The sequence below is a fragment of the Lygodium microphyllum genome, chromosome 27, assembly GCF_053477565.2.
Source record: "Lygodium microphyllum isolate KBCC chromosome 27, Lygodium_microphyllum_v1.1.10, whole genome shotgun sequence".
NCBI classification, from domain to species: domain Eukaryota; kingdom Viridiplantae; phylum Streptophyta; class Polypodiopsida; order Schizaeales; family Lygodiaceae; genus Lygodium; species Lygodium microphyllum.
Window position 1 is genome coordinate 39,714,856 of NC_141161.1, and position 72,089 is coordinate 39,786,944.

At 41.2% G+C, this 72,089-nt stretch overlaps 4 pseudogenes; all 4 read right to left on the reverse strand.

Moving 5' to 3' along the window:
- Positions 1-28,652: 28,652 nt before the first annotated feature.
- LOC148012235 (chloroplast envelope membrane 70 kDa heat shock-related protein pseudogene) lies at positions 28,653-29,196 on the reverse strand (annotated as a pseudogene).
- A 3,755-nt stretch (positions 29,197-32,951) lies between these two features.
- Positions 32,952-33,495, reverse strand: LOC148012236 (chloroplast envelope membrane 70 kDa heat shock-related protein pseudogene; annotated as a pseudogene).
- A 3,755-nt stretch (positions 33,496-37,250) lies between these two features.
- LOC148012237 (chloroplast envelope membrane 70 kDa heat shock-related protein pseudogene) lies at positions 37,251-37,794 on the reverse strand (annotated as a pseudogene).
- Positions 37,795-41,549: 3,755 nt separating this feature from the next.
- Positions 41,550-42,093, reverse strand: LOC148012238 (chloroplast envelope membrane 70 kDa heat shock-related protein pseudogene; annotated as a pseudogene).
- Between the last annotated feature and the right edge of the window lie 29,996 nt (positions 42,094-72,089).

Here is a 72,089-nt window from a genome sequence, read left to right on the forward strand (position 1 = left end):
ATTTCTTTTAGCTCCTCACCTATCAATTGTCTACTCATCTTGTCCTATGGACTATCTATGGTGACTTGTACGACCAAAAATAAATGTTAGGACGTTCAATACAAATGTGAAAGTAAAGTAACAATAACAACATATATTTGTGGACTTGCAAGTAAGTTAAAAAATATGTAATAAAGTATCAACATAAGCAAATAGTCAATAGCTTTGACAACAAGCCAATGTAGATGTGATCACTTTTACACATTCGTAACTTCATCTTACTATAGCTGGATATACATTAGAAGGTCTATGTAGAGGCCTCCACAAAAATAAGAGTCTATTTTGCTCTCGAAGAATTCATGTATGTCTCTCTACTTGTTTCCTCCACATGTCATAAGCCCTCCTCATCCTCCACTACTCACAAATCCTTCTCCCCTATTTGCATGCTTTCCACATCTACATTGCTTTTATCATACACTCCAGCCATCCAAGGTGTTATACACACAACATACAATCAATGATATTGTTGTAGATTAGGGTAGAAGATCGCCAATAAATGAAAAACTTGTTACGTTGTCAATCTACTCCATCTCATCCACTACAATATGTGAATATAGAACCTACCATCGGCCTTCTTTCCTAGACTTTTCCATGATACCATAAGCTATTATCGAGCGTAATTTCCAATATTTTCTATTTTAACTCGTTGCCCATTGACAATACCATGTTTTAGAATTGGTGTTGTATCTTGAGACTTTTGGGTTATTTGTCACTTACAATTGCTAGATATAACAATAACAAAAGCACATGTTTACCTTAGGATTACATACACTTGAGAATTCCCACACTTTTTTAATGACTTCCTCCCCTTCATGTGATGTTATTGTCAATGTATCATGCAATCACCTTACCCACGTGAACCATGTCGATTCCTCCAAGCCCTCGAGATATTGAATGATTAGTCACTAATATATATTATACTCACATCTTGATTGCAAAACCCCTTGTTTCCTCTCAATAATCTCGTACCTATTTTTTATGGATGCATGGTGCAACATACAAAACCAATTCACCTTCATCATGATTCCATCTATCCACTTATCTATTTCATTTTAGCTATCCACATCTCAAGCTATTCTATCATGATCCTTCACCATCCATAGCATTCTATTTTCTATATCCAATGTCATAAACCACTCAGAAATATATATCCAATGTCTCCAATACTAACTAATCTTTATCTATGTTGCTCTTTCCAAAAGCCCACTTTCTCACAAAGCCTTCTACGGTTTTCATGAACTTCTCTAAGAAGAATATGCATTAGGTATGTATTGATCTTGCAATCTCCAGTTTGTCCCACAAGATATACTAGAAGGTGGGTTTGTATAATGAGTATTCTTATGGGTAAGTACATCTTAAAGAGGTAGATTGTCTTGACTGCTCCTTGCCTTGTAAATTCAATTGACGACATCCCTATTTCTTTTAGCAAGATCCACTATACTAACTTCACTAATTTTTAACTTTTGAAATGTATATTTGGAGTAAGATAAACCACGATCGTGATTGGTATTATAAAATTTCACAAATTTAATGGATTATGTACTATAGATCAATGCAAAATAGAAAATACAAGGAGCACTTAATCAAGTCAATAACTCTCTTGGTTGATACAACCTAGCATATCTTATGCCAATCATGGGATCTAAATCCTATTAGCTGGTCATCTTTAGAAAATGCAAACTTGAGAGAGTGTGCTACGCTCATCGACGTATGGATAGACCTGATGATTTACTCCATTCTGCACTTCTCTTTAGTAGAGAGGATCTAAGAAGTATAAGGTAGTTGCACATGACCATTAGAGCTTGCTTCTCAGGCCAATATGCCTCCATCTTTCCTATCTCTTTCAAGTCCATCCTTGTCTCAGAGTTTCTCTCTTTTCTATGATGTTGTCCCATAATAAGATACTAATACCCTTGAAAATGCGTATGGGATCCAAAACATGAGATATGCAAATGATTCCAATTTGAAAACTCATTAAAAAATTGAGACTATCACATTCCACTTAGAAGTAACTCTTCATCATATGGATCATATTCTACTAATACTAACTTTGGGCATTTATCCTTACAAAAGGTTATACAAGGAACTCTTCTCTCAAATCGTGGCTCCTTAACAATAATATTTCATGCCCTTGATAAACTACTTATTTCATTATCTATGATCTTTGAGAGTCCTAGCTTTAGTCCATATATGACAGATATGCATTATAATCTAAGGAGACCAACCTTGCCAAAACATTTGTATCTACTTAACATAAACATGAATGTGTGATATTAGAGAAATAAATGAGAAAAAATAATCATTTATCTAAGCACTCCTTAAAACTCAAAAATTCATGTTTTGTCTATATAAGAATGACCCTAATATTAGCGGCCCTCCTAGAGAAGCTCCTCAATCAATGGATGGAGATAGACATCCATATTCTTGACTCCAAAGCATTTAGGAAAATAAAGCTAAGGATGAGATACCCTTTCTTAGTACAAAGCCATTATGGAATGTCATAGTTCATAAGAACTACCAACCACACATTGTATGAGGTTGTAGTGTAGTCTGAATGGATTTATGCCATCCATAGCAAGACCAAAATGAAGATTCCTTGCCCCTCATGCAAGCTTAAAATGATGAAACTAATTCAAGGCTATGCTTATAAGTCTATTGGTTACCATGGATACCATCTCTTGATCTATTTTGTGTATGCAATGTTGTCAAGCTTGATGGACAAGTGCTATAATTCATTCAGATGTGTATCTATTTTGGGTGAAGAACTCTCTTATCAAACCACCACAAGGATATCTTGTGCATTGAGTGGATAGTTCTGAGAATTTTCTAACAATCAAAATTCCATTCTTTGCATATGGATACTTAAAAATAAAAACCAAACCATGTTCAAACACGATCAAGTTACTTGTTCCGACAAGAGAAAAAGATAATCCTTGATTATTTGCTAGACTTTATTCTTATTTTTGAAAAAACATTGGGGAAATCATAAAGTGCTTCATATCTTCAATATTTGATTGTCTCATGGGCTATATGTATCCTAGATATGAGTGATTGGGCTAGAATACAATAATTAAATATATGTGAATCTTTTCTAATGGGCTAACTTCCTATCTTGGGTACTATTAGTTAATGCAATGATTATTATTTGATGTTATTTGGATTATGCATCCCTAACTAGAAAATAATTAGTTCATTAGCTTTGTTTTTCATTAGTTTAAACATGTACTATTGATCACTTACTTGTTATATTTGTTTGCACTACAATATTCAAGAATATTAGCACATAAATTTACCATTTTTCAAACTGTAATGAGCTGAATATATTGCAATTATAAGGAAAATACTAGTCATAATGATGATATTTAAGGTGCAAGAGAGCTAGGTCAGTCATCATGCATTAATCAAGAGACTCTCTATTCACCTTCACATCTTCCATGGCCTCCTTGCTCTTCTTTCTCTCTTTCTGTGTGTGTGTGTGTGTGTGTGTGCGTGTGTGTGTATATTTCTCCCTCTTCTTTTGGTATTTCTCTCCTTATCACTCTCTTTCTCTCTCTTTTGCACTCCTTCTCTGTCTTAGGCCCTATTAGGTTCATTTCATTACACTTGGTACCAAAGAGCTAGCCTTTGATCCTTCCTCTATTGCTCCTTCCTTTAGATTTAGTTCTTCTCAATCTTAGAAACCCTAGTTACTCAGGTACACATGTACACAAGAAGTGCCCCAGGCAGGCTGGTAGCTTTCTTAAAGACCATGGTAGCCTTTCTTGGAGTTTTAACTCTAGCTTTGAGAGTGAAATTTGAGGCAAGGAGACAAAGATGGCGACTCATTTTTACTCTACAGCTTAATTTTAGAGGTATTTTACCTAAGGAGTACTCTCAAGTCTTGGAGGATTGCTTAATTGTGACTACTTTTCCCAAAAGTGAGTTTCCATCTTCTTCCTCATAGTTTCTTGAGGCAGCCATGGAACCTTTAGCCTAAGAACTCCTAAGATCTTCCTCCTCTATATTCGTGGGCTTGAGTGCCATCTCCTACTACTTTCTTGACACCTTGGGAAACCTGTAGAGCATCCATATGCCTCATCTTTCCCAATTGGAGCCTCCTACGACAACCTTGTAATTTTTTATGCATTTTGTGCCAAGTCATCTAGTCCTTCTCCTGCTCTAGCACTTGGCATTGACATGGAGCTTCATTCCCTAGTTCTTGGCACTCACGTGGATAAGGTTTAGCCCTCTTGATCGAGATCTTTGATCTTGGCACTCTCTTGAAATCCTAGAGTCTTGAGGAAGTTACTATATGTATGTCCTCTACATCACGTGTGTTCAAGGCCTATTTATAAATATCCTTATCTGTGAATTTTTCTTGAGTAAAACATAACCCTTTTCTATTCAATTTGTAAATAACCCCTTTATATTATACCCTTATATATATAGAAAATCTATAAAAATTGTATTTTAAAAATACCTTATTTTGAACCCACCACGTGATGCACACATATATTCATGAGTAACTTACCCGAGCCTAGAGCGGAGCGGACAACATCAATGGTAGCCATGACACCTTCCCTATAGTTGAAGACTATTCCTCTTGAAGATTTCATAGTATTGAATGAATTCTTTCATCCCACGAGCTAAATTAGAGGAGATGCATGGGTTCTTGGTTTGGGAAATCTACCACCACTTCTTCAAGTATGTTTGAGGTATATCTCAAAGTTCTTAACCTTACTCCTCATCCATTTTTTTATCTCCATCATGTTGTTTGAGAGAGATTAGAGAATCAACACTCTCTTGGCATTGATTCAATCAAGGGAATGTAGTGGCCTACTTCTTCATGTACTCAATCATTTTTGAATGCATTCATGTCAGAGGTTCAATTAGTCCCTATCTTCAATTGAGCATCATACTCCTAGCCATAACCATCTTGTTGGCTATGGTATTGAAAGTAAATCCAAAAAAAATTATAATAGAGGTAAGTCAAGAAATCATTGAGTCACTGAAGTGCTAAGGCAATACCCTTCCTGATGACACCAAAATAAGCATAAAAACAAGGCACAAAAATATCCATGCAAATATCATAATTTCATCTTTTGTAAAAAAGATAACAAGTATATGGTTACAAAATCACTAAAATACACACCTATATGAGGGGGCCACATCCACATCCACATCCACACACACCATCATAAATAAATGGTATACACAAAAGTGTTACGTGCATGCATTGGTAAAGGGTAGGAATACTCAAAATTAAAGGCCAAAGGTCTTATAATATCAAATGTATCAAAGTTTCAAAGAAATAATAAAAATACGAAGATGTGTGCTTTTTGGGGAAGAGGTGGGGTGGAGTGCACGAATGGTTATGTGCCTCTCTCCCTTTCCTCTCTTGTCCAATCGCACACTCTCCTTTTTGGTGGTGCAAAAAGTTGTTCTCTCTCCTCTCTCCTCTGTCTTTTGTGCATAAATTCTTCTTTTCCCTTTTGTTCTTGTATAATGGTTGAAGCTATGGATGAAGATGATGAAGATAACGAATCAATTCATTATTAAGTGGAGGATTTATGGTTTCTTTTCAGTTTTGAGATTAATGGCTCAGCCATGTGCATAGATTTTGCACGCTTCTACCTTGGTTTCATGTTCATTTCCTGCCGTGGGAGGGTGGCTGTCACTTCCCCATCTAAATTTTCTATTATATCCTACATCTTATGAAAGCTGAAAATCTTTCTCTAAAATATGCATTTCATGCTGATTGATTAGCTTAGAATGCTCTTTCCATGTCTCTTTCGGATTATATAATCAAGGATGATGCCATGCGAGATGGTAGACTATATAGGGTGATCCCCCCTTGCCATTAACCACCCTAAAGGGTTGTACAACCCACTGTCTTGCCGCTACACATAGACATAATGTCAAAAATCCTAGAGTGCATTATCATGTGGATTTCTTATTGATGTAGAGAGTCAACGCCATATTAGTCATTAGTGTCAATGTGCATTGTATGGATGGTCAAAATATATGGGATTTTTGGATCATTTTAGCCTATTTTTAATATTTTCGATATTATTTCTTATAAATATCCTAAAAGGGTATAGAAAACTTCTAAAATAGGTTGACATGCAAAAAGAAACTTTCTTTTCAACTAGTTTGGGAGATCTCATGCAAAAAGAGGGGCTTCCAAATCTACACGAGATGCAATTGCAATTTTCAAGCAGCAAACAACACTTGGGATGGGAAGAAGAAGAAATACCAATTTGGGAGAATTTTGACGAGGGGTCCTAGAGTTTTATCCCCCTTTTAGTGCCAATGGAACCATCAAATTTGCATCTGACACCACCAGAGAAAAAGCTAGTGTTTAGTACGTGTTTTTGGTATACTAGAGAGCTCCATGAGATCTAATACATGGAGATTTCTTTTCAGTGGGGAAGATAATGGATGCTCGAGAAAGATATCAATCATATCAGCAGCAGGTTGGAGATCATAGTAGGAGCTTATTTTTTATTGGATGAAGATAGCCACCTTAAATGATGAGTGACTGATTGAAGAGATGGTGTGATGGCTGGTTGATTGCCAATATACTATGCGTGTTGTTCACTTATGAACATGATCTAACTACACGATCTTGGTTGCACCCTGAATTACCACTGCCGAATGAGCACTCATGCATATGTTATAACTCAAAGTTTTGGTCGCAAGATTGAATTGTCATATACAATGATTAGAAGATTTGTTGAAGCCTCACATTCAATCCTATCCCAGCAACGCTATCACCTTTTAGCATGACAAGGGCTAATAAGTTCGGCAAGATTCACGTATATGTGCAACAACGGATCTAATGGTTGGTTCGCCTCCTATGATGTTAGTACATTGTTATGCATCTTCTTCTGATCGGATTTAAGAGATATTTTTTTTAATTGATCGAGATCTATTTCATGGCTTTTACGTTGTTTCCCTAGATGGAGCCAATGAACCCAAAACAAGGTCACAGATGCTATTTATGAAAGTATCACGCACTAGATGGAAGGAATATATTGTATACAATGCAATGAGTCTAAGGGGAATCAAAGAGTTGCAATTATTCAAGAAGTAGAAACTTCTATGACACACCAAGAAAGGGGTGATCTTCTTCAAGATATTATGGTGTCCTTGTAAAAGTTTAAAGACCAGTCCTTCCCGAATCTAACTTGGCCTGTAAAGAAGATCTTTGGAAAATCGTAAGGCAAAATGGTTCTACGTAAAAATCAGTGCACTTATAGATTGTTGTATAAATGGATAGAGAACTTATTTTCAATTAAATAAGAGACAACTACCAATAGTGTATACTGGCAACTTATCCATAAGCTAGAGAAGACTCAGAATATCATTGTTTGTAACTAGGCATCATATCAAGAGAGGGAAGATGATGCTTTTTGTGTGAAGTGCCACCACCAAATTTGGACCAGATGACACACCATGGGGGTATGGAATCTCTTCCTTTTGTTTAATTGTTTTAGAGAACAAAATAAAGCTAGAGCAATAGCTCTACATGCATGAGGGATATATGTCACTTTACCAATAGATAAGAGGACTTGCTTATGAGTTTCTATTGCAGCCTATGGGATTGAAGACAGATTGGCACATTGACAAAGAGGCGGAGATGGAAGGCTCTCTTGCAGAACCGCATGCAAACACCTCTAGTGATGTCTTCTCCTACCTCAACTTCTCCTACTTCTCATGTTGCTCCTTCCAATTCTTCTCCTATTTCTCATCCTATGTCTATGCCTACTTCTATGCCTATTCCTCTAGCGGTTGTCAGACCATCTGCCAAACCGACTATGGAAGAAATGGTGGAGGAAATTTCAAAGAACTTGAAATGTCTTCAAATGAAGATGACTAGAAGAGAACACCAGCCATAGACTAGTCTAAGTTTTAGCCCCAACCTCTTCTACTCCTATGAATTCTTCCAAAAATGATCCTTTTTGTCTGCATGTGGTGTGATAGTCGAGACCATGAACGGAAGGAGTGTCAAGACTTTGAAGAGGCAAAAAGGCTAAAGTTGGTAGTATGGAAGGTCAAGATGATATGTTTCGAAGATACATAGCAACCGATTAAACGAAATTCTAGCAAAGGATGTATGAAGAAATGATTGGAATGGTCTCTTTTTTGCTCTTCTTATGTGATGCAAGAGGTGGCAAGAGAGGCTGCTACCTATGGTCTTGAATTGGAGCAGTTGCCGAAGGACAAGTCTCCTTTATGGTCCTATGCACTACATGCAAAAAAAAAAAGCTTCATCATCCAAACATTTAGCCATAGGATATACAATCAGAAAAGGGACCAAACGGAAAGATTGAGTTGATGTCTTCTCTATCTATTCTTTCATTGCGAAATCTCAAGGATTTGAAGCGCTTATTGAAGAAAAGTGGAAAAGAGATAATGATCAACCTGAAGGATCGAAGAGGGCAACTAGAAGGAGTGATCCAGTTCTTCAGCCTTCTTCTTCAAGACCGGGGAAAAGTATGGCTAATATACAGAAGCCAAAAGTACAAGAAGATTAGAAGGCCCTAAAGACAAAGAATCTGAAGCTGAAAAAGCAACCTGGATTCAGGATGCTATCTGACATCGAGATGACCAAGGACTTGAAAAAGATACTTGAGGATCGAATTCTGAATTGCAAAATTGAATATACTCTTGGAGAAGTCTTGGGGATTGCCAAAAGAGAATCCCATGATGTTATCACATCGATATCATTAAAAGAAAACAATAAGTTATTGAAGAGCCAATGTACGATATGATCCATCAAGAGGCTTTAGTTGTTGCCAAGGCTATTCTCTATGAGTTCCAGTTTGAGGAGGTTGATTTTGATGAGGAGACTATTGAGGAGTCTAGAGATGGAGCTCTATGTATGCAGTTTAAGAAGTCTCTTCATCCTTTACTTCAACTCGTACAGTATGATGAGAGTGAAGATGCACCTAGTTTGGTGCCTCAAAGCCATTTTTCTCGTAGTCACTTGCGACTATAAAGACTCTAGTTAAGCTTGGTGAAGTAGTGGATCATGGTTGGTACATGCGTGCGGCCAACAACACTGCAGGAGATTTGTATGCTGCTTATCCAAACTTGAAGATTTCTATTGGAGATGTGGGTGAATCTTATCATTTCTTTGTGCAAAACTCTTATTCTTATCCTATTATTTTGGGGCAGCCATTTATTACTAAGTCTCGAATGGAGATTAAGGTTCTAGATGATGGGTCTGCCTATGCACAGATCCGAAGCAAGGATCGAAAGAGAGCTGTCTAGTTCATGACCATTTGCATCAATCATTAGTGGAATAAAAATTCATTGAGGGATTTCCCTCTTCTAGTAGGAGAGCCAGATTTTTGTTAGGTACCATTGTCTTGCGAGATGATAATGGTATGAGTCAGGGAAAGATCTCGCCTCCTGACAGCGGCCGTTTTTACTCATATGGTGTATCCATTGAAAGTACTTTGTGTTTTCAACATATTTTCGATATGCCTAGAGCTTCCAGGTAGTATGTAAAAAGAAAAGAAAAAGAATTGACGCTTGTAGGTCTTTTGCATGAAGAAGACCATATAGAGAGTCTCTATGATGGCCTTTCATGCTCAGATACCATGGAAGAACTTTCGGTATTGCTAAATGCTATTAATCAAGAGTTGTCATATCATACAGGTCCATTCTCTAGAGATGTATTGTGAAATTGTTGATTTCATGCTTCAAAAGAATTTGGGTGCTGAGGATTCTTAGCAAAAAGTACTCCTTGCTGACATATTTTAGCAAAAGAGTTGGATGTTGTTGTTTATACACAGAAAAAATTGTATTTACCAGGGTATTTTCATCGAGGGTTGAAAATTTCAAGTTATAGCAATGAAGCCATAGTTCACACAAAATATGAGACATTTGATAAGAAGGTTAGACTAGTTGTAGGACCACTACCTCTGGACAGTGATGAGATGGTTAGGAGAGCTGCTTTGCAACCTCCTTTACGAGATCCCGTACGTATAGGACATAAGTTTTTAGCTGAGACATTGAAAGAGATGAAGATTGGGACTGAAGATTTTCTGCTTCTTGAAGAGGTAAGATATTTTGAAGATATTTTATGCAAACATGAAAAAGCTTTTGCTTTCTTTCCACATGAAATTGGATGCGTTCATCCTAGGGTTGTGACGCCTATGGTTATTTTAACCATTCCGCATATCCCTTGGAATTTAAGGCCTATTCTTGTGTTGAGCGCTCGCTTGCCCAAATTGGTAGAGATTTTGGATGAGCGGATCAGGATGGGACACTCATATTCTAGCAGATGGCTCACAGTTCCTAAGAAAAATGGGACACTCATATTCATATGACCTATAACTAGTAAACAAGGTCACTATTCAAAATGTTGGTGGAGGACCTATTATGGATGATTTTGCTAAAGCTTTTGTTGGACATGCTATCTATTCACTCAGTGATCTTTATTTGGGATATGATTAGTTCCAACTTGCTCTTGAGAGTAGGGATTTGACTATGATGAGGACACCTTTAGGCCTTGTCCGAATGTGTATGCTTCCGCAAGGAGCTACTAATTTGGTTGCCCATATGATGAATGGGATGAATAAGGTTCTACGAGATCTTATTTCTAAGCTTACCATGCCCTTCATTGATGACTTACCTATGAAGGATTGCTTAGAGAAAGAGAGGGATGATCCTTTAGACGACCATGGATGCACATTCTTTGTGGCTTCACATTTTAAAGATGTTGAGAGGATTCTTTGCAGACTGGAGGAAGTGAATTTAACCTTGCGAGGGTTGAATTCTATTTTTGGAGTGAGAGAATTTTTTATTGTTGGACATATGTGTGGATATTATGGCAGGAAGCCTTCTCATGCAAAGGTTGATGCCATAGAGAAGATTGCAAAGACTTGCTCTTCTACTTTGGAGGTTAGCAGGTTTCTTGGAGATTGTGTGTTTATCTTTATTGGATTCCTCATTTTTCTCATATTGCAAGTGATATCTGTTAACTCTTGAGAAAAGGAAAACATTTTTCTTGGGAGATAAAACATACTAAAGCCATGCAGAAACTGAAGAAATTATTGAGAGTTGCTCCAACTCTTCGAAAGGCAGATTATGAGTGTGGGAGACCTATTATTCTTACTGTTGATACTAGTCCTATCGGCATTGGATGAGTTGTTGGCCAAGACGATGCAAATGGGAATAGGTATGCTATTCAATCTAGGGTGAAAGTCTTAAATGAATGGCAACGTAGGTATTCACAAGTTAAGAGAGAGCTCTTGGGAGTTGTCACGACTCCCAAGAATGACAAAGAGTACTTCATTGATGTTGCTGTGGTGGTTGAGACTGATTGTTTGCCTCTTTTAGATATGTCACGATTTGTTCTACTCCAGATATTGCCATACTTAGGTGGATTGGGTACATAAAATCCATGAATCCAAAGTTTAGGCACATAGCAAGTAGTCGATATGCTTTCACGAGCAAGGTATGATGGTATGGATTTTTCTTACATTGATGATGCTGATGATGGGGCTGATCCTTCAGCCATGCATGCTGATCATATTTTCCATGTGTCTGCTTTGGAAAGCTTTGATCAGTCTTTGTATACAAGAGAGTATTTAAAGATTGGTCGTTATTTGAGTACCATGTCTAGACAAGATGGATGGATTGATGCAGACTTCAAGAAGATCAAGAGAAAAGCTTATCGTTTCTTTTTGTGAAGTAGGCTACTTTGAAATCATCCACAACAGCAAGGAGGAAAGCCATTGAGAGTTGACTGTGATAGAGCTTCATAGGTGCAGATCATGAAAGAATTCCATGAAAGTCTTTGGGTTGGGCATTGAGCTGTTTGGGCAACCTATGAGAATATCAAAGAGTACTATTGGTGGAGAGGCATGTACAAAGACATCTCATAGTTTGTTGAAACATGCCCTGATTGTCAGTTGTTCTCTTCAGTGAGGCATAGAGTTGAGGTTCATCATGTTACAACTATATATATCATCTCTCACTTGACTTGGGTCTCACCTATATATACTAACTCTACATCAATATGAATCATTTTTTGGGAGCATGTCTTGTGTATCTCTCTCGTACTCTCTCTCTCTCTCAACATGGTATCAGAGCTATGGATGCGTAGCAACAACAAGGAAGATAAGTTGTTTCATTGTTTATACTTGATTGAATTCTTTGCACAAGTGATGATTTGATACATGAACTTGTTCAAATTAGAAGTATTAGTTAATTTTGTCTTTAAAAACAAAACCAGGTCCATCTGCGTAGTTCTCGTCGTGCTCTCGAATCCTGTCAAAACCGCTTGTCAATCGGAGTTCTGGATCAAAAGTTATGACATTTCAGGATTCAAGACAGCAATTCTGCTCAAATCTGCGATTATTTATTTAAAACTGTATTTCTAATTACAGTTTGTTAATCCCCAATTACAGTTTATTAATCGCTCGTCTTCGTTAATGATGTTGATTATGACAAGCAAACATCTTGCTATTTTTAGCGATGTTTTATTATCGTTCACGTTCTTTGCTCGACCGAAATAGCACTTTTCTTATATGCGTCATCTCGTCTTGCACGTTACGCCTCTCTGTTTCGGGCTTTCTTTTTAGTCACTCAATACTTTTCGTTGTTCTTACGTGCTTATCCCTATTTTGATTGTCATGCATCTCAACTACGCTCGTCTTGATCATGGTTTGCAGATTCTGCGATCTCATCTTATTTGTTTTCTCTCGACATACAGGCATGGCCAATTGCATAATTGTTAACGAATATCCGTTTGGCCAACATTCGGTCCCCTTCTTCCAAGGACAAGGCTTTCCTGGGTGGAAAGCAAAGATGATGCTAATTCTTGAAGGTGACGAATTATTTGATATTGTTTTGGGCGACCTGTCTTGCCCAGTTCAACCTATTGATGTGATGAATAACAATTCTGTGATTACTGATGGTCCATTATTTGAACAATGGAAAATTGATCATACTGATTGGATTCATCGTGACAAAGCGGCTCATCGTTATATATTGTCTGCACTTCCTGACTCACTTATGTTGGATGTCTTTCATCTGGAAACCTCTCATGCTATTTGGGAGTATCTTATCTCAACGTTTGAGAAGAAATCGATCACCGAAATTTTATATCTCCAAACTTGTTTGAAGAATCTTCAATATAAGGTTGGTACCTCTATGCACTCTCATATTGAGGCTTTTAAAGACATTATCAATCAACTTGGTGCTGCCGGCGCTCCTGTTGCTAAAAATCAGATTATTACTCAACTTTTTCATACCATCAAAGATCCTTTATATGACAATATCATCACTATTTTGTCTAACAAGGATGATATCCACTTTGACAAAGCATGTATATCTCTTATTGAATATTCTCAACGTCATGAGCATCATTTGGAAAAATCTGATGCTGTTTTGGTCACTCGGGAACAAAGGGATCTTGATGTTGCTTTTGTTGCTCGCAAGCGTCCTGCTTCACGTTTTCAGCAGGGTGGACGCCCTAATCCAGGTAGTAAATCTTCTCGTCTTGCTTATCCTAACAAACATTGTTCTTATTGTGATAAGAAAGGTCATGTGGCTTCTAATTGCTGGGCACGTCAATATGATGAGGAGCATGGAGTTACTACAAAGCAACCTCGCTCGTCCAAATGTTTTCCTCCTTGTGATTATTGTGCACATACAGATCATCCATCTCGTCGTTGTTATAAACGCAGATATGATGAAGAACGTTCTCGAGCTTATATTGTTCAACAAACTACAACTGATGATGATCATACTCATCAGCAGCTCAATTTCGTCCATTATGATATCTCTCCAGAAAAGGTAGTTCATGTTCATGATGGTTCTCTATTCATCGTTGATTCAGGTGCCACTGGAAACATGACATACCAATCGCAGTGGCTTCACAATTATCATTCTCTTCCTGTCAAGAAGTTTGTTTACCTTGCAGATCATACCACTTGTCAAGTCAAAGGAGTGGGTGATTTATATCTGGGGACTGTTTCATCCACTAGAATATTAAGAGGAGTTCTTCATGTTCCAGATTTGCAAAGAAATCTTCTTTCTGTTGCTCGTCTAGTTGATCTTGGTTTGTTTGTTGGCTTTGATCATAATCAATGTCGTATAGAGAAAGACGGGCATACTATAGCAGTGGCTCCTCGACATGGTAATCTATTTGAGCTATCATTGAATGATACAGTTGCAAATGTTGTTACTGCCCCTGGAGATGCAGATTGCAAATTATGGCATCAACGATTTGCACACTCCGATTTTGCCAAAATTCTTAATCTTCATCGTCATGGTCTTGTGCAAGGTATGGATCTTAAATCTCATCCACTTATGGGAATATGTGAGTACTGTGCACTTGGAAAACACCATCGTTCGCCTTTCCACACTTCTACTTCATCACATTCCTGTGCTCTCTTGGATTTGGTTCATACCAATATTTGCAATCCTTTTCCTGCCTCAAAGTCTCAATATCGATATTTTATAACTTTCATTGATGATTTCTCACGGTACACACATGTCTATCTTCTTCGACATAAGTCTGAGGCTTTATCTATATTTAAACAATACAAGATAAGTGTGGAGCTTCAAACTGGATTCTCTATAAAGACACTTCGCAGTGACAACGGTGGTGAATATGTATCCAATCTATTTGATGACTTCTGTAAGGATCAAGGTATTCATCATGAGTTTACAGTTCCTTATTCTCCTCAGCAAAATGGTGTTGCTGAGCGCAAAAATCACACGATTCTTAATGCTATACGTTGCATGCTTATACACTCTGGTTTGTCTCGAAAGTTTTGGACTGAAGCACTTCTAACAGCTGTTTTTATTCAAAATCATCTTCCAACTACTGCACCTGCTGGTAAAATTCCTATAACAATTTGGACAGGGAAGACACCTTTAGTCTCTCACTTTCGCACATTTGGCTGCATTGCTTATATTCATGTGCCCAAGGACACTCGACATAAGTTGAATCCTCCAGGTTTGAAGGTTATTTTTCTTGGTTATTCAGATCATTCCAAAGGTTACAAATTTTATGATCCTTCTTCTCAAAAGGTTATCATTAGTCGTGATGCTATATTTGATGAGAAGACTATGGGTGGCACATGGTCGTCAAATGTTTCATATGATACACAATCTTTGCTTAGTGCATTTCCTTACTTGCTTTGTGATTCTACTAATTCTGATGATCATAAACCTCCTTCACCTCCAAAGAAGATTGATGAAAATTTGGAGATCTATGTCGATCTTCCTATTGAGATAGAGCATGGATTCTATTCTATTGAATATGATGTCTTTGATGATGCTATGTCTGTCCAAGAGGATCCAATATCGTATATGGAAGCTATCAATTCATCTCAAAGGGATCAATGGCAAGAAGCTATGCAAGCTGAGTATGATTCTTTAATCTCCAAAGGTACATGGATTCTTACTAAACTCCCCCCAAATCGTGTTCCTATCAAATGTAAATGGGTTTATAAAACCAAGACCAAAGCTAATGGCTCGTTTGATAAGTTCAAAGCACGACTTGTTGCAAAAGGTTACTCACAGATTGCAGGAGTAGATTATCAAGAAACATTTTCTCCCGTTGTGCGCTCCACAACTGTTCGTATGATTTTGGCTTTTGCAACACTATTTGATCTAGAAATTCACCAAATGGATGTTAAAACGGCTTTTCTCAATGGAGATCTTGAAGAAGAAATCTATATGGAGCAACCTGAAGGTTTTATGATTGCAGGAAAGGAGCATCTTGTATGTCAGCTTCATCGTGCATTATATGGATTGAAGCAAGCCTCTCGTGCTTGGTATATTAAGATTGATCAGTTCCTCACATCTAAAGGTTTTGTTGCATGTTTTGCTGACCCAAATCTTTACATCAAAAGGGAGGACAAATATTTTATTATTCTTGCTCTTTATGTTGATGATACTATTCTTGTGTCAAATAATATTGCTTTCTTGGATGCTATGAAGAAGCTTTTATCAACTGCATTTGAAATGGTGGACCTTGGTGAGATACATTCTTGTTTGGGTATTCAAGTTCAACGACACCGACAACAAGGTATTCTTCTTCTTCGCTAGACAAAGTTTATTAATGATATTATTAAGAAGTTTGGGTTGACAAATGCGCACTCTGCTAACACTCCCATTCTTTCAAGCTCTACCAAGGGTACATCTACAACACATAATGAAGAATCAGCCATTCATCAACCTTTTGCTAATCTTGTTGGTTGTCTTCAATTTATTGGTTTAAACACAAGACCAGATATTTTATTTGCAGCTAACTTTTTGGGACAGTATCTTTCTTTCCCTTCCACTATTCATTGGAGTGCTGCAAAACATATTCTTAAGTACCTCAAGGGTACTAAGGAATTTGGTCTTATTTATCGTCGTCGAGAGGATTCTTCTTTATCTTCTTCAACTTCTCTTGATCTTATTGGATATACAGACGCTGATTGGGCAAGTTCACACTTATCCATGCGATCTACAAGTAGGAATTGTTTCTTTGTAAATGGATGTTTGGTTTCTTGGTCCAGCAAGAAACAATGATGTGTTTCGGTTTCTACAACTGAAGCCGAATATGTTGCTGCATCATTAGCAGCTCGCGAGCTAGTTTGGCTTCGACAACTACTTGTAGATTTGGGACATCCTTCATCATCTAGTACACCTCTTCGATGCGATAACCAAAGTGCTATTAGTCTTACCAAAGACTATATACAACATAGTAAATCAAAGCATATTGCTATTCATTATCATTATGTTCGACATGAAGTCAAGAAAGGTTCCATTATGGTGGAGCATTGTCCCAATGATCAAATGGTTGCAGACATCTTCACAAAAGCTCTTAGTGAAGCTCGCTTTAGCTCATTAAGACATGAACTTGGTATTGTTCCAAGTTCTTGTCTCACTGATTGAGGCATGTATCATTGTATTCAAGAAAACTTTATAGTAAATCATTTTTGTATCGTAGGTATGTGTAGGGGCTCGGGTTTTTCCCTTGTTCTCCCCAAGGGTTTTTTCACTCGCAGCCAGAGACCTTTGTTTGAGTGGGGATGTTACAACTATATATATCATCTCTCACTTGACTTGGGTCTCACCTATATATACTAACTCTACATCAATATGAATCATTCTTTGGGAGCATGTCTTGTGTATCTCTCTCGTACTCTCTCTCTCTCTCTCAACACATCCTACCTACGCGCTATGTATTCATTACAAGTGGTTTCTTGATTTGATTACTATGCATGTTGGTTTATGGAAAATGCGTTATATTGTTTTGCCATGAGAATATCTCACAAATCAAGTGGAAGGAAGAGAATTATGAACAAGGTCTAATTCAGTAGTTTGTAAGTTTCTGTTGGAAGATGTTATTTGCAAGTATGTATGTATTGGAAAACTTACTGCAGATAGAGGTGAGTTAGATACTGATGAGGCTAGGGATTTTTCTCTTGCCTCGACATCAAACTTTCTTTGACATCGGCATATAATCCAGAAGGCAATAGGCTGAATGAAAGAGGTCATCCACCGATTGTGAAAGCCTTGGCCAAAGCATGCAGTGGATGAGTTCGGGAGTGGCCTAGGTTGTTGCTTTATGCCTTATGGGCTGATTGCACTACTCACAGTGTGACTACATGCTATATGCCAGTTGAGTTGATGATGTATGTGGGCAAAAGCCAATCATGCCTACAGAGACTTGCACACTTACTTGGAGTGCTTTACCATAGCAGCAAGAAGAGATGACTAGAGAAGATCTTTTGTCTCTTTGTATTCATCAATTGGAGAGAAGACGTGAAGATATTGAGAGAGCAATTCAAAAGCTCAAAGAACTTAGGATGCGCAATAAAGACCACTTAGCAGACACAAATTGAGACCTAAAGAAATTAAGGAAGGAGATTGGGTGTTGGTCTATGACAGTAGTCTTGACAACCACTATAGTGCTATTCGTAAGGTTTTGAGAGAATGGTTTGGGTTCTATTTGGTGCAACATATTTGTGAAAATGCTACATATTCCTTGGCAGAGCTTGATGGTACGGCCTTGCAGATTCTGATTGTAGGGAAGAAAATCAAACTATTCAAGAGAAGATATGATGTAGCCTATGTGGTCGAGGAGTTGGATGGTGCGATTTATGATGGGCTTGAGCCAGGGGATGATGAAGATGAAGACATGGACATTGCAGATGCTTTTACAGAGGATGAGGATAGGTAGTTGTGGTCCATCCGAAGGATGTGCACATTTGGAGGGGGCGGATGTTGTGATGCTGTGTGTCCACCATTGCAAATCTGAGGGCGGAGTTTTTTGCCAAGAAATTGATCACATTATTCAGTGTCATTAGGAATTTATTTTCCCTTATGTGTCTCTTTTGTTTGCATTTGCATGATGCACGAGCACATGCAGTTAGGCTAGGCACAATTTCTTCAATGCATTCATAAATTTTTGAAAACATCGCTTGATTGATTGCATAGCATGGATTCTAATTCGCAAATTGCATGAGTGATTGGGCACAAAGTTATTTTCCAAAGCATGTTCTTGATAGGGCACAATGCATGGAAAATAGGTTCACATGAAGGTATCCGTTTTGAAGACTGGAGGACTTGAGGAGAAGATTGTAATTCAGATGTTGCCAGTGCAAATGATGTGTCTCTGCATAAGCGAAATTGGATCAATATTTAGCAGTCCATGAAAGCTAAAAGTTATCCACTCATATAATGGATATTTAAGTGGAGTATTGCTACATCCGACACTTTCATTCTTTGTGAAGATGGTGGAGACTTGCTATGATGTGACCACTATCCCTCTACCTATTACACATCCTGCTTACAAATACAAGATATCTTGAAAGGAGACTGGTTTTGGCCAAAGTGACACTGTGAGCATCGATATCATGTAAAAAAATTGCCACATTGTAAAAAGATATATAAACTTTTGATAAAACTTTTTGGGATTATACATACCTTGGACAATGGCCTCTATTGGTATCAATTGAGATGTGAAGAGAGAGATTGGTCTTTCTGAGGTTATGAATTTCCACTACAATCTTGCTGTTGCAATTCGTGTAATGGAAAGGTGTTTAATACCCATGGATGATCTTAGGACAAACACTAATATGTTATACATGCTTTGAAACCAAAATGACTGGTCTACAAAATTGTCTTGCAAAGGAACCTAAAACCTGACTAAACATGACAACCCTTAGTGCAACAATTGTTGATTATTAGCTTATCTTGAAAACAAACTAATCCCTTGGTTGGAAACAAGTGTGGTTTATTATGAAGAGGTTGATAAGGTTGAAAGCTACTTCAGCCAATGAGCAACTGATGGGAAGAAGCCTGCCAAGATATTTGCGTTGCTGGACAAACCGATGTAAAATTGGTAGAGGCGGCATGACTGATATATTCAATGATGTCAAACCAGCAATGATTGAGAAAGTGTGATAATAACGCAAGAGCTTGAAAAAACAGAAAATCTGAATTAGAAAAGCCATGTGATAATTAGAGGTGGTGATGGTTATAAAAGCATGAAGAGGACGTCGACAAAGCAGATGGTGAGGAGAAGTCGACAACGAAGAATGTAACAGAAGAGAAGGAGGTGACGACTGCTCTTGTGCCAAGGCCTCCATCCAACGGCCTCTCCATGCTCCAAGAAGAAGACCAAGCCTATACTCACAGAGATTCATTAATGGCTAGAGAGAGATAGAAAAGACGACAATCAAGCTGATGCCGATGTACCACCATGAAGATAACGGATGCTTGAGAAAGCGATCAATCCTATTAGAGCAGCAGGTTGGAGATCATAGTAGGAGCTTATTTCTTACTGGATGAAGACGGCCACCTTAAATGATGAGTGGCTGATCGAAGAGACGCTGTGATTGATGGTTGATCGTCAATATACTGCGCTTGCTATTCACTTCTTAACATAATATAACTGCAGGATCCTAATGGCACCCTGAATTACCACTGCTGAATGAGCATTCATGCATATGTTATAATTCAAAGTTTTGGTCGCAAGATTGAATTGTCATATACAGTGATTAGAAGCTTTGTCAGAAACCTCATGTTCAATCCTATCCCGATAACACTATCACCCTTCAGCATACGATGGCTAATAAGTTCAACAAGATTCATGGATATGTGCAACAATCGATCTGATGGTTGGTTTGCCTTCTATGACGTCAATTCGCTACTATGCATCTTCTTCCGGCTGGATTCAAGAGATTGTTTTTCGATTAATCGAGATCTATTTCAGGGCTTTTACGTTGTTTCCTTAGATGGAGCCAATGAACCTGAAACGAGGTCAGAGATGTTGCTAATGAAAGTATCACCCACTAGATGGAAAGAATATATCGTATACCATGCAACGAGTCTAAGCCTCTAAGGGGAATCAAAGAGTTGCAAATATTCAGCAAGTAACGACTTCTGTGACACACCAAGAAAGCAGTGATCTTCTTCAAGATATCATGGTGTCCTTGTGAAAGTTTAAAGACCAATCCTTCTCGAAAATCTAACTTGGCATGTAAAGAAGATCTTTGGCGAATCGTAAGGCAAAATAGTTGTACGTAACAATCAGTGCACTTATAGATTGTTGTATGATTGGATTGAGAACTTCTTTTTGGTTGAATAAGAGCCAACTACCAATAGTTTATATCGGCAGCTTATCCATAAGATAGAGAAGACTCGGAATATCAATGCTTGTAACTAGGCAGCATCACATAGAGAGAGGGAAGAAGATGCTTTTTGTGTGAAGTGGCATCGCCAAATTTGGATTAGATGACACAACATGGGGGTATGGAATCTCTTCCTTGTGTTTGATTGTTTTAGAGAACTAAATAAAGCTAGAGCAATTGCTCTACATGCATGAGGGATATATGTCACTTTACCAATAGATTATAGGACTTGCTTATGAGTTTCTACTTGCCTCTAAGGAATGAGTCTTGATCTACCATCAATGTACTCATCATTGTATCAAGCCACAAGCAATCAAGAGAGGAGTCAACAATCTCTTTAACTACTTCTCAAGGGAAATTCCAATTATGTTTGTGCACCCCTTGAACTCATAAGCTATGAGGGTCATCTCCACTATCCCTTCCCTTGACCATAAGTCGTTGCACATGTACCTCAACCATACCTTTAATTAATAAGCTTGCTTTCACATTCGCCTTGTTCTTGCTTCTTCTTGATTGAGATTTGGAATTTCGTAAACTTGCTTGGAATTGTACTTGGAACTCCTTGCTTCCATCATGCAAAGCGTCCCTGCGGCGAGCAACTTTCACGAACCCTCACACGTATTATTCCATGCGACACCACCTAGTCAACCCCCCTTTTTCCCACCCACTTCAGCTTGTCCACCCTTCCACCCCACCCATAAACTTGTCCACCTCCCCACCCCCTTTTTAACCTTTGTTTCCACCCCTTTCCCTCCCACCCCCCATGCACTACCACACACATAGCTCCACCCTCGTTCCTACCCCCTCCCATCACCCTCATTCCATCACTATGAGTCCCTTGATCGTGTTTTGGGTTTTATACTCGTATGAATGCCCTCTGTAAGCCCCCTATCATGCCTAGGGCAAGGTTGATCATGATTGTTGTTGCTCACGTGTAGGCGCGTGCGTGTGTGATTGCATTCATGTGTATGTGCATTGTAAGTCCCTGTTCACATGCAAGGATGTGCCTCATGTTTCACCCTTGCCACACAGTTGCCGTTTACACGCAGCTGCTATCAAGTATCAAAATAAAAAACAGCATTACATAATTGAAAAAACTCTTAAATTTCTATGAGAATTTAATAAAATCTCCAAAAAAACAAATATTTTAAAAAATCCAAGAAATGTTGAAAATTTCTTTCATGATTACATGGATAGTCACAAATGTATTAAATTTTTTTAAAAACACATTTGAAAAATATTTATTTTTTAAAAGAATTTTATAAAATGAAAAAATGCTTTGCAAGTTTAATTTTTTTTAAAATAGATTTTTAAGTTCATAAAAATTCTATCACATTTGCAATAATTGTGTAGTTGTTTGGTTACTCAAATTTATTTATTTAAAAGCAAAAGTGTATTCTTTTTATTTATTTAACCATGATATTAATATTGGTTTTTTTTATATCTTACACGAGGTTGACTGTCACCTAGTCGACCTATTGTTTTCATACGTGGATTTTTATGTTCTACAGTTTGTTTCGACGAGGGATTTTGCACATCAAACCTTGCAGGTGTCCACACATTGCTAGGTTTTTTTTCTTTTTCCCTCTTTCATATGCACCGTAACACATATATAATTGTAAATAAAAATCGATCGACCATTGCACCCACCAAACAAACACATTAGACCTAATAAATTTTTAATTAAAATTAATCGACTGTTAATTTATAAAAGGAACCATCCCATTGGTTGCATGTGCACATAACACCATAACTCACTTAAATTTTTAATTAAAATGTATCCATAGTACATGCACACACGCACTATATACACATTTAATTTGTAAATAATAATGAATCCCCCCTCCCTAAAGTCACGCATGCATGTGCTTTGCACCACAAATAATCTACTCTTTAAAATTGAATTGCATTTGTAGAGACCCCTAGTCCAGTCTAGTCAAGCTAGTCTAAGTAGGGGTTGGGATACAAATACAACTTGCCATGCATTAATGAGATAATTTAATAATGGACAATGATTAATTTTTCATCTAATAAAAATGACGTGTATTTTTCATCCAACCACTTCACTGCACCATAGGTATATGCCATATGCTTATGGAGATTAGGGTTTATTGGTCAAAGACATTGGTCTTATTTGTCTCTATTTATTTTGATGATTTGAGTCTATGGTTCATTCCTAAATTCTAGATTGTATCTAGGATATGGTATGCATGCATTTTCTTTTCTTTGGAGTGTTTGCCTATGGGATTTTTGGGTGCTTTTATGTCTGCGTTTCACGAAGCTTTTTAGTCACATATGTGGATAGGTCATGGGTTTTCATGTGTTTGTATGTCTGCATTTCACGAAGCTTTCGGTCACATATGTGCATAGGTCATGTCAAATTTTTCGTAGGATATGGACTACTTGAGGAGTTCTAGTCTAATTCAGTCAGTTTTTTTGTTTTTTTTTTCCAATTATCTATCTCAATGGTGGTATGTAAGGGTTTTGCAGGAATACTTTCTCCTTTTCTTGACTTTTGTGTGTGTATGGGTGATCTAATGTGGTCTAATTGACATCTTCTTCCACACATGTGCTTACGATTCAGCATGTATCATTACCAATCCATGATTACTCTCTCCTTTTGGATGATGATTGTATTTGCAAGGGAAATTCCCTCTAGTGGATGGAAATCTCTGTTACTCTTTTCTAGAGACTTACAAGAAGCTTTCAGGCTTGGTTTATAGCCATCAGTTTTGTTTATCTCCTACTAGTGTCAAGGAGGCCTTGTTCCTACCTTTTGCAGCTTCCTCTACGCCTTGTGGTAATCTACTCCTTTGGTAGCAAATAAGGTTATCACCAGCTCAAGAGTATCAGTGCTACATATTTCCTCTCCCTTATGGAAGGAGTTATGCCAATTCCTCCAAGACCGCTTTGCTTTATGCCAAGCAAGCCTACATCCAAGTGTTTGTCCTGAGAACTATTCAATGTTCTTGTTAGAATCCTTGAGGGGCTTAAGCTTAATTGGACAACCTTTCTGTTGGCTAAAATGGATCAACATTTTCAGTGTGTAATGAGGGTCAACTCAGTAGTACTACTTCCAATTGGATTTTTCTACAGAAGATTATTCAATTGGCACCTCCCTCACGTTGTCAAAGAGATCGTGCAAGAGCTGCAGAACACGGGGTTCAAGGTACAGCAATGGAAGAGACTAACAAGAAGAAAATTGAATTGTTGATGCCAAAGTACACTATATTTCTTGTCAAAATGAGTTACATGAAGCTCATGTTCAGAAAAATCTGAACATATTCAGTTTCCTGTTTGTGAAGAGATCTTTGCAAAGATTGCATCTAGAACCATATCCATAACCATTATAAGAGCCAAGAGTATTAATGAAGACTGAAGTTCCGTAGTCCAGATTGACATACAAGTAAGATCCTAGAAGTAAAAACAGATTCCTGTACCCAGTGCTGTAACCAGGATAATGGCGAAAACTAAGAGGATGATGATTAAAGCCAGCTTAAGCTGACCCTGCACCATAGGAAGATACACCTATTTCAGTATACGGGCCCTCTCAGAGATGCAGAAGCACTTTATAGTTGATTAATGCCACTGCACTATATAGTATCAACCAACTTGCAAAAGCATGAGAGTAGTTTCCACTAGTAGGTGGTGAATTTGCTCATCTTCATTGAATCAAGCTAATGATTCCTTAAGTGTTTCACCTTCCTAAAGATAAAAAATGAGAACATTCTTCTCCCCAACACTGGTAGCCTTTTTATCAAGACCGTAGGCAATGGCAGCAGCAGTAGGCTCGTTAATGATCCGCATGACATTCAGACCAGAGATGACTCCAGCGTCCTTTGTAGCTTGCCTCTGTGAGTCATTGAAGTAGGCAGGCACTGTAACGACAGCATTTCTGATGGTGCTTCCCAGGTAAGCCTCTACAATTTCTTTCATCTTTGTCAGCACCATAGATGAGATCTCTTCTGTGGCGAATTCCTTGACCTCACCCTTGTACTGCACAGAGATCATAGGCTTATCGCCAAGGCCAGCAAAGACCTTGAAAGGCCACAATTTGATGTCGCTCTAGATGGAAGCGTTAGTGTACCGTCTGCCAATTAGACGCTTGGCATCGAAGACAGTGTTGGTGGGGTTCATGGCGACCTGGTTCTTGGCAGCATCACCGATGAGGCGCTCAGTGTCAGTGAAGGCAACGTATGAAGGCATGGTGCGGTTGCCTTGGGCTCAGCAGTGTATGGGCCGTGTGTACCTCACGAACAGCACCCATATCCTCCTCCCTTCTCTGATAAGTCTGCCCCTTTGTCGTTTCGTCCTCCCACCATTCACTATTCAATCTCCAGGCTCCATATAATTTGAAAGTATTGCAATAGTCTGATCTACAGGAGCTCCTGCTTTGACCAAGAGATTGACAGACCTTGGCTTCTGAATAGAAAGCACGAAGTCCTTGGGGTCATCGTAACCTTTGAGAGGAAGTTCTCCTTCTTCCCTCTGTTTTTCGCATATCCTCCAGCACTCTGTTCCTCCCACCTCCCTCCTGCACAAGGCTTCAACACACAATTGCCGATTTAGAGCTTCCTTCCCCCCCAATTAGCATTGCCCCCCTCTCCTTTCGCCATATCAAGCTCTCGCATTAGTCTGGCCCTTTTCCCCGCCAAGACACAGCATCATCATCCACTTAATCTCGTAATAAGGGCATTCATTTTGGTTCATGTTCTGCATAAAGCTTTCACGGTTTTCGACCCCATACATTCTTGTCAGATAACCAAAAGATCAATTGCTTCTTCTGTTAGCTTGATTCATAACAAGCAATGGATGTATCCATAAGACTTTACAATGTAAAAGCTTTCACATATTACCCTCTGTTCATCTCCTTGCTTCTGACGTAGTGATTTTCCACAACATCTGATGTCTGACATCTCTTTGCAATCAGCATTTCAGTCCTATTGACGGAATTCATCCTCCTCGCAACCTGTTCAGCCACTGTGACGGCCTCTGACAGTTTATATTTGCCTCTGATAGTTTATATACTATCAATCTCTCATGAGGATTTCAGTGAGAAAGGAGCAATGGTGAATGAGCCTGTAAGCAGGCTAGAGGGCAGTGCCTTGGCTGTTATTCAAAGCAGCAGGACAAAGATCCGCGCATAAGCTGACCCATCATCCATCACTTTTGTTTCCATTCTTGCTTCTGTAATGAAAGGCTGTCCAAGAATAATCAGATAAGAGCATGAATCCTGAACAAAGCAATGATAATCCTCTTCAACATTACCAATAGAAATTCTGATACTCGGACAAGCAGCATACATATCACCAGAAGTATTATTGGCGGCTCTCATGCGCCAGCCATGCTCTGCATCCATAGGCCACTTGCCACTCTCATAAACACCTCGAGCAATAAGATTAATTTCAGAACCATGATCAACTAAAGCAATCAAGGGAATTTGTTTCTCTCCAATCCTTACCACTGTCTCAGTGGTTGCTCTAGCCCAATGACTTCGTGAAAAATGGATGCGAGGAATGAGAATAGGGGTCTCATCATCTTCATACTGCATAGGCTGCACTATTTTCTCCAATTGCGGATTAACAGAAGCATTCTCAACCATCACTGCATCATCATGCTCTTCCCCAAGAGCTCCATGCCACAATCCCTGTAAAGCAGGTCCTTCCATCGCATGTCGTTTCCTCCGCAAAAGATCCTGCATCTGATCCTGTATTTCTCTTCTAGCAATCCCAAGAGCCTCTCCAACAGTAAAAGTGACTTCACTATTCAAAATTCTTTCATGAAAAATCTTACTCATATCCGTTTGCATATCAAGGTCTGACAAGAGCTTGAATCCTGGCTCTTTTCTTGGTTGCCTCTTTTCTTTCTGCTTGTCTCCCATTGGTTGATCAGAACCTGTTTGAGCTGGAGAATTTGGCATAGGTGGAGCTGTAACAGGTGGTGAAACAAAGTCACCCCCTCTAGTCTTTTTGGAGGAGCTAGGACCCTCCTCATCTCTTCTTCTCTTTTCTTCAACCATGGCATCTAAACCCTGCATTTTAGCCATATAAGCAAAAATAGAATACCTGTCAATAGGAGAATCCCATCCTGTTTCTCCTCGGATGCTAGAGCCCACACAAGTCATAGTAGAAGTTTGAACTTTCCCTCTTCTCGCTATCTCCAAGGCAGAAGACCATAAGGCAGAGTCTCCATCAGATTTCTGCTCAAGCTGGACTCCAAAAGCTGAAGCATCTCCTCTAACACTCACATAAGGTGATCGCGCAGCCATATCATCAACAAGCTTCTTCATACCTCCCTTACCAAAGTTTGTGTCAAGAGGAGCGCCAGTCTCTGTCAGCCATATCTTCCCATCTTGTCCCCAGAACACTACATTCTTCTTACGTGCTTCCTGAAAAGCATCACAATCTCTGCAGTGTTGGTGCTCTGTACTATCACACCAAATACATCGTCGCCCTTTCCTTTGACCAGCTGGAAAAGTAGTCACTGGAGCAGGTGCTATAGCAAGTACTGACATAAGTTGCTCCTTTAACTTACCAACTTCAGCTTTGACTGCTTCAATCGTCAAATCCGCCAAGCCTTTAATTACATCATCTACAAATAAGGGCACTGGAGCAGCAGGAACTGGTGGATTCATAACAGGAGGAGTAGGCTTAGGCAAAGAAGCTGCAGCAGGGGTAGAAGAAGAAGTCTCCAAGGATTTTTCAGGAACTAATCCTGTATTACGATGCAATCTGACTCTCCTGCGCTGCTTCTTGACAAGAGCATTCACAGCATCAATGACATGTCTCCACTCAGTCTTTAAACTTGAATCAATAGCTTGATCTTCCAAAAGATCATCCAACTTTTCCTGTAAATCAGCATCTGCAGCTTGCAAAAATAACTCCACTTTCTGCATCTCTAAAGCTTGCTGTTCAGTCCCATCCAACTGATCATAACAACTTTCAAACTCTCGCAGAAGAGCGGTAACAGAAAGTCCCTTATTAGGCATAGAAACCCATGCTAAAAAATTCCTGCGATTCATAAGACCTGTATCTTCCAGGAAATATTCATCTTTTAATGCCTTTTTAAATTCAGCCCAACCTGCATGTGCCTCTTGAATTTCTGCAATTCGACCTTCAAGAGCGCGCACCACGATCCGCAAGAAGTAGCGGCTCCAAACATCTTGAGAAACCCCAAAAAACTTCATCTTTTCTTCATACAAATGCAGGTAAGTTGACACTTGCTGGCCATTAAACTGCTTCATCTCCTATTGGACAGCTTTCAAAGCATCCATAGCATCACTGTCACGTTTTGCATGAACTTGCTGCTGCATATACATGGTAAATGACTGAAACAGGTTCTTCATAACATTATCATCTGTCATCTCTTCTTGCGAGTCTCCCATCTTGCTGATGACGCAGCACTTTCACGTCGGGTTCACCAGAATGTCAAAGAGATCGTGCAAGAGCTGCAGAACACGGGGTTCAAGGTACAGCAATGGAAGAGACTAACAAGAAGAAAATTGAATTGTTGATGCCAAAGTACACTATATTTCTTGTCAAAATGAGTTACATGAAGCTCATGTTCAGAAAAATCTGAACATATTCAGTTTCCTGTTTGTGAAGAGATCTTTGCAAAGATTGCATCTAGAACCATATCCATAACCATTATAAGAGCCAAGAGTATTAATGAAGACTGAAGTTCCGTAGTCCAGATTGACATACAAGTAAGATCCTAGAAGTAAAAACAGATTCCTGTACCCAGTGCTGTAACCAGGATAATGGCAAAAACTGAGAGGATGATGATTAAAGCCAGCTTAAGCTGACCCTGCACCATAGGAAGATACACCTATTTCAGTATACGGGCCCTCTCAGAGATGCAGAAGCACTTTATAGTTGATTAATGCCACTGCACTATATAGTATCAACCAACTTGCAAAAGCATGAGAGTAGTTTCCACTAGTAGGTGGTGAATTTGCTCATCTTCATTGAATCAAGCTAATGATTCCTTAAGTGTTTCACCTTCCTGAAGATAAAAAATGAGAACATTCTTCTCCCCAACACTGGTAGCCTTTTTATCAAGACCGTAGGCAATGGCAGCAGCAGTAGGCTCGTTAATGATCCGCATGACATTCAGACCAGAGATGACTCCAGCGTCCTTTGTAGCTTGCCTCTGTGAGTCATTGAAGTAGGCAGGCACTGTAACGACAGCATTTTTGACGGTGCTTCCCAGGTAAGCCTCTGCAATTTCTTTCATCTTTGTCAGCACCATAGATGAGATCTCTTCTGCGGCGAATTCCTTGACCTCACCCTTGTACTGCACAGAGATCATAGGCTTATCGCCAGGGCCAGCAAAGACCTTGAAAGGCCACAATTTGATGTCGCTCTAGACGGAAGCGTCAGTGTACCGTCTGCCAATTAGACGCTTGGCATCGAAGACAGTGTTGGTGGGGTTCATGGCGACCTGGTTCTTGGCAGCATCACCGATGAGGCGCTCAGTGTCAGTGAAGGCAACGTATGAAGGCATGGTGCGGTTGCCTTGGGCTCAGCAGTGTATGGGCCGTGTGTACCTCACGAACAGCACCCATATCCTCCTCCCTTCTCTGATAAGTCTGCCCCTTTGTCGTTTCGTCCTCCCACCATTCACTATTCAATCTCCAGGCTCCATATAATTTGAAAGTATTGCAATAGTCTGATCTACAGGAGCTCCTGCTTTGACCAAGAGATTGACAGACCTTGGCTTCTGAATAGAAAGCACGAAGTCCTTGGGGTCATCGTAACCTTTGAGAGGAAGTTCTCCTTCTTCCCTCTGTTTTTCGCATATCCTCCAGCACTCTGTTCCTCCCACCTCCCTCCTGCACAAGGCTTCAACACACAATTGCCGATTTAGAGCTTCCTTCCCCCCCAATTAGCATTGCCCCCCTCTCCTTTCGCCATATCAAGCTCTCGCATTAGTCTGGCCCTTTTCCCCGCCAAGACACAGCATCATCATCCACTTAATCTCGTAATAAGGGCATTCATTTTGGTTCATGTTCTGCATAAAGCTTTCACGGTTTTCGACCCCATACATTCTTGTCAGATAACCAAAAGATCAATTGCTTCTTCTGTTAGCTTGATTCATAACAAGCAATGGATGTATCCATAAGACTTTACAATGTAAAAGCTTTCACATATTACCCTCTGTTCATCTCCTTGCTTCTGACGTAGTGATTTTCCACAACATCTGATGTCTGACATCTCTTTGCAATCAGCATTTCAGTCCTATTGACGGAATTCATCCTCCTCGCAACCTGTTCAGCCACTGTGACGGCCTCTGACAGTTTATATTTGCCTCTGATAGTTTATATACTATCAATCTCTCATGAGGATTTCAGTGAGAAAGGAGCAATGGTGAATGAGCCTGTAAGCAGGCTAGAGGGCAGTGCCTTGGCTGTTATTCAAAGCAGCAGGACAAAGATCCGCGCATAAGCTGACCCATCATCCATCACTTTTGTTTCCATTCTTGCTTCTGTAATGAAAGGCTGTCCAAGAATAATCAGATAAGAGCATGAATCCTGAACAAAGCAATGATAATCCTCTTCAACATTACCAATAGAAATTCTGATACTCGGACAAGCAGCATACATATCACCAGAAGTATTATTGGCGGCTCTCATGCGCCAGCCATGCTCTGCATCCATAGGCCACTTGCCACTCTCATAAACACCTCGAGCAATAAGATTAATTTCAGAACCATGATCAACTAAAGCAATCAAGGGAATTTGTTTCTCTCCAATCCTTACCACTGTCTCAGTGGTTGCTCTAGCCCAATGACTTCGTGAAAAATGGCTGCGAGGAATGAGAATAGGGGTCTCATCATCTTCATACTGCATAGGCTGCACTATTTTCTCCAATTGCGGATTAACAGAAGCATTCTCAACCATCACTGCATCATCATGCTCTTCCCCAAGAGCTCCATGCCACAATCCCTGTAAAGCAGGTCCTTCCATCGCATGTCGTTTCCTCCGCAAAAGATCCTGCATCTGATCCTGTATTTCTCTTCTAGCAATCCCAAGAGCCTCTCCAACAGTAAAAGTGACTTCACTATTCAAAATTCTTTCATGAAAAATCTTACTCATATCCGTTTGCATATCAAGGTCTGACAAGAGCTTGAATCCTGGCTCTTTTCTTGGTTGCCTCTTTTCTTTCTGCTTGTCTCCCATTGGTTGATCAGAACCTGTTTGAGCTGGAGAATTTGGCATAGGTGGAGCTGTAACAGGTGGTGAAACAAAGTCACCCCCTCTAGTCTTTTTGGAGGAGCTAGGACCCTCCTCATCTCTTCTTCTCTTTTCTTCAACCATGGCATCTAAACCCTGCATTTTAGCCATATAAGCAAAAATAGAATACCTGTCAACAGGAGAATCCCATCCTGTTTCTCCTCGGATGCTAGAGCCCACACAAGTCATAGTAGAAGTTTGAACTTTCCCTCTTCTCGCTATCTCCAAGGCAGAAGACCATAAGGCAGAGTCTCCATCAGATTTCTGCTCAAGCTGGACTCCAAAAGCTGAAGCATCTCCTCTAACACTCACATAAGGTGATCGCGCAGCCATATCATCAACAAGCTTCTTCATACCTCCCTTACCAAAGTTTGTGTCAAGAGGAGCGCCAGTCTCTGTCAGCCATATCTTCCCATCTTGTCCCCAGAACACTACATTCTTCTTACGTGCTTCCTGAAAAGCATCACAATCTCTGCAGTGTTGGTGCTCTGTACTATCACACCAAATACATCGTCGCCCTTTCCTTTGACCAGCTGGAAAAGTAGTCACTGGAGCAGGTGCTATAGCAGGTACTGACATAAGTTGCTCCTTTAACTTACCAACTTCAGCTTTGACTGCTTCAATCGTCAAATCCGCCAAGCCTTTAATTACATCATCTACAGATAAGGGCACTAGAGCAGCAGGAACTGGTGGATTCATAACAGGAGGAGTAGGCTTAGGCAAAGAAGCTGCAGCAGGGGTAGAAGAAGAAGTCTCCAAGGATTTTTCAGGAACTAATCCTGTATTACGATGCAATCTGACTCTCCTGCGCTGCTTCTTGACAAGAGCATTCACAGCATCAGTGACATGTCTCCACTCAGTCTTTAAACTTGAATCAATAGCTTGATCTTCCAAAAGATCATCCAACTTTTCCTGTAAATCAGCATCTGCAGCTTGCAAAAATAACTCCACTTTCTGCATCTCTAAAGCTTGCTGTTCAGTCCCATCCAACTGATCATAACGGCTTTCAAACTCTCGCAGAAGAGCGGTAACAGAAAGTCCCTTATTAGGCATAGAAACCCATGCTAAAAAATTCCTGCGATTCATAAGACCTGTATCTTCCAGGAAATATTCATCTTTTAATGCCTTTTTAAATTCAGCCCAACCTGCATGTGCCTCTTGAATTTCTGCAATTCGACCTTCAAGAGCGCGCACCACGATCCGCAAGAAGTAGCGGCTCCAAACATCTTGAGAAACCCCAAAAAACTTCATCTTTTCTTCATACAAATGCAGGTAAGTTGACACTTGCTGGCCATTAAACTGCTTCATCTCCTATTGGACAGCTTTCAAAGCATCCATAGCATCACTGTCACGTTTTGCATGAACTTGCTGCTGCATATACATGGTAAATGACTGAAACAGGTTCTTCATAACATTATCATCTGTCATCTCTTCTTGCGAGTCTCCCATCTTGCTGATGACGCAGCACTTTCACGTCGGGTTCACCAGAATGTCAAAGAGATCGTGCAAGAGCTGCAGAACACGGGGTTCAAGGTACAGCAATGGAAGAGACTAACAAGAAGAAAATTGAATTGTTGATGCCAAAGTACACTATATTTCTTGTCAAAATGAGTTACATGAAGCTCATGTTCAGAAAAATCTGAACATATTCAGTTTCCTGTTTGTGAAGAGATCTTTGCAAAGATTGCATCTAGAACCATATCCATAACCATTATAAGAGCCAAGAGTATTAATGAAAACTGAAGTTACGTAGTCCAGATTGACATACAAGTAAGATCCTAGAAGTAAAAACAGATTCCTGTACCCAGTGCTGTAACCAGGATAATGGCAAAAACTGAGAGGATGATGATTAAAGCCAGCTTAAGCTGACCCTGCACCATAGGAAGATACACCTATTTCAGTATACGGGCCCTCTCAGAGATGCAGAAGCACTTTATAGTTGATTAATGCCACTGCACTATATAGTATCAACCAACTTGCAAAAGCATGAGAGTAGTTTCCACTAGTAGGTGGTGAATTTGCTCATCTTCATTGAATCAAGCTAATGATTCCTTAAGTGTTTCACCTTCCTGAAGATAAAAAATGAGAACATTCTTCTCCCCAACACTGGTAGCCTTTTTATCAAGACCGTAGGCAATGGCAGCAGCAGTAGGCTCGTTAATGATCCGCATGACATTCAGACCAGAGATGACTCCAGCGTCCTTTGTAGCTTGCCTCTGTGAGTCATTGAAGTAGGCAGGCACTGTAACGACAGCATTTTTGACGGTGCTTCCCAGGTAAGCCTCTGCAATTTCTTTCATCTTTGTCAGCACCATAGATGAGATCTCTTCTGCGGCGAATTCCTTGACCTCACCCTTGTACTGCACAGAGATCATAGGCTTATCGCCAGGGCCAGCAAAGACCTTGAAAGGCCACAATTTGATGTCGCTCTAGACGGAAGCGTCAGTGTACCGTCTGCCAATTAGACGCTTGGCATCGAAGACAGTGTTGGTGGGGTTCATGGCGACCTGGTTCTTGGCAGCATCACCGATGAGGCGCTCAGTGTCAGTGAAGGCAACGTATGAAGGCATGGTGCGGTTGCCTTGGGCTCAGCAGTGTATGGGCCGTGTGTACCTCACGAACAGCACCCATATCCTCCTCCCTTCTCTGATAAGTCTGCCCCTTTGTCGTTTCGTCCTCCCACCATTCACTATTCAATCTCCAGGCTCCATATAATTTGAAAGTATTGCAATAGTCTGATCTACAGGAGCTCCTGCTTTGACCAAGAGATTGACAGACCTTGGCTTCTGAATAGAAAGCACGAAGTCCTTGGGGTCATCGTAACCTTTGAGAGGAAGTTCTCCTTCTTCCCTCTGTTTTTCGCATATCCTCCAGCACTCTGTTCCTCCCACCTCCCTCCTGCACAAGGCTTCAACACACAATTGCCGATTTAGAGCTTCCTTCCCCCCCAATTAGCATTGCCCCCCTCTCCTTTCGCCATATCAAGCTCTCGCATTAGTCTGGCCCTTTTCCCCGCCAAGACACAGCATCATCATCCACTTAATCTCGTAATAAGGGCATTCATTTTGGTTCATGTTCTGCATAAAGCTTTCACGGTTTTCGACCCCATACATTCTTGTCAGATAACCAAAAGATCAATTGCTTCTTCTGTTAGCTTGATTCATAACAAGCAATGGATGTATCCATAAGACTTTACAATGTAAAAGCTTTCACATATTACCCTCTGTTCATCTCCTTGCTTCTGACGTAGTGATTTTCCACAACATCTGATGTCTGACATCTCTTTGCAATCAGCATTTCAGTCCTATTGACGGAATTCATCCTCCTCGCAACCTGTTCAGCCACTGTGACGGCCTCTGACAGTTTATATTTGCCTCTGATAGTTTATATACTATCAATCTCTCATGAGGATTTCAGTGAGAAAGGAGCAATGGTGAATGAGCCTGTAAGCAGGCTAGAGGGCAGTGCCTTGGCTGCTATTCAAAGCAGCAGGACAAAGATCCGCGCATAAGCTGACCCATCATCCATCACTTTTGTTTCCATTCTTGCTTCTGTAATGAAAGGCTGTCCAAGAATAATCAGATAAGAGCATGAATCCTGAACAAAGCAATGATAATCCTCTTCAACATTACCAATAGAAATTCTGATACTCGGACAAGCAGCATACATATCACCAGAAGTATTATTGGCGGCTCTCATGCGCCAGCCATGCTCTGCATCCATAGGCCACTTGCCACTCTCATAAACACCTCGAGCAATAAGATTAATTTCAGAACCATGATCAACTAAAGCAATCAAGGGAATTTGTTTCTCTCCAATCCTTACCACTGTCTCAGTGGTTGCTCTAGCCCAATGACTTCGTGAAAAATGGCTGCGAGGAATGAGAATAGGGGTCTCATCATCTTCATACTGCATAGGCTGCACTATTTTCTCCAATTGCGGATTAACAAAAGCATTCTCAACCATCACTGCATCATCATGCTCTTCCCCAAGAGCTCCATGCCACAATCCCTGTAAAGCAGGTCCTTCCATCGCATGTCGTTTCCTCCGCAAAAGATCCTGCATCTGATCCTGTATTTCTCTTCTAGCAATCCCAAGAGCCTATCCAACAGTAAAAGTGACTTCACTATTCAAAATTCTTTCATGAAAAATCTTACTCATATCCGTTTGCATATCAAGGTCTGACAAGAGCTTGAATCCTGGCTCTTTTCTTGGTTGCCTCTTTTCTTTCTGCTTGTCTCCCATTGGTTGATCAGAACCTGTTTGAGCTGGAGAATTTGGCATAGGTGGAGCTGTAACAGGTGGTGAAACAAAGTCACCCCCTCTAGTCTTTTTGGAGGAGCTAGGACCCTCCTCATCTCTTCTTCTCTTTTCTTCAACCATGGCATCTAAACCCTGCATTTTAGCCATATAAGCAAAAATAGAATACCTGTCAACAGGAGAATCCCATCCTGTTTCTCCTCGGATGCTAGAGCCCACACAAGTCATAGTAGAAGTTTGAACTTTCCCTCTTCTCGCTATCTCCAAGGCAGAAGACCATAAGGCAGAGTCTCCATCAGATTTCTGCTCAAGCTGGACTCCAAAAGCTGAAGCATCTCCTCTAACACTCACATAAGGTGATCGCGCAGCCATATCATCAACAAGCTTCTTCATACCTCCCTTACCAAAGTTCGTGTCAAGAGGAGCGCCAGTCTCTGTCAGCCATATCTTCCCATCTTGTCCCCAGAACACTACATTCTTCTTACGTGCTTCCTGAAAAGCATCACAATCTCTGCAGTGTTGGTGCTCTGTACTATCACACCAAATACATCGTCGCCCTTTCCTTTGACCAGCTGGAAAAGTAGTCACTGGAGCAGGTGCTATAGCAGGTACTGACATAAGTTGCTCCTTTAACTTACCAACTTCAGCTTTGACTGCTTCAATCGTCAAATCCGCCAAGCCTTTAATTACATCATCTACAGATAAGGGCACTAGAGCAGCAGGAACTGGTGGATTCATAACAGGAGGAGTAGGCTTAGGCAAAGAAGCTGCAGCAGGGGTAGAAGAAGAAGTCTCCAAGGATTTTTCAGGAACTAATCCTGTATTACGATGCAATCTGACTCTCCTGCGCTGCTTCTTGACAAGAGCATTCACAGCATCAGTGACATGTCTCCACTCAGTCTTTAAACTTGAATCAATAGCTTGATCTTCCAAAAGATCATCCAACTTTTCCTGTAAATCAGCATCTGCAGCTTGCAAAAATAACTCCACTTTCTGCATCTCTAAAGCTTGCTGTTCAGTCCCATCCAACTGATCATAACGGCTTTCAAACTCTCGCAGAAGAGCGGTAACAGAAAGTCCCTTATTAGGCATAGAAACCCATGCTAAAAAATTCCTGCGATTCATAAGACCTGTATCTTCCAGGAAATATTCATCTTTTAATGCCTTTTTAAATTCAGCCCAACCTGCATGTGCCTCTTGAATTTCTGCAATTCGACCTTCAAGAGCGCGCACCACGATCCGCAAGAAGTAGCGGCTCCAAACATCTTGAGAAACCCCAAAAAACTTCATCTTTTCTTCATACAAATGCAGGTAAGTTGACACTTGCTGGCCATTAAACTGCTTCATCTCCTATTGGACAGCTTTCAAAGCATCCATAGCATCACTGTCACGTTTTGCATGAACTTGCTGCTGCATATACATGGTAAATGACTGAAACAGGTTCTTCATAACATTATCATCTGTCATCTCTTCTTGCGAGTCTCCCATCTTGCTGATGACGCAGCACTTTCACGTCGGGTTCACCAGAATGTCAAAGAGATCGTGCAAGAGCTGCAGAACACGGGGTTCAAGGTACAGCAATGGAAGAGACTAACAAGAAGAAAATTGAATTGTTGATGCCAAAGTACACTATATTTCTTGTCAAAATGAGTTACATAAAGCTCATGTTCAGAAAAATCTGAACATATTCAGTTTCCTGTTTGTGAAGAGATCTTTGCAAAGATTGCATCTAGAACCATATCCATAACCATTATAAGAGCCAAGAGTATTAATGAAGACTGAAGTTCCGTAGTCCAGATTGACATACAAGTAAGATCCTAGAAGTAAAAACAGATTCCTGTACCCAGTGCTGTAACCAGGATAATGGCAAAAACTGAGAGGATGATGATTAAAGCCAGCTTAAGCTGACCCTGCACCATAGGAAGATACACCTATTTCAGTATACGGGCCCTCTCAAAGATGCAGAAGCACTTTATAGTTGATTAATGCCACTGCACTATATAGTATCAACCAACTTGCAAAAGCATGAGAGTAGTTTCCACTAGTAGGTGGTGAATTTGCTCATCTTCATTGAATCAAGCTAATGATTCCTTAAGTGTTTCACCTTCCTGAAGATAAAAAATGAGAACATTCTTCTCCCCAACACTGGTAGCCTTTTTATCAAGACCGTAGGCAATGGCAGCAGCAGTAGGCTCGTTAATGATCCGCATGACATTCAGACCAGAGATGACTCCAGCGTCCTTTGTAGCTTGCCTCTGTGAGTCATTGAAGTAGGCAGGCACTCTAACGACAGCATTTTTGATGGTGCTTCCCAGGTAAGCCTCTGCAATTTCTTTCATCTTTGTCAGCACCATAGATGAGATCTCTTCTGCGGCGAATTCCTTGACCTCACCCTTGTACTGCACAGAGATCATAGGCTTATCGCCAGGGCCAGCAAAGACCTTGAAAGGCCACAATTTGATGTCGCTCTAGACGGAAGCGTCAGTGTACCGTCTGCCAATTAGACGCTTGGCATCGAAGACAGTGTTGGTGGGGTTCATGGCGACCTGGTTCTTGGCAGCATCACCGATGAGGCGCTCAGTGTCAGTGAAGGCAACGTATGAAGGCATGGTGCGGTTGCCTTGGGCTCAGCAGTGTATGGGCCGTGTGTACCTCACGAACAGCACCCATATCCTCCTCCCTTCTCTGATAAGTCTGCCCCTTTGTCGTTTCGTCCTCCCACCATTCACTATTCAATCTCCAGGCTCCATATAATTTGAAAGTATTGCAATAGTCTGATCTACAGGAGCTCCTGCTTTGACCAAGAGATTGACAGACCTTGGCTTCTGAATAGAAAGCACGAAGTCCTTGGGGTCATCGTAACCTTTGAGAGGAAGTTCTCCTTCTTCCCTCTGTTTTTCGCATATCCTCCAGCACTCTGTTCCTCCCACCTCCCTCCTGCACAAGGCTTCAACACACAATTGCCGATTTAGAGCTTCCTTCCCCCCCAATTAGCATTGCCCCCCTCTCCTTTCGCCATATCAAGCTCTCGCATTAGTCTGGCCCTTTTCCCCGCCAAGACACAGCATCATCATCCACTTAATCTCGTAATAAGGGCATTCATTTTGGTTCATGTTCTGCATAAAGCTTTCACGGTTTTCGACCCCATACATTCTTGTCAGATAACCAAAAGATCAATTGCTTCTTCTGTTAGCTTGATTCATAACAAGCAATGGATGTATCCATAAGACTTTACAATGTAAAAGCTTTCACATATTACCCTCTGTTCATCTCCTTGCTTCTGACGTAGTGATTTTCCACAACATCTGATGTCTGACATCTCTTTGCAATCAGCATTTCAGTCCTATTGACGGAATTCATCCTCCTCGCAACCTGTTCAGCCACTGTGACGGCCTCTGACAGTTTATATTTGCCTCTGATAGTTTATATACTATCAATCTCTCATGAGGATTTCAGTGAGAAAGGAGCAATGGTAAATGAGCCTGTAAGCAGGCTAGAGGGCAGTGCCTTGGCTGTTATTCAAAGAAACAGGACAAAGATCCGCGCATAAGCTGACCCATCATCCATCACTTTTGTTTCCATTCTTGCTTCTGTAATGAAAGGCTGTCCAAGAATAATCAGATAAGAGCATGAATCCTGAACAAAGCAATGATAATCCTCTTCAACATTACCAATAGAAATTCTGATACTCGGACAAGCAGCATACATATCACCAGAAGTATTATTGGCGGCTCTCATGCGCCAGCCATGCTCTGCATCCATAGGCCACTTGCCACTCTCATAAACACCTCGAGCAATAAGATTAATTTCAGAACCATGATCAACTAAAGCAATCAAGGGAATTTGTTTCTCTCCAATCCTTACCACTGTCTCAGTGGTTGCTCTAGCCCAATGACTTCGTGAAAAATGGCTGCGAGGAATGAGAATAGGGGTCTCATCATCTTCATACTGCATAGGCTGCACTATTTTCTCCAATTGCGGATTAACAGAAGCATTCTCAACCATCACTGCATCATCATGCTCTTCCCCAAGAGCTCCATGCCACAATCCCTGTAAAGCAGGTCCTTCCATCGCATGTCGTTTCCTCCGCAAAAGATCCTGCATCTGATCCTGTATTTCTCTTCTAGCAATCCCAAGAGCCTATCCAACAGTAAAAGTGACTTCACTATTCAAAATTCTTTCATGAAAAATCTTACTCATATCCGTTTGCATATCAAGGTTTGACAAGAGCTTGAATCCTGGCTCTTTTCTTGGTTGCCTCTTTTCTTTCTGCTTGTCTCCCATTGGTTGATCAGAACCTGTTTGAGCTGGAGAATTTGGCATAGGTGGAGCTGTAACAGGTGGTGAAACAAAGTCACCCCCTCTAGTCTTTTTGGAGGAGCTAGGACCCTCCTCATCTCTTCTTCTCTTTTCTTCAACCATGGCATCTAAACCCTGCATTTTAGCCATATAAGCAAAAATAGAATACCTGTCAACAGGAGAATCCCATCCTGTTTCTCCTCGGATGCTAGAGCCCACACAAGTCATAGTAGAAGTTTGAACTTTCCCTCTTCTCGCTATCTCCAAGGCAGAAGACCATAAGGCAGAGTCTCCATCAGATTTCTGCTCAAGCTGGACTCCAAAAGCTGAAGCATCTCCTCTAACACTCACATAAGGTGATCGCGCAGCCATATCATCAACAAGCTTCTTCATACCTCCCTTACCAAAGTTCGTGTCAAGAGGAGCGCCAATCTCTGTCAGCCATATCTTCCCATCTTGTTCCCAGAACACTACATTCTTCTTACGTGCTTCCTGAAAAGCATCACAATCTCTGCAGTGTTGGTGCTCTGTACTATCACACCAAATACATCGTCGCCCTTTCCTTTGACCAGCTGGAAAAGTAGTCACTGGAGCAGGTGCTATAGCAGGTACTGACATAAGTTGCTCCTTTAACTTACCAACTTCAGCTTTGACTGCTTCAATCGTCAAATCTGCCAAGCCTTTAATTACATCATCTACAGATAAGGGTACTAGAGCAGCAGGAACTGGTGGATTCATAACAGGAGGAGTAGGCTTAGGCAAAGAAGCTACAGCAGGGGTAGAAGAAGAAGTCTCCAAGGATTTTTCAGGAACTAATCCTGTATTACGATGCAATCTGACTCTCCTGCGCTGCTTCTTGACAAGAGCATTCACAGCATCAGTGACATGTCTCCACTCAGTCTTTAAACTTGAATCAATAGCTTGATCTTCCAAAAGATCATCCAACTTTTCCTGTAAATCAGCATCTGCAGCTTGCAAAAATAACTCCACTTTCTGCATCTCTAAAGCTTGCTGTTCAGTCCCATCCAACTGATCATAACGGCTTTCAAACTCTCGCAGAAGAGCGGTAACAGAAAGTCCCTTATTAGGCATAGAAACCCATGCTAAAAAATTCCTGCGATTCATAAGACCTGTATCTTCCAGGAAATATTCATCTTTTAATGCCTTTTTAAATTCAGCCCAACCTGCATGTGCCTCTTGAATTTCTGCAATTCGACCTTCAAGAGCGCGCACCACGATCCGCAAGAAGTAGCGGCTCCAAACATCTTGAGAAACCCCAAAAAACTTCATCTTTTCTTCATACAAATGCAGGTAAGTTGACACTTGCTGGCCATTAAACTGCTTCATCTCCTATTGGACAGCTTTCAAAGCATCCATAGCATCACTGTCACGTTTTGCATGAACTTGCTGCTGCATATACATGGTAAATGACTGAAACAGGTTCTTCATAACATTATCATCTGTCATCTCTTCTTGCGAGTCTCCCATCTTGCTGATGACGCAGCACTTTCACGTCGGGTTCACCAGAATGTCAAAGAGATCGTGCAAGAGCTGCAGAACACGGGGTTCAAGGTACAGCAATGGAAGAGACTAACAAGAAGAAAATTGAATTGTTGATGCCAAAGTACACTATATTTCTTGTCAAAATGAGTTACATGAAGCTCATGTTCAGAAAAATCTGAACATATTCAGTTTCCTGTTTGTGAAGAGATCTTTGCAAAGATTGCATCTAGAACCATATCCATAACCATTATAAGAGCCAAGAGTATTAATGAAGACTGAAGTTCCGTAGTCCAGATTGACATACAAGTAAGATCCTAGAAGTAAAAACAGATTCCTGTACCCAGTGCTGTAACCAGGATAATGGCAAAAACTGAGAGGATGATGATTAAAGCCAGCTTAAGCTGACCCTGCACCATAGGAAGATACACCTATTTCAGTATACGGGCCCTCTCAGAGATGCAGAAGCACTTTATAGTTGATTAATGCCACTGCACTATATAGTATCAACCAACTTGCAAAAGCATGAGAGTAGTTTCCACTAGTAGGTGGTGAATTTGCTCATCTTCATTGAATCAAGCTAATGATTCCTTAAGTGTTTCACCTTCCTGAAGATAAAAAATGAGAACATTCTTCTCCCCAACACTGGTAGCCTTTTTATCAAGACCGTAGGCAATGGCAGCAGCAGTAGGCTCGTTAATGATCCGCATGACATTCAGACCAGAGATGACTCCAGCGTCCTTTGTAGCTTGCCTCTGTGAGTCATTGAAGTAGGCAGGCACTGTAACGACAGCATTTTTGACGGTGCTTCCCAGGTAAGCCTCTGCAATTTCTTTCATCTTTGTCAGCACCATAGATGAGATCTCTTCTGCGGCGAATTCCTTGACCTCACCCTTGTACTGCACAGAGATCATAGGCTTATCGCCAGGGCCAGCAAAGACCTTGAAAGGCCACAATTTGATGTCGCTCTAGACGGAAGCGTCAGTGTACCGTCTGCCAATTAGACGCTTGGCATCGAAGACAGTGTTGGTGGGGTTCATGGCGACCTGGTTCTTGGCAGCATCACCGATGAGGCGCTCAGTGTCAGTGAAGGCAACATATGAAGGCGTGGTGCGGTTGCCTTGGGCTCAGCAGTGTATGGGCCGTGTGTACCTCACGAACAGCACCCATATCCTCCTCCCTTCTCTGATAAGTCTGCCCCTTTGTCGTTTCGTCCTCCCACCATTCACTATTCAATCTCCAGGCTCCATATAATTTGAAAGTATTGCAATAGTCTGATCTACAGGAGCTCCTGCTTTGACCAAGAGATTGACAGACCTTGGCTTCTGAATAGAAAGCACGAAGTCCTTGGGGTCATCGTAACCTTTGAGAGGAAGTTCTCCTTCTTCCCTCTCTTTTTCGCATATCCTCCAGCACTCTGTTCCTCCCGCCTCCCTCCTGCACAAGGCTTCAACACACAATTGCCGATTTAGAGCTTCCTTCCCCCCCAATCAGCATTGCCCCCCTCTCCTTTCGCCATATCAAGCTCCCGCATTAGTCTGGCCCTTTTCCCCGCCAAGACACAGCATCATCATCCACTTAATCTCGTAATAAGGGCATTCATTTTGGTTCATGTTCTGCATAAAGCTTTCATGGTTTTCGACCCCATACATTCTTGTCAGATAACCAAAAGATCAATTGCTTCTTCTGTTAGCTTGATTCATAACAAGCAATGGATGTATCCATAAGACTTTACAATGTAAAAGCTTTCACATATTACCCTCTGTTCATCTCCTTGCTTCTGACGTAGTGATTTTCCACAACATCTGATGTCTGACATCTCTTTGCAATCAGCATTTCAGTCCTATTGACGGAATTCATCCTCCTCGCAACCTGTTCAGCCACTGTGACGGCCTCTGACAGTTTATATTTGCCTCTGATAGTTTATATAATATCAATCTCTCATGAGGATTTCAGTGAGAAAGGAGCAATGGTGAATGAGCCTGTAAGCAGGCTAGAGGGCAGTGCCTTGGCTGTTATTCAAAGCAGCAGGACAAAGATCCTTTGGCATCAGTTTTTCATATTTTTCTAATACACGCACATCATGCATCCAAACAAAATCATGTGCATGCACTAAGGGAATATATACATTGGATGCGGATTATTAAAATGCATCACACAAACAATGAATCACACGCGGAGATTAACACAAATGCACAACAAAAGAAATGGAGGCGTATACGACTCGGATACGTAGCAACACGACAACGTAGCATTCTTGTGTCTAATCTTATTCCATTTTCACAGCAGTATCCTCCTTCTATTCCTTCTTCTTCTATGGAAGTCAATTTATATTTTGTAGATATACCCCCTATCAAAATCATTCAAAAGAAGCACTGCACACATGGTCCTTTTGATCCTCTCCTTGTTCCAACCCTATGGTATAGATTCTGATACCTGAGGTGTCTAGTAGCTCCCTTCCCTCATTCATATCTTGTACCAACCTCTTTGTAGCACAACAGGAAGGACAACTGGATTTGTAGATTTCTCATTCCTTTCAAATAGTGCTTTCTAGATCTATGCTTCGACAACCAGTTTCTAATGTTCAGTCTACTTTGGAGGCCTCCATGACCTTTTTTCTTTAGATAAATCTATATCGGAGTGTACATCTCATTGCAAGACAAACTAGACTCTTTAACTAGTCAGCTTAGCAAGGCTTTGGAGAATTTATCTTCTCAGAAGGCTGCTTTGAGTGATATCCATAAACAAATTATTGGAGCTACAGCTTTGATGGATTCACAGAAAGCCACAATTAAGGAGTTTGAAACCAAACTTGCCACTTTAGAAGAAGAGAACATGTCCTTAACCAAGGGGGAAAATGCAAATCTTGAGTATATAGGATTTCAATAGGCTTACATGAAATACATTGTGAATCTTGAGATGGGGTGGCAATTTAAGCTTGTAGGCTTGCCTTCCCATTACTTTGATTACTTCATATGGTCCATAGTACCTTGGACTAAGATTTTTTCATTTCTCCAACAATAATGAGATCTTTTAGTCCTTATCCTTAGAAACACCATGTCACCTTCCTTGAATGTTCTTATGGATCTTTCAAGATTTGCATAGGACTTCTTCGGATCTTGAGCAGCTTGAATGTCATGTCGGATCAATTAGATTTGTTGGTCCATGTCTTCAAGAATAGCCTTAAAATCTTGTACCTTAAGAGTGGGATCTAAGAAGTTTAGAGGTGTACGACATTCTTGCCCATACAAGGCTTGAAATGGTGACATCTTGATTGTCTATTGAAAGGCAATGTTATAAGCAAACTCCACCAAAGGTAGATGTTTAATCCACCATCTCAGTTCTTTGCCACAATAAGACCTTAGAATATCTTCAATGGTCTAGTTCACCTCTCATTTTGGCCATCCATTTTGAGAATGATAAGCAATATTGAAGCATAGCTACATTCCAATTGCTTGGAATAGGCAAGTCCAAAACTTAGAGGTGAACCTGGAGTCTCACTCACTGATTATGCTCTTTGGCAATCCATGTAGCCTAAATAATTCTTTAATAAAGACTCAAGTAATGTCAGATGACCTATAAGTTGTTTTGTCTGGGATCAAGTGTGCAACTTTTGTCAATCTATCAACCAATACTATGATGGAACCATATCCACCAACAACAGTAGGTAATCCAACAACAAAGTCCATACTTATTGACTCCCATTTCATTTGTGGAATGTCCAAGGGTTGTAACTCTCCAAGCATCTTGATCCTTTCTGCCTTTACTCTTTAACAAGTCAAGCACTAAGTTACATATTTTGATACATCCCTTTTCAATTGTGGCCAGCAATAGCTCTTATGAATTGCATTGAGTGTCTTGGCATACCCTAGATGTCCTGCAATGGGGCTGTCATGTGCTTCACATAAGATCATGGTCTTCACTTCTTGTCATTTTGGGACACAAAGGTGATCATGGTAATGTAGACAACCATTGCTAGCACAATAATCCTTAATCTTAGACCTTTCTTTGTCAAAGCTTCTTCCTTGAAGTACCTTAGCCATGAGTCTTCATATTTCTTATCTTGAGAAATAGCTTGGCGTACAAGCTCAAGTACAAGGTTATTAGGTATGGATACAATTCTTAAGCTTTGAACTTCAACAATGCTGTTAAGAAAGGTTTTTGGCCTAAGGAATCTGCAACAACATTGACGATATTTAATTTGAAAATCAAACTCTTGCAGTATCTCTATCCATCTTCTTTGCCTCATGTTTAGGTTAGCTTGGGTGAAGACCCATTTAAGACTTTTATGATCTGTCACTAAAGTGAATTTCCTTCCTAATAGATAGTGTCTGCATAGTTTCAAGGCATGGATTACTATGAGTAACTCAAGGTCCTGAGTGGCATAGTTGGACTCATAGGGTTTCAATTTTCTATAAGTATAGGCAACTAGTTTTCTTCTTATACTAGCACCCCATTGATTGCAATTCCACTTGCATTAGTGAGATCACCTCAAATGGTTGACTGAAGTCAGGGAGTTTTAGTACATGTGCAGTGGTGGTTACAACTTCTTTAAGCATATCAAAGCTTTCTTGATGCTCAATGATCCAAATGATTACTATATTTTTCTTCAAAAGATTTGTCAAGGGTGCAGCAATGAGGGAATAATCTTTGATGAAGATTCGTTACCATCCTATCAGTCCCAAAAATCCTAGGATTTCTTTTATTGTCTTAGGTATTGGCCATTCTAGGATATCTTTTACTTTGGTAGGGTCTACTGAGATTCCATTAGCAGAAACAATGTATCCAAGGTATTCAATCCTATTAGTGAGAAATATGCATTTACTCATCTTGGCATAGTTTGATTTGAGAGCACTGGGGACACCTAGAGCAATGTTTTGATAGATGCCGCAAGTATGGGATTTCTCTCAACCCCGACAAATGTGTCTTTGGTTTCTCATTAGGAGTTCTTCTGGGCCATATTGTCTCTGCACAAGGGATTGCAACAGACTCGGCGAAGATTGAGAAGATTGCCGCCTTAACAGCACCAACAAACCTCAAGCAATTGAGAGGATTTCTTAGCCATGTGGGCTACTACAGAAGATTTATTGCACATTTTGCAACCAAGGCAACCCCTCTGCACAAGCTCCTAAGGAAAGATATGGATTTTCTTTGGACTGATGACTGTGAAGAAGCCTTTAATACCCTAAAATAGTGCCTTATCCAAGCACCTATCTTACAACCTCCTGACTGGACGAAGGAGCTTGTTGTGTACACAAATGCATTAGTTGAAGGGCTAGGTGTTGTCCTATGTTAAAAGGGCCCCACTAAATTAGATCAACCGATATATTATGCAAGCCGAAAAGTCACTGATAGGGAATGGAACTACACAATGACAAGGCTTGAATGCTTAGCAATGGTGTTTGCACTAGAGAAGTTTCGACACTATCTATTGTCAATGCATTTCAAGTTCTATGTGAATCATGAAGCCTTGTCCTTCCTAACGAACAAAGCAGATGTTAAAGGACGACTGATGAGATGGTTACTCCTATTCTAGGAGTTCGACTTTGAAGTAGTCACTTGCTAGATATGATCAATGCCCCACCCTCATTAGGTGCTACCAATGTTCCATGGTGCTCAAAGTTGTAAAGCCCCCATTATGAGGAGAAGCCATATGTGAGCCCAGACATTGGTTGAGTCCTGACTTGTATATCAGATGAGGTCTATGTGACCGGATGGCAAAAAGGTGACCGTTGTGGGTCTAGTCTTTGGGTTAGATAGAGTGGTTAAGCTGGTAGCAAATCGAGGCACATTGCATCGAGTTGCGAGGTAAGAAAGTTATCAGGGGCCCTAGCTAATGGTAAAGGAAATATTCCCTAGAATATTCCCTAGCCAACTAGTGGAGGTGCACATGGAAGGTCAATAGACACATGGGCACATGGAAGGTCAACAGACACATGTGCATATGAAAGGTCAACAGACACATGTGCATATGGAAGGTCAAGAGACACATGGGCACATGGAAGGTCAATAGACACAAGTGCATATGGAAGGTCATCCATCATGACCCCCTTCACAAGCTATAAAAGCTAAACCCCTTCATAGCTATCGATCATCCATATTTCACCCAGTTAGAGTTGTTATTCCAACTAGCCTTAAGCTCTTCATCTATCTTCTGTCTAGATCGCCATCTAAGCTTCTCATAGTGGAAGCGCATGGGTGGACAGAGCCATCTTTGTATCAGTTGTTTGAAGTTAAAGAATTTACTGATTCTCCTCTTATCTGTTGTGTACTCTCTATCTCTTTCTCAGATTTTGTTCACTGCACCGTGTAATATTTTACATGGTATCAGAGCCCAGGGGACTCTAGAGATCGGAGAGCGTGCAAGAGACAAAGGCTTCAACAGCAAAGAGAAACTATGTTGACTTCCAGAAGCGGTGCAGGAGGTGGTGTTGCTGTACCGGCTATTCAAACACTAAGGATTCGTCCACCAACCTTCAGCAAAGGCAAGTTAGATGGTACAAACTACACCTTGTGGAAGTTCAAAATTACAACTATCCTTGATTCTTATGAGCTTCTGGAGACTGTGCTGGGGACTGACGCAGAACCACAGCCTACCCCCGACCCATCAAATCCTAGTGTGATGATTCCTCCGAATGCAGATCCTCTGCGAGCTTGGAAACGAAGGAATGCAGATGCATTGTGTGCCTTAGTTACAAGCTGTTCTGACAGTGTTTTGACTTTAATTCAGCATACAACCAAAGCGTGAAAGGCTTGGAATGTACTAAGGAGCCAGTATGAAACACGAAACCAAACAAGGATTCAAAACTTGGAGAATCAACTAGCAGCGGAGAAGTTTGCTGAAGAAGAGACGGTTGAAGCATTCATCACTCGGATTAAGAATCTGCATGACCAGATGGCTGGCGTTGGGATACAAAATACTAGCGAAGAGCTAGCTCGGAGGTGTCTTCGGATTTGTCCACAAAAGTTTGATGGACTAGTAACTGCCCTTAATACTCAGGTGAGACCTCAAGCTTTGACTTTTGAGGAGTTTTGTGCATTATTAATGGAGGAGGAGTTGAGCCTGAAAGCCCGAGAAGGAAGCAACAATGGAGATGTTGCATTCTCTGCCAATGCAAAAGGCAAAGGTGTTTCCTCCACCAAAAATGATGGTGACAAAAAGAAGAAGGGCGGCAAGAAGAAGTTTCAAGGAGAGTGCTTCTACTGCAAGAAGAAAGGACATGCAATTGCAGATTGTTGTGTCCAGAAGGCAGATGAAAAGAATGGTACTCTTAAAAGTAAAGGGAAAGAGACAGTCAATACGGCTGAAGCAGAGTTGGAATTATTCATGGCGACCATTGAGGAAGTGTGCTCCTCGACGCAAGAAGAATCTACCACTGACTCATGGGTGTTGGATAGTGGGGCCTCCCGTCACATGACCAACAAGAAAGGTCTATACAGTTCTATGCAGCCTCTACAAGAATCCAACAATGTGATGGTTGGAAATGATGCTAAATGCCCTGCTGCAGGCACAGGTACTATTTCTTTTGTTGCTGCAAATGGTGAAGTCAAAAAGCTTTCAAATGGGTTGTATGCTCCTGAAATCAGGAGAAATCTCTTATCAATTGCTGCCATAACTGATCTTGGTCATGAAATGAGGTTCAAGAAGACAGGTGCAGAAATTATTAATAGTGCTGGCACAATTGTTGGCAAAGGAGAAAGAAAGAACAACCTGTATGAGCTAAGTGCTCTTAGAGCCACCGCTGGAGTGGGTACAAGTAAGCTTTGGCATGAAAGGTTTGGACACATCGGATTTGCAGTATTGAAGGAGACGCAAAAGCAAGGTATGGTTGCTCACCTACCTACAATAACTGAATTGAAGGAACCATGTGAAGCTTGTATGATGGGCAAGCAACACAGAAAGGCATTTCCACAAGAAAGCAAGAATAGAGCACTGGCTCCTCTAGAGTTGGTGCATGCTGACTTGTGTGGTAAGATGCCTACACAGGCCTTGGGGGGATCTTCTTATTTTATGTTGATTATCGACGACTACAGTAGGAAGATGTGGGTGTACTTCCTTCGTGATAAGGCTCAAGCTTTTGGTAAGTTTAAAGAATGGCTAATACTTGTTGAGAATGAAACAGGGAAAAGTGTGAAGAAATTTAGAACAGATGGTGGTGGTGAGTTCAACTCAAAGGAGTTTGAAGGCTTTTGCAAGAGCAAAGGGATCAACCGTCAATTGATGATGCCTCACACACCTCAGCAGAACGGTGTTGTGGAACACAGGAATCTCACTATTGTGGAGATGGCAAGATGCATGCTAAAGGGCAAGGGATTGCCTAACCATTTTTGGGCTGAAGCTGTTAATACTGCAGTCTACATTCTAAATCGGAGCTATACAAAGGCTCTCAAGGGAAAAACACCTCATGAGGCTTACACTGGTAAGAAACCATCTGTCTCACATTTTAGAATTTTTGGATGTGAATGTTATGCACATGTTCCAGATGAGAAGAGAAACAAGTTACAACCAAAAAGCAAAAAATGTATCTTCTTGGGTTATAGTGATGAGCATAAGGCTTACAAATTATATGACCAAGAGGCAAAGAAGATCATCGCGAGCCGTGATGTGGTTTTCAAGGAGGAGCTACATACAGTGGAGGAGGAGAAGGCAAGTTCTTCCACTTTATCATCAAGCGAAGAAGTAGTCCACTATGAACATGTCCCGAGAGCTATCCCTATCCTTAAGGAGGAGCAAGCATCATCTTCAGATGATGAGGAAAAAGTTCACCAACCTAACATCACCCCACCGGAAAAGCCATTGCCGCGCTGGGTGAAGCAGCCCTATGACCACAATAATCCTATGCTTGCATCTGTTGAGGAGAAGGCAGACGGACCAAGGAGGTCTCAGAGAATAGAGGAGCAACGGAGGGCTTCTGCTCACATAGTCAATATGGCCTTGATGGTTGAGATTATGAGAGAAGTAAAGGAGCCAACTGATTTAGAAGAAGCACTTGCAAATCCATCATGGAAGGCTGCTATGCAGGTGGAGTATGACAGCATAATGAAGAATGACACTTGGGAGCTAGTGGATCGACCAGCAAAGTGGAAGGTTATTGGCACCAAGTGGATCTGGAAGGTAAAGTACAAGGCTGATGGTACCTTAGAAAAGTACAAAGCTAGACTGGTTGCCCAAGGATTTTCACAAGTTGAAGGGTTTGATTTTCAAGTCATTTGCCCCAACTACCAGAATGACCACTATTCGCACGGTACTTGCAGTGGCTGCCCACAAGAAGTGGCCAGTGTACCAAATGGATGTTAAGTCAGCGTTCTTAAATGGTGACCTCAAGGAGGAGGTGTACGTGGCTCAGCCACTAAGGTTTGAGGCCCCCCATTCTGAGAACAAAGTGTGTAAACTGAAGAAGGCATTGTATGGGCTGAAACAAGCCCCCAGAGCATGGTACCAGCGGATAGATAGGTTCTTTTTAAACCTAAACTTCAAAAGATGTGCCTCAGATGCTAACTTGTATGTTTACAGGGATGGTAAAAAGTCTGTAGTGATTGTCCTATATGTGGAAGACCTTCTTATTATAGGTGACTATGAAGATATGATCAACCAAACTCGAAAGGCTTTGAGTTCTGAGTTTAAAATGACAGACTTGGGCTTGCTGCACTATTGTTTGGGGATTGAAGTCTGGCAAGAGCCAGGAAAGATCTTCATCTCTCAGAAGAAGTATGCATGGGAGATCTTGAAGGCATTTGGCATGACCGAGTGCAAGGAGATAGCTACACCTATGGAGGTGAATGCAAAGTTATCAGTCGAGGATACATCAGCACTAGCAGACATTGGGAGGTATAGGAGGTTGGTCGGCAGTCTGATCTACTTGTGTAACACCAGACCAGATATCAGTTTTGCTGTTGGTGTTTTGAGCAGGTTCTCAAACAAACCTCATGAGAGTCATTGGAAGGCTGGGATGCGGGTGCTCAGATACTTGAAGAAAACTCTTGACTATGGTATCACATACAGTTTCGGAACTTCTCTTGTGGGGAACTGTGACTCAGATTGGGCAGGAGACATTGATTCCAGGAAGTCAGTTTCTGGTTATTGTTTCTCTTTGGGTTCAGGAATTTTCTCTTGGATTAGTAAGAAGCAACCAACAGTGGCATTGTCTTCTACCGAAGCAGAGTACAAGGCAGCTTGTTTTGCTGCATGTGAGGCCATATGGTTGAGAAGGATTCTATGGCATATGGGAGTGCAGGATGAAGAACCAATTGTGCTGAGATGTGACAATCAGAGTTGCATCGCCATTGCCAAAAATCCAGTGTTTCATGCACACACCAAACGTATAGAGATCCAATATCACTATGTGCGTGATTTGATGGAGGATGGGATAGTGGAATTGGTCTACTGTCCAACAGAGGAGAATGGAGCAGATATCTTCACCAAAGCACTTACGAAGGATCTGCTTCAAGTTCATCTTCAGAGACTCGGCATTGGGCCGAGGAGATAGTTCACCTATGGGTGGACATTGAGGGGGGGTGTTAGATATGATCAATACCCCACCCTCATTAGGTGCTACCAATGTTCCATGGTCCTCAAAGTTGTAAGGCCCCCATTATGAGGAGAAGCCATATGTGAGCCCAGACATTGGTTGAGTCCTGACTTGTATATCAGATGAGGACTATGTGATCGGATGGCAAAAAGGTGACCGTTGTGGGTCTAATCTTTGGGTTAGACAGAGTGGTTAAGTTGGTAGCAAATCGAGGCACATTGCATCGAGTTGCGGGGTAAGAAAGTTATCAGGGGGCCTAGCCAATGGTAAAGGGAATATTCCCTAGAATACTCCCTAGCCAACTAGTGGAGGTGCACATGGAAGGTCAATAGACACATGGGCACATGGAAGGTCAACAGACACATGTGCATATGAAAGGTCAACAGACACATGTGCATATGGAAGGTCAACAGACACATGGGCACATGGAAGGTCAACAGACACAAGTGCATATGGAAGGTCATCCATCATAACCCCCTTCACAAGCTATAAAAGCTAAACCCCTTCATAGCTATCGGTCATCCATCTTTCACCCAGTCAGAGTTGTTGTTCCAGCTAGCCTTAAGCTCTTCATCTATCTTCTGTCTAGATCGCCATCTAAGCTTCACATAGTGGAAGCGCACGGGTGGACAGAGCCAACTTTGTATCAGTTGTTTGAAGTTAAAGAATTTATTGATTCTCCTCTTATCTGTTGTGTACTCTCTATCTCTTTCTCAGATTCTGTTCGCTGCGCCATGTAATATTTTATATCACTAAGCCTGGCTGTTCCCATGTCCTAGCCGATCATCTATCACGGATCCCTCAAACAGAGGAAGAGGAACAGGATGATCCTGACCTTCCTGATGCTTCCTTGTTTCTAGTTGAAACACTTACTCCTTGGTATGCAGACATAGCCAACCTCCTGGCAACTTAACAGTATCCTTCTGGCATCTCAAGCCATGAGAAAAAAAAGCTTTTATTAGAATCAGCCCCCTACACCTTGCTAGGCGATGCACTGTATAAGAGAGGCAAAGATGAAGTGCTACAATGATGTGTTGCAGGAGATGAAATCGGCATAGTATTGAAAGCATGCCATGATGAACCCTGTGGTGAACACTTCACAAGAGAAGCGACAGCCAAGAAGGCTTTGTTAGCAGGATACTGGTGGCCGACCCTCCACAAGGATGCATACGACTACTGCAAGAGATGTGATGCTTGTCAGCGAATGGGAAAGCCCACCAAAACAAGTGCCATGCCACTGCAACCCATTCTTCCCCTAAAGCCGTTTAAGAAGTGAGGATTTGATTTTGTGGGTCCCATTGATCCACCTACCAGACAGAAGCAGAACAGATACATCTTAGTATGTATGGAATATGTCACAAAGTGGTGTGAAGCTATAGCCTTGAAGTGGGATGATGGTAATAGCATAGCCCTATTCATGTACGAGAATATTATCACTCGTTTTGGCAGTCCCCTCAAGCTAGTAAGTGACAGAGGTACTCATTTCCTTAACAAAATTATGGAGAAACTAACGGAACTGTATAAGATCCCCCATCGCAAGTCCATTCCTTATTACCCCAGAGCCAACGGCCAAGTTGAAGTCACCAATCGCACCCTTTGCTCGATTCTGACAAGAACAATTGCCGCACATCATTGCGACTCGGATGATCGATTTACAGAGGCCCTTTGGGCATACAAAATCTCCCATAAGGTAGCTACATGACAGACCCCTTTCCAACTAGTGTATGGTACAAAAGCCGTCTTCCCTGTTGAGTTGGAATTGCCCTCTTTGCGAGTGGCAGTTAAAGAACGCTTGGGAGATAATGAGTCACTACAACGCCACCTCCTGCACTTGGAATGCTTGGATGAGATATGGTGGATGTCCCTACAATGCATGGAAACCACTCAAGCGCGGCACAAGGCCTATCATGACAGTTTCATTAAGCATAAGGAATTCAAAGAAGGTGATCTTGTCCTAGCATATGATTTGAGATTTGGGAAGTTTCGTGGCAAGCTTCAACGGTGGATGGGTCCATACACGGTACTTGCTGTCAATCCTAACGGCTCTGTTCAGGTACAGACTGTTGATGCCTCTAATGATCCTTTCTTGATCAATGGTTATCGCTTGAAGATGTACTTTCCTCCCTGGGGATCTTTACAATCATAGTCGACCTACCCTTTCCCTTTTGGGCATTGCACTATCCTTCTCGTTGTGCTTCTGATAGCCCTTATGATTCTACTCATGAGGTGGTCTCGTTCTGCTAATCCCTCTTAGAAACATCTTAACCCGACCTTGTTCTCTTCTCGTCTGATCCAACAACGGTGGCGAGGTTGGTCCTGATACATGGTATTTATACCATTCTCTTTCTTAATGAAAAAAAAAGGAAAAGAAGAAAAAAAAACAAACGAAACTGTTATGGGAGAAAATGAAGAAATTCCCTGTCATAACAAGCCTCATTCCAAGAAAAGGTGGAAACACCCTTGGGCGAGAACCTGACTGTGGAAAAGGTGGTAACACCTTGCAGCTCAGGATATCTGACTCACCAGCAGAAACTTTCCAGCAAGTAATTTGAAGCCACCTCCATTGGTGCGTTGTTTCTACAATATCAGTTCGTCTGCTCTTCTTAATAGATGACTTTTCTTACAAGCCCTTGAAGTATGAGACTTGTTGGCTGCCTCCCTTAGTACGCCTCGTCTTCAAGATCCTCATGACAACAACAGCCGACATGATCTTCATCACCAACCCCTTGAGTGATGCGAGCTTACCTCCTAACAGGATTGGGACGTGAGTATGGGCTGCCCTCTATATCTTTCAACAGAGCGTGAGATAGAGGGTGGGGTGAGGGACTAGTCTTTCTCTTCAAATCAAATGAGAGGTGAGATGTGTGAATGGAGTTTTGCATGCATGGGATGGGCCTCTCAATGCACAAAGCACGATGTGTTCCTGTGCACTACACCATAAGGCTCCCTGGCCTTCCTTCTTGGACTGTATGTTGGCACAGGGCGGGATGCACAGTTGCACCATCAAATGCGCACAAGGCATACAACTCTGCACAAGTGATAGTAAGGATTACATTAATGGGTTTCAGGAATGGGTTGCCCTCTGTATCTTTCAACAGAGCGTGAGACAGAGGGTGGGATGAGTGTGACTGATGTTCTTCAATCAATTATCGAGAGGTGAGGATTGAGAGACGTTGCGACCATTGGAGTCAGGTACGTTCCCATTTCCTCTACACCCCCGGGCTAGATCTCTGCCATCAGCACAGGACACGTCATTCTATTCTGTACACTGCACTATAAGGCTCCTTAGCCTTTCTCCTTGCACCTATGCTAGACGGAGTTGGACTCACTAATGCACCCTCAATTGTGCACCCTGGCATACTCTTTCTACACCACCCCCTTGTCGAATTCTAAACCAGGTGTGAGCTCTAGGGTTTCATCATTATTTCCTCGAGTAATGTTAGTAATGGGGCGAGTGACTGCTCTTTTATTCTATTTGAGTGATCATGAGTTGAGTGCAATATCCCTCGCCATCGCCGAATTTCTTGCGATTCTTTCAACCAGCTACCTCCCTAGGTGCTGTGGCATGGTCCCTACCACGAAGGATGAAGGACGTGTGCTGTGAAGACACCTTGTTACCTCCTTCAGCTGACACAATGACACCAGACGCAACCTTGATAGTCGACATTCCTCCTCGGTAATATGGACCAAGTTTTTCTAACCCTACACATTCTGCTTCTCAGTGATGGTTATGTCTTAAGTGTGGGGATGTCGTGGTTGGTCTGATGTGAGGTACCAAGTCCTTGATATTTGGTTTACCCTTCCTACTAAGGTTCTAAATGTGGGGACGCTTCCTTATGCGTCCATGTTGTATACCCCCAAGCATATGTTAGATATGATCAATGTCCCACCCTCATTAGGTGCCACCAATGATCCATGATGCTCAAAGTTGTAAGGCCCCCATTATGAGGAGAAGCCAAATGTGAGCCCGGACATTGGTTGATCCCTAACTTGTATATCAGATGAGGTCTATGTGACCAGATGGCAAAAAGGTGATCATGTATGGGTCTAATCTTTGGGTTAGACAGAGTGGTTGAGCTGGTAGCAACTCGAGGCGCATTGCATCGAGTTGCGGGGTAAGGGAGTTAAAAGGGGGCCCTATTTTGGGGTCCGGGTGCCGCGGAAGTGGCCCCTAGTGGAGGCTCATATGGTAGGTTGGTCAAGCCGACCTAACGGCCTTTGCGGGCTATAAAAGCTAAACCCCTTCACAGCCATCCATTATTCATCTTTCACCCAGTCAGAGTTGTTGTTCCAGCTAGCTTAAGCTCTTCACCTATCTTCTGTCTAGATCGCCATCTAAGCTTCACATAGTGGAAGCGCACGGGTGGACAGAGCCATCTTTGTATCAGTTGTTTGGAGCTAAAGAATTTACTGATTCTCCTCTTATCTGTTATGTACTCTCTATCTCTTTCTCAGATTCTGTTCGTTGTGCCATGTAATTTTTTTTTTACTGCATATACCCTCTTTTGATTATGCATCTATGCCGTGACTTGATTTTACCCTGATGTGGTTCCTTCCCCACCCTTCCGTTCTATTTTTCCCTGTCCCCGATGTTGTTTCTTGACCGTTTTACTTTATCCTTTGTTTTGTGATTTTTTCATGTGAATGCATCTTACATTCACCGGAATCCCAATCCAACCTTACAGTCCAGTTCATCCCTTGGAACTGCCTATTTTCCATTTTTACCAACCCCTGTTCTGGCAAACGGTTCTCAAGTTATTAATTTTTAAAGCAATTCCCGTAAATTGGATAAATTTTCCATGTGAACGCATCTTTATTGACTCAAAACCCTGATCTAATGTGCTAACCCTGTTCTACCCCTTCCCCCTCATATTTTTCCTTTTTACTCCGTCTCATTCCGATACACGATTCATCCGTTATTAATTTTTACAGGTTTTGGGCCCTTTTTCATGCCTATTTTTCACATTTTTCCATGTGAACTTGCCCTCTTTTCACTGGAATTCTAGTTTAATTTGACAGTCGTGTCTTGTCAACCTTTCCCCCACTTTTTCCTTTTTTCTTCCCCCTCTTTCGACTGTCGAATTTTTAATTATTAAATTTCCAATGTGTTTTCGGTTGTGTTTTTTGTGTTTTTGGTGGTTCCTGCATTGCCATCCCTGCCCTGTTTGATCCCGTCACTGCAAATTGTTTTACTCCCGTCCCGCGCATGGTAAAATTTTTTACTCCTGCCCCGTGCATGTGCGCGGGATGGGGGTGCGTTCTTTTGTCCATCCTTATTCAATTTCTTTTAATTATTTAAAAAAACAAACAAATAAAAAAATTGAACACACCACAAACCACATATACACAATTAAAAAATATATATAAACAAATTAATTAACTAATAATAACTAATAATCACCATTCAAACCTAATAATACTAATACTATTTTTTTTTTAAACAATGAAGAAGAAGAAAAAGATTTCCAAAAAAGAGACAAAAACAAAAACCAAAAGAGCATAATAAAAAGATAAAAACTAGAAAATAGAAAAAAAATTAACTAAATTAAGAAAAAATTATTTAAACAAAAAAAGAAAAAAAAAAGAAAAGAAAAAACATACCTCCTTGACCATTGTCGTCCCCGCGTCCCGCCCTGCCCTTCCTTCTTCTTCTCCTCCCCTTCTTCCTTCCCCTTTCTCCTCCCCTTCTCCCTTGCTTCTTCTTCTTCTCCTCCCCTTCTTCCTTCCCCTTTCTCCTCCCCTTCTCCCTTCCTTCTTCTTCTTCTCCTCCCCTTCTTCTCTTCCTTCCTTCTCCTCCTTCTTCTCTCCCGCTCGGTCATGCTGCTTTCGCCCTGTCCAACCTCCCCTTCTTCTTTTCCTTCCTTCTCCTCCTTATTCTCTCCCGCTCGGTCGTGCTGCTTTCGCCTTGTCCAGCTGCTGCGACGCCGTTGGCCACCCTGCTCCCACCGATGCCGCCTTGCTCCCGCTGACAGCCGCCGCAATCGACATCGTCACCGCCCCGCCACCGTCACGCTCCACCACCTTCTTCCTCCTCCTCCTCCTCCTCCACCACCACCATCTTCTTCTTCTTCCTCCTCCTCCTCCTCCTCCTCCTCCTCCTCCTCCTCCTCCTCCTCCTCCTCCTCCTCCTCCTCCTCCTCCTCCTCCTCCTCCTCCTCCTCCACCACCATCTTCTTCTTCTTCCTCCTCCTCCTCCTCCACCACCACCTTCTTCTTCCTTCTCCTCCTCCTCCTCCTCCTCCACCACCATCTTCTTCTTCTTCCTCCTCCTCCTCCTCCACCACCACCTTCTTCTTCCTCCTCCTCCTCCTCCTCCTCCTCCTCCACCCCACTGGTTAGTTCTAGTTAACCTAACCTTAGTTATTTTTAACTAACCTTAGTTAAGTTAAACTAACCCTTAGTTAATTCATTTAACCTTGGTTAACTAATTTAAACCTAGTCAAACTAATTTAACCCTAGTTAGCTACCCTAGTAACCCTAGTTAGATGACTCACCTGTGGTTATATTGACTAACCATAGTTACCTAAGCTAACCCCTAGTTAGTCTAAACTCACCCCTAGTTAGACTAACTCACCTCTAGTTAGCCTACCCTCACCCCTAGTTAACTTAACTTACCCCCAGTTAATTAACCTTACTGTAGTTAACTTAACTCACCCACAGTTAATTAACCTACCCATAGTTAGCCAAACTTAACATTAGTTAGTCTCACCTAACCACAGTTAGCCGCCCTAACCCTAGTTAGATTAACTTACCTTTAGTTAGACCCCTAACCCTAGTTAGATTAACTTACCTTTAGTTAGCCCCCTAACCCTAGTTAGACTTACTGAACCTAGTTAACTTGACTAACCCTCCTAACCTAATTTACCAAACTTAACCTAACTAATCAGACTGACCTAACTAAACTAACTTAACAAACTAATCTAACCTAACTAACCTAATTGATTTACCTCACTTAATTAACTTAATCAACTTTCTCAGACTAAGCTCACTTACTTCACTTAATCTACACAGTTAGCCCCGGTTCCTGCCTTTTCTCCGTTATTTTCCCGCTGTGTACGGGTGTGCTAGTAGGCGTTCACGTGCAAGCACGCGCTTCAGACTTGTCCGTGCGGTGGAGTATTGCAGTCAGTCATTCACAGCAGTCATCCTTCGCTGTTCACATGTAGCTCGCGTACCGGCTTTTATTTTCCAGCCTGCAAATACATAAAAATAAACATAAAACACATAAAAATTTCAAAAATTCATTTAAAATTTAGAAAAATCACAATTTTTTTTTGAAAAATTACCAATATTGCTGAAATCATTTGGAATATTTTTAAAGTGGAAATTTAAAAACAATAAATTGCAGCAAATTCAAAATCTGAAAATTCATTCAAAAATTACATGTAAAATGAGTAAAATTCATTAAAAATGAGTAAAAGTTCAGAAAAAAATTCAAACAAATTCCAAAAAATTCCAAAAATCCCTTTGTCTCTTTTGCCACTAAATTCTCAATTAAAAATGTTTCCATAAATGGAAAAAATATTATTTGAAGCTGAAAATCTGAATTTTAAGACTTCACTTTATAAAAATTCAATTTAAATTCTAAAAATTAGCTGGAAAATCATGGATGAATTAACACACATTATTAACACTTGCTAGATTCCTGAAATCTCACTCTTACACTTCATAACATATTCATGTGTTGTATATTCTGATTTAATTATTAAAAAAAACCAAAACAAGAAAAGAAAAAAATAACGAAATAAATATACCAAACCAAACAATATACACAATACAAACACACCTAAAATTCAAAAAATGAAAAGGAAAAAGCCACAAACAAAGAAAATTTTTAAAAATTAAAAATCAAATCCAAATAAAACAAAAACACTAAGGTGCTTTATTTTTTCCAGTCAGTGGTGTTTGTTTTTGTTTGACTAGATTCCTTGCATTTGGGAGACCACTCTGTGTACCTTCAGTTTATTGCATATACACCCCTACCAGGTATTGATTTTTTGAGCTTTGTTTATTTTCATTACCCCTTAACCACAATTAATTACTAAAATGAACTATATTCACCCACTTTTTTCACGTGCATTCACGCTAAACACACAATTTAAAAATTTAAAAATCAACTAGCCGTTCACTTTGCACACACTACGTGTGCTTAGGAGGCACCTTAATTTTTAATAAAAATGAACCAACCATCACAAAAAAGCATGTGCTGGCAAAACAACGCTCCACATCACCATTAATTTTAAATTAATGAATTTGCATTTAGAGACCCCAGTCTGGGAATTGTAGTCCAGGTTTCGATAAAGCACCGCTTCACCCTAATAAATTGTAATTAAAATTTTAAGAAGGAACCGTTGTCGAAGGGTTTTCAAAAGCAAAGTCGCGACCACAGAGGTTCTAGAGAAATTCCAAGATAGAAGATTAAGCAAGCAAGATCAAGCTATGCAACAGTAAACTCCAGACTCTTCATATTGCATGCAAAGATTGTTGATTTAACATGCATCTGTTACATAAACCTGCTATTCACAGCCTGAAGAGCTATTGAATCCAAGCACCACCGGTTCCAGTAATCAAAGGCCAATTTCTGATCAGCAGTTATTCAACCCTGCACAAGTATAATATACACTATGGCAATGCTTTATTGCTAGGTTCTATGATTCTACAGAAGGCTAAGTTTGTCTCCAGTAAGCTCTCTAGCACCATAAGATACATATAAGATTCCCAGCAAGGGCTGACACTGCTTATTGATAAAATGTGTTCATATATGATAGATATCACATCTAGAATTTTACCACACAACTCAAAACAGGGAGAAACAAGGATTCACATAGAAGCAAGCAGTGCTTGTCATTATACCGATGGAGAGAGCAAAACACATTCCCACATTGACTCTTGAATCCTATAAGACCAATTCACTTACTGCATGCAGGGCACCTGTTGGTTGTGATGGCATCTGACTAGGAGTTAGGGCTCTGTCCAAGTTCTCCCTCTTCCCAGATTGAGTTAATACTTCTGCCCAGGAGAAACAGCCTCTATTCGAGGCTTACTTGACACCAGTGGAGTAAATTGCTTGGCATGGGCCACTGAAATGGCTATTGCAGCTTCTGATGACTTAACTTGCTTCAGTTCAGCTGCTCAATAACACTATGAGTAAAGGTTCATAGTGCTAGCACTCCATAAAAAATCCCACAATTATTGGTGTATAATACAGGTCCTTGAGGAGGATGACAACCTGATTCATCCTTTTCTATCTTCCATCCTTTTTGTTCCATGATTAATGTACTATCACACTGATCTGTATATCAACGATGGATGAAGGTGAACCAGCCAACTTTTGCATATGATCTCTTCTGAAACTGTTGATTCGAGCACAGATCACCACAGGAGCATGTTTCTAGAATACACTCAATGCTGAGCATGCGATTGTTTAGCTGATTGTGGTTGGCCTTCTTAAGGCATTTGATGGCAAATAGTTCAATGCAGACTTTGCCATTAATCATCCACTTCTCAGTTTTACAATTTGGTTCGCAGCTATGATTAATAAAGCGTCCCAGTACCAAACGAAATTCCATTGCTTGTCTGGTGACCACGATCTATATCTTGCTCCAGGTTGAGAGAAGTTGTTTTCTTTCTCAATCATAACCTTCTCACGACGCCCTATCAGCACATTCGAAGGAATAGGTACTCTTTTTGACTGTCATACTGGATCAAAGCTAGATACTCTGCTAGATCTTTGGCAATGTCACCTAGTTCTAAAGAAGGTTGGATAGTAGTCTTACCTTTGAGTATTGCTTTTAAAGAAGGACAATAAAGGTGTTGGAGGGGTTTAAAGATCTCTTCTGGATCTTCATCATCAGTCCAAATATTAGGATATGCTTGATTCAAGTTTGGCACTGTGTAGAATGTAGAGGGTTCTACTGATAGTTTTCCTTTTCCTTTGGACGAGCCTACATGATGTATATTAAGAGAGCATGGGGTAGGTCAAGAAAAATAAGAACTCCATCCCTTTTGCAATCTTTTGTTAGAAAACGCAGTGAAGTCTAGAGTAGTAGGAGTAACAGAGAGTAATGTGGATGAGAGGATTGTGTAGAAGAAGAACCGGCTGTAGAAACACTGGGCATTGTGAGCTGTATCTATGTTTTGACTATTTGATGACATAAGCCAACAATTTGATAACAGAGTTGTTGTAGATTCTCCACCTTTTCAATGAGTCTTGTGAGGGATAAATGAGTCCAATTAAACGCTTGTAACTTTGTTGTCCAAGATGTAGTATTCTGAGGTCGGAGATATGGAGCATCTTTGTACTTATGATACTCATATTCAAATTCTTGCACAACATTCACCATAGAAGAAGAGGCATGTTGAATTAGTTTTCTACAATGAAAACAAATACCATGCTATACATGTTCATGTGTATAGGGTTGATTATGAAATTTGAGGATGTTTACCCTCTAGTTGCCATTCATGTGGGAGTTTGATATTGGACCAATTGACACAATCAGGAAGAAAGCCTTGTGTGCCTTCATCTGGTTTCATAATGATAGTTTGACCCTTGTGCTTAGAGGAATTTACGCCTTCTACAACTCTAAGGATTACTAGAGACATGCACCTAAAAACCATTCTATATTGGATTGCCAAATAGGAAGAGGATGCTTTCATTTGTAAACCCATGGTTCTAATATGTAGCATAAGCAATTTAGGGAGATAAGGATGATCCATAGAAATGAAATAATTGGGTCTTAATTCAAAGAAGATTGACCATTAGACAAAGGAAATATTGTAGCTCCTATGATCATGTCCATCAATTCTACATGTCTGGTATGTAAGATGGCAACCATGCATGACACATTAAGACCTCTACGAAAAAGAGGGATTATACCTATAGATATATAACCTAGATGCAAATAGGATTATTCTTTCTTTTGTTGGTGTTTTTGTATTTTCTAGAGGACTAAAGACAACATATTAACATGTTGATCTTCAACTAGGGTATCTCCGATACTAAGGATTCCTTGATCTTCAATATATAGAGTCGAAGATTTAAACTCAAAACGTTGATTCTCACCATAAATATGAGCAGGACCAATTTAAGGTAAAATCCATTTTGAACTTGGATGTGTCTCGTCCATGATAATGGTAGTATTTTCTAGAGATTTGTAATGCTCAAACACAGTTTTAAAAGCAGAGCTAAAAACATTGCCATTGGTCTTAGAGGAAGCCGTTAGGATTTACTGGACCTAAGGGTAAACACTAAAAACACAACTTGAATGTCACAATAACTTGATAGCCCAACCATGACCAAGGCCTTTGACATTACTAACAACCTTTTGTAAAGTTCTAAATCTCCTTCCTCGTGTGAACTACCCCTTATAGAAAAGGGAGATAACGATATGGCAATTGTTAGTAATTTCTTTGGAGATAATGTAAATTTTTCTCCTTATCCCCCCAGCCGACAGTCGTGCTAGAGGGGAGGGGAATAGTGCAGAAGCTCCTCGGTGGAGCTCGTAGAGGGACACAACCATGCCACCTAACACAGAGAAGAGGGAGGATCCCCCTCTCCTCCCCTATTTAACCAAGGGGCAAGGGGGAAGGTCGCCACAAGGAGGGCAGTGCTACCTCCATGAGTGAAAGAAGCTTTTCCTATGCCGCTTGAAGAAATCAGAAGGCGGACGGAAAGGCTACGCTTGCTGCTGCAGCAAGGGAGATAAGATGAAGGGGAGGGATTTCCATCACGACTGTGAGGCCATTGCCATAGAGGCAGCTGCAACGCTGGGAGGAGGTGAAAGGTAGCGCTGCCCCCCCCACGCTTATGTAGTCGACGGATAGAGAGAAGACTTGAGGGGGGCTTGAGGAGCATTCTGCCCAGATGAGGGTTGCCCTCCCAGCGTCGCTGCCTGTAGACTACCCACCGTCGTCGCCGTCGGAATCACCCCCCTCCCCCCCCCCCCCCCCCCACGTAATCTTCTGGAAGCACAGAAGCTTCCAAAGGGGGGGGCCTTCTTAGCCCCCTTTCCCCCTGGCTTTATTACCCCCTCACCCCCCACCCCCCCCTCGTTTTTTACACTTTTTAAGACCCTATTCCCCCCCCCAAAAGATCTAAGGCCTTCAAAGGTCTTATTACCCACCCTCACAATTTCATAAATCCTTAAGCCCCCTTTTCCTTGGAACCCACACCCCCTCCGTATTTTATAAATCCTTAAGCCCCCTTTGCCTTGGAACCACACTCCTGTATGTTAACCCTTAAACCTTTTCCTTGGGCATCCTGAAACCACACCCCCCCCCCCCCCCCCCCCCCGGTGTTAATCCCTTAAACCCCTATCCCTTGGCTTTGGAACCACCCCTCTTTCCCCCGTGTTTAAACCTTCCCTAGCCCCTCCCCTTGTGGTGTATTGAAACCTCTTTCCTCCAAGTTTGACCTAAGGGTCCTTCGACCTTACTTATAACCTTTACGGTTACTATTTTCCCTTGGAGTTCCCCCCCCCCCCCCCCCCCCACCCCACACCTTGTGTTTTTTTCACACCTTTTTATTCCCGTTCGTGCGAAGTTTACAAAGGCCATTAAGCCATCCCCATGGTTTGATGGGTCTTAGTCGTGAAAGATTTTGAAACACCCTTTCAAATTCCCGACTTCAAGGAGGGAGCCTTTAAAAAAACTGCTTTCAACGGATGGTGCAAGTTATTGTAGAAGAGAGCCATGGTAGAATATCAAAAAAAAGTTGTTAACTTGCTTCCACGGCGGAAATGCCTCCTAAGAAAGTCCAAGGCGCAACCGCGGGAGGGTCATCTCCAGGCATCCATGTGGATATCTCACCCCACACCTAGGTTTTCCTTCTTAATTTTTATTTGATATTGTTGTAATTCAAACATGCAAGGTTAACTATTAGAAATAGGATATATTTTCGTCATAGTTGTTCATGATGAAGGAACTTAACCATCAATACTTTTAAATGAAACATGCAAACTAAAGAAAGCATAAATGCAGTTCTGGCAAATAGCTTTTGCATTGAAATGAATTATAAGACTAGATTATTATCCATTAAAATAGTATACTTCGGTTAAGCCTAGAAGTATAAACTGCGTCTCGCACTATTAACCCATATCGGAATGAATCATCATGGAAAGTGCAAAGCATGAAACGATTCTTACAATGCATAAACTCTATGAAATTATCGTTGTCAACAGCATAAATTAGCAAGAAAAAGGTTGCTTATTTAGCATGAATATTATTCATAAAGAAAAGGGAAGATTAGTTGAAATTAACCTAACCTATGTGTTGAGATATCGAGCTCCACTCGTGATACGCCAGGGTGACCGTTGTGTATTTATGTCACCGACTTGTCAGTTGCAGATGCAGTTGGTACACCGCCCCTGAATAATAGCTACATGATAGCTATCTTTATCTATTCTAGTTCGTGGCTCAGTTAGTATGCCACCTTAGTTAGTTGAGTTTGGTTTGAGACCCATATCTAGGGTTCTTCTATTTTCTTTGTACTTGAGTTCTTTTGGCTTACACAACTAAGAAGAGGAAAACTGTTTTCAGCCTCCACCTCTGTGTGTATTCCCCCATTGTGCAAGCAAGAAAGCTACAAGTGAGACTCCTTCCTTCTCTCCCGCAATCTTTAGATGGTATCAGAGCCTTGTTCGTGGTAAGGAGCTCAAGAAAGCAAGCCAAGCTCGCGGTGTTCTGGTAAGAGGAGCAGTGTTGCTTTCATTTTCTGTTTTGGGAGCAGATCTCTGCAGGTAGCACAGCCGGAAAGTGCAGGAGTGCATTGTCTTAGGTTGAGATGCCCTTCGTGGTGAAGCAAGAGGGCAGTATATACTGCGGGAAAGGCTTTAGCCCTCGGAAACCTTGTTTTTTTTATTTGAGGCCATTTCGGGGCCGGTTTTGGAGGCGGAAGTTTTCTGCACGCACTCAGGAAAAAGCCCAGTTTTATGCTCTGCAGCCACTGTTCTACAGGTCGGTGAAAAGTTACTGTAGAAATTGCATCGTATGCTTGTGCGCAAAGACATTGGGAGGTTCAGAATCATCCTTGGTTCCTGTTTATGCAAAATCGTCACTAGGAAGTGACTGTGTGGTCAAATACCACTTTCGCCAGTTTTGCAGATTTGCCCTTGTGAGGGTGAAGCTGTGTTCTTTGCAGTGACAGAACTTTTTGCAGTGTTCTGTAATGGCGTCTGATTCTCTCTCACAGATTGTCACTGAAAAGCTTGACAAGAACAACTTCCAAGCATGGAAGTTTAGAATGATGAATTTCCTGATAGGAAAAGGATATTGGGAATTTGTTGCAGGAAATGAAGAAGAACCAGTTCTTCCTGATGTTCCCAATGAGCAGCAAATGCATGCATTTAAAGCATGGCATGAGAGAGCCAGGAAAGTTATGTATTGGCTGTCTATCAGTATTTCAGACTCTATGATTGCGCATATTCAGGATGCAAGTACGCCAAAGAAGGCATGGGATACTTTGTCAAAAATGTATAGCACAAATACTCAAGCCAGGAAAATGCAGCTCAAGCAAGAGTTGCATAATGTGCAAAGAGAAAATATAAGCATCAATGACTACCACATGAAGGTGAAGAAGATTGCAGATGCACTTGCTTCCATTGGGTCGCCAGTGGAAGATGATGATTTAGTTTCTGTGACCTTGAATGGTCTAGGAAAGGATTATGCGCAGTTTCGGACATCCATTTCCGTCCGTGAAAGATTTCCTGATTTTGAGGAGTTGATTGCTCTTCTAATTTCTGAGGAGCAGAGAAATGGTGGTGCATCTTCTTCAGGAGGAACTTCAAAAGAAGCTGTCTTCTACTCAAATGCTGGAAGAGGTAGAGGAGGCCGATTTGGAGGCTGTGGTAGAAATCAGAATATGCAGCAAACTCAAGAAAACCAGTCCTATGGAGGAGGACATGGTAACTCTAGAGGCAGGGGGAGCCAAAGAGGTCGTTGTCGAAGAGTTTCGAAAGCAAAGTCGCGACCACAGAGGACCTTGACTATTTTCAGGATAGAAGATCAATCAAGCGAATAAGAAAGATGAGAAAATGATGCCAAAACTCTGTTTTATTTCTGCCAATAACAAATACAAGGTTTAAGAAGAAGAAATCCGAATAGCCTCTAAGCATAGATCACCAACATGGCAGCTGACATTTTGAGCAAAAAGAATGATTAAAATTCAGATATAAAACTAGCCATGTGAATGAATACATTGTTTGTCTCAATGCTTTTTGGACATAGACACGTATCCCAAAGCATATAAGCATCTCAATTTACTGTTCAACAAATCAATTGTAAAGATAGAAGCGTTCTTCAATTATCCCTCTTTTTAATATCTTCAAAGGCACAACTCCTGATTATGAGCATGTTGAAGAAGATATAGACTTGCAATAGCCTGTAATCTTTGAGTTCATAGCCACCATAAAGCCAGTCTTCGCGTGAAGACAAGCAGCCCCCATAACACCAACAAATTCCTCTTCAGGCTTCGGCTTTGGCTTCTTTAATGTGACGTCGTTCTTAAACCCACTCTTTTTGTGACATAGTTCTGGGAGGCGTTGGTCGGTTGAAACATGAACTTATTAAGTCAGATTCCAACGCAGAAGAAAATGTCGATGGCACTCTTTAGTCGTGCAGAGAAGTGAAAACTTTGGAGATACTCTCTCTCAGCCGGCAATAGCTGCCTCTTCGACTCCCATATTTCCTGACGCTAAGCTCCACCGTAAAGCCAAGGCACACTATCATGCTGAAAAGGAGATGGACGATTGTAGGGGAATGATGATGAATGACTATCAGAGTATCAAGGGCTAACAGAAGAAACAGTGCAGCAGCAAAAGCACAAACGAACGATGAAGATGAAGACCGGCAGAGGGAGAAGACATCCAGGTGTCGCACGGAGCAACCTCTATCAGGCAGTTGATGGCTTTCCTCCAATCGTCTTCTTCCCCTTCTACTGTGTTAGCATTACGTTGACTCTTGAGGAAGCTTCGTCTTCCGATCTCCATCCACTCCGAGCTTTGTTTTCTGGTGTTGCAGTCACGTTCTCCAAGCTTTAATCGATTTTCGTTAACCTTCTCATCTCCCTCTTTGTAGCCGCAGTAGTGTCTACGTGTCGATGCTTCGTCCTGTCAATTGCCGCCTTTCGTCACCTTCCTCATCCTTCGCACTGCAACCTCCTCATCTTCTTCACCTTCTGTGTGACATCGTCTTCAGCTTCACAACAGCCTTTGCCGATGATCTCTCTTTGTCTCCTTCTACTACGTCAAAGTTTTTTCGTTCACCTTTTCTCCATTTGCTTTTCACTCTCGGCACCCTGTGTTGTAGAGCCTCGTCACAATAATCTGCTCTTGCGGAGAGTGTTTTCCTACTTGACCTTGAGGATAAGAAACATGAATTGAGGTACTGAAAACCTCATTGAGCCCACGAAAAGCAGAATTCCCACCAATACTCTTCTCCCACAACAACATGCCATCCCCCTTCCTCTTCCCTTCTCGAATTCTCTATTTTTCCTTCCCCCCAAAAAGCCTCCTTTTCAAAAATAGCCCAAAAGCTTCTCCTTTTTCCCCTCAAAGCACGGCTCTCCTTTTCCCTCCTTCTTTAGCCTTTCAAAATCCCCTCTTTAGCCTTCGTAGCTCTATTTCCCAATTACCGAGATCCGCCCTGTTTGTGATTCCCTTTTTCAAGTTAAACCACATTCCAAGCTACATGGGTAAGGTCATCATCGTTATTCTCGCAGCATAGATACGATACTTGACTCGGAAAATCTATGTCATCGCATGATTCATGCATTCGACATGATGAAGCAAAAGATCACTATAGAATTATAATGTGGCCTTTCAAAAGTTGTGCATATCCTGTGATTAGGACATTCCATGTGTCTAGATCTCGATAAGGAAACATATCAAACACTGCTTGTGCCTCTGCCAGCCAGCCACATTTAGCATACATATCAATTAATGCAATGCCCACATCCACATTTGTCTTCAATAGCCCTATCTTATCAATCTCAGCATGTATTTCTTGGCCCTTGTTTATAGCTCCAGCCATGCCACAAGCTTTTAAGGTGCAGACAATTGTGATACTATCCAAAGAGATATCCTCCTCATACATTTGTTTGAATAATTGTAATGTCTTGTCTCCTTGATCCTGTTCAACATAGACTGAAAGCAATCCTTCATACTCGCTACTATACTCATACGCAGAAAATAAATGTAATCACAACAACTAAATATGTACAAAGTACCAAATCCCATGCACAACTTTTGGGTGGTTTACACACCTCGAATGCGCAGCAATATGACATCCACCCCCTCTAATCTTGCGCATCCTCCGGATGGGCCAACTACCCATGATCATTATCATCAAGATCCACAAACAAATCAATCTCTTCATTATGCATTTCCGGTAGATCAACAAGATTTTCAGCCATATCATCTGTCCCTTCCATTGGAGTTTCTTGTCGTTGCTCTTCTCTTGAAAGTTCTTCCAATGCATAATCCTCATCATCTCTTTTCTTGAAAATCTTGATTCTTTTTCCAGCAATAGGCACTCTAAGCACTGTTCCATCCAATTCTGTCAGCTCATATGTTGCATTATCAAAGACATGTCTGACTATGTATGGCCCAAACCATCTTTTCACCATCTTTCGAAGTGCAGTATGCTGATTTTCAAGGCTGCTATCAAAGACCAATACCCAATCTCCCTCTTCTATTGCTCTAGGCCGCAAGCGATGCCTGCTATCAAACCTGTCCTTGTTCCTTAGTCTAGCAACTTTCAACCTGTCAATAGCTAGCTGAATATCCTCAGGTATCCTCTCCAACTGTCGAATCCGAAGAGCTAAGAGATCCTCTCTCGTCAAATCCTCCTGCCAAGGTAAAACTGACCAAGTCAAAGCACAAGTCTCAATCGGCATAATAGGTTTCTGACCATACATCAACTCTGCAGGCATATATCCTATGGTAACACTATGGGTCGTACGATCAGCCCACAAAGCAAATGGTAGAAGTCTCGGCCATTCTCCAATCCGTCCTCTGCATGCTTTGGCTAATGCTTTCACTATTGGCGGATGCCCTCTTTCACTCTTTCCATTTCCCTCTGGATTGTATGCTGTGATTAGAGCCAATTTGATTCCTAGCTGAGAGAAAAATTCCCTAGCTTCATCTGCATCCAATTCACCACGATCCGCAGTGATCTTACCCACACAACCATACCTGCAGAAAATTTCCTCCAATAAGAACTTACACACTGCACTAGTGGTCTTCGTTCTCAAAGATCTGCCCTCAACATGATTGGTAAGATCCTCTCTAGCCAAAACAATGTACCTCATCTGCCATAGACCCATAGGCATGGTAACCAAATCAACTACCCACTTATAATGAATGCATAGCGGATAGGTCGGATGAAGCTCATCTCTATGACGCACTACTGAATACATCTGGAAGTCTCTGCAAGTCTCAACAAAGTGAGAAACATCTCTGTACATGCCTTTCCACCAATATTTCTCCCTGATTTTCTCATAAGTAGCCCATACTCCTCTATGACCAGCCCAAGGACTCTCATGAAACTCCCTCATCACCTGTAACTGTGTCTCTCGATCGCAGACAACCCGCAAAGGTAATCCGCCTCTTTTCTTCGGATGCTTCCAAAGAAATCCATCCTTGAGAAAATAACCATAGGCTTTCCTTCTGATCTTCTTAAACTCTTCATCTGTCCATTCATCTCTTTTGCTTAGTGTACTAAGGTACCTGCCAATCTGCAACCAATCTCCAACATAAAGTTCTTCTGTAAAAGCCATAATATCAAAGACATGACAAACATGATCAACCATAGTGGCTGAAATTTCTGCATCATCCTCTTCTGCAAGTAGAGTCTCCTCATCATCATACCTGGCTCTAGACAACATATCTGCCACTGGATTATCCTTCCCTGCTATGTGTTTAAATTCCGGATTTAATGACTTGATGTATGCAATCCATCTCAACATGGCTATATCCGGAGTAGAGCAACTCGTGATCATACCAATCAATGGCAAACAATCTGTCTCTACCACAACTGAAGCTCCAATAAAGTACTCCTTGTCACATTTGAGAGCCGTGACAATCCCCAATAACTCCCTCTTGATTTGTGGATATCTCCTCTATCTCTCGTTTAGGACTTTCGCCCCAAACCGAATAGCATACCTATTTCCATCTGCATCATCTTGACCCACAGCCCAACCTATGCCAATTGGACTAGTGTCAACTGTCAATACAATAGGCATGTCACAATTATAATCCGCTTTTCTAAGAGTAGGAGCATTCTGCAATAACTTCTTCAATTTCCGCATGGCTCTAGTGTGGCTCTCATCCCAATAAAATTTCTGCCCCTTTCGAAGCAGCTGATACAAACAATCTGCAATGTGTGCAAACTGAGGTATCCAAATCATATAAAACACACAAGCACCAATGAATCTCCGTACCTCAGAAGTGGTAGAACAATACTCTGCAATCTTGCCTATAGCATTCACCTTGTCAGGTGAGGGTTTCCTGCCATAATATCCACACATATGCCCAACAATGACAACCTCATTCACTCCAAAAACAGATTTTTGCCCTGAAAGTGTCAAGTTCACTTCTTCTAACCTGGCCAAAATCTTCTCACATGCTGAAATATGATCAGCCACAAAGTATCTGCATCCCTACTCATTTAGGCTCTCATTCTTCTCTTCTTTTGCACACCCCTTAATGGGCACATCATCCAAGAAAGGCATAGTAAGCTGAGGTATGTAATCACGAAGGACCTTATGCATGGCATTCATCATATGCGCAACAGAATTAGTGGCACTCAAAGACCAATACCCAATCTCCCTCTTCTATTGCTCTAGGCCGCAAGCGATGCCTGCTATCAAACCTGTCCTTGTTCCTTAGTCTAGCAACTTTCAACCTGTCAATAGCTAGCTGAATATCCTCAGGTATCCTCTCCAAATGTCGAATCCGAAGAGCTAAGAGATCCTCTCTCGTCAAATCCTCCTGCCAAGGTAAAACTGACCAAGTCAAAGCACAAGTCTCAATCGGCATAACAGGTTTCTGACCATACATCAACTCTGCAGGCATATATCTTGTGGTAACACTATGGGTCGTACGATCAGCCCACAAAGCAAATGGTAGAAGTCTCGGCCATTCTCCAATCCGTCCTCTGCATGCTTTGGCTAATGCTTTCACTATTGGCGGATGCCCTCTTTCACTCTTCCCATTTCCCTCTGGATTGTATGCTGTGGTTAGAGCCAATTTGATTCCTAGCTGAGAGAAAAATTCCCTAGCTTCATCTGCATCCAATTCACCACGATCCGCAGTGATCTTACCCACACAACCATACCTGCAGAAAATTTCCTCCAATAAGAACTTACACACTGCACTAGTGGTCTTCGTTCTCAAAGATCTGCCCTCAACATGATTGGTAAGATCCTCTCTAGCCAAAACAATGTACCTCATCTGCCATAGACCCATAGGCATGGTAACCAAATCAACTACCCACTTATAATGAATGCATAGCGGATAGGTCGGATGAAGCTCATCTCTATGACGCACTACTGAATACATCTGGAAGTCTCTGCAAGTCTCAACAAAGTGA